Source organism: Coffea arabica, chromosome 5e (assembly GCF_036785885.1).
Source record: "Coffea arabica cultivar ET-39 chromosome 5e, Coffea Arabica ET-39 HiFi, whole genome shotgun sequence".
NCBI lineage: Eukaryota > Viridiplantae > Streptophyta > Magnoliopsida > Gentianales > Rubiaceae > Coffea > Coffea arabica.
In genome coordinates this window covers 5656682-5728141 of record NC_092318.1, presented here as the reverse complement: position 1 = coordinate 5728141, position 71460 = coordinate 5656682, and the positions used below count along the sequence as shown (strand labels likewise).

General features: G+C 34.9%; 6 protein-coding genes across 20 annotated transcripts; 4 read left to right on the top strand and 2 right to left on the bottom strand.

Moving 5' to 3' along the window:
• Window positions 1-11276: 11276 nt before the first annotated feature.
• LOC113722746 (putative protein FAR1-RELATED SEQUENCE 10) lies at window positions 11277-22133 on the top strand. Of its 7 annotated transcripts, XM_072048374.1 has the most exons (8): window positions 11277-11569; window positions 14174-14263; window positions 15446-15538; window positions 16144-16166; window positions 16272-16320; window positions 18826-19952; window positions 20032-20475; window positions 21165-22133. In XM_072048374.1, exons 6-8 carry the CDS (start codon window positions 18927-18929, stop codon window positions 21768-21770), a joined length of 2076 nt encoding a protein of 691 aa, XP_071904475.1. In that variant the 5' UTR covers window positions 11277-11569; window positions 14174-14263; window positions 15446-15538; window positions 16144-16166; window positions 16272-16320; window positions 18826-18926; the 3' UTR covers window positions 21771-22133. The 7 variants fall into 7 exon arrangements, with proteins under 7 accessions (XP_071904475.1, XP_071904477.1, XP_071904476.1 ...); XM_072048376.1 differs by lacking the exon at window positions 15446-15538 and having other exon boundaries at window positions 11277-11524; XM_072048375.1 differs by lacking the exon at window positions 15446-15538.
• Window positions 22134-26808: 4675 nt separating this feature from the next.
• Window positions 26809-29364, top strand: LOC113722673 (large ribosomal subunit protein uL10-like). Its single transcript, XM_072048364.1, has 5 exons — window positions 26809-27288; window positions 27537-27605; window positions 28260-28358; window positions 28598-28990; window positions 29083-29364. Exons 1-5 carry the CDS (start codon window positions 27031-27033, stop codon window positions 29230-29232), a joined length of 969 nt encoding a protein of 322 aa, XP_071904465.1. The 5' UTR covers window positions 26809-27030; the 3' UTR covers window positions 29233-29364.
• On the bottom strand, window positions 28483-34218 carry LOC113722670 (probable phosphopantothenoylcysteine decarboxylase). 9 transcript variants are annotated; one of them, XR_011814085.1, is made up of 5 exons: window positions 33965-33982; window positions 32915-33259; window positions 31871-32176; window positions 29778-31359; window positions 28483-29468 (listed from the first exon to the last, which is right to left on the bottom strand). XR_011814085.1 is itself a non-coding variant. In XM_072048368.1 (5 exons), the coding sequence occupies exons 3-4, from the start codon at window positions 33254-33256 to the stop codon at window positions 31886-31888; spliced, it is 633 nt and encodes a 210-aa protein (XP_071904469.1). In that variant the 5' UTR covers window positions 33257-33259; window positions 33650-33989; window positions 34202-34218; the 3' UTR covers window positions 29477-31359; window positions 31871-31885. The 9 variants fall into 9 exon arrangements, 6 of the variants coding, with proteins under 6 accessions (XP_071904468.1, XP_071904469.1, XP_071904470.1 ...); XR_011814084.1 differs by having other exon boundaries at window positions 29784-31359; XR_011814086.1 differs by having other exon boundaries at window positions 29801-31359.
• A 1853-nt stretch (window positions 34219-36071) lies between these two features.
• LOC140006856 (uncharacterized) lies at window positions 36072-38277 on the bottom strand. The gene is made up of 5 exons (XM_072049523.1): window positions 37815-38277; window positions 37151-37467; window positions 36483-36816; window positions 36265-36398; window positions 36072-36182 (listed from the first exon to the last, which is right to left on the bottom strand). The coding sequence occupies exons 1-5, from the start codon at window positions 38275-38277 to the stop codon at window positions 36072-36074; spliced, it is 1359 nt and encodes a 452-aa protein (XP_071905624.1).
• Window positions 38278-41025: 2748 nt separating this feature from the next.
• On the top strand, window positions 41026-41812 carry LOC140006855 (uncharacterized). Its single transcript, XM_072049522.1, has 2 exons — window positions 41026-41316; window positions 41441-41812. Exons 1-2 carry the CDS (start codon window positions 41026-41028, stop codon window positions 41810-41812), a joined length of 663 nt encoding a protein of 220 aa, XP_071905623.1.
• Window positions 41813-41836: 24 nt separating this feature from the next.
• LOC140006854 (uncharacterized) lies at window positions 41837-42541 on the top strand. The gene has a single exon (XM_072049521.1). It carries the CDS (start codon window positions 41837-41839, stop codon window positions 42539-42541), a length of 705 nt encoding a protein of 234 aa, XP_071905622.1.
• Window positions 42542-71460: the final 28919 nt, after the last annotated feature.

Sequence of the window (71460 nt, the reverse complement as noted above, 5' to 3'; positions counted from 1 at the left end):
AAAAGTAGATGGTATAATTTCATTCTCATAAATTTATAATCTTCCCAAGAGCATGTTGTAAGAGAGTTTGGTATCAATAATATGAAATAACGCACTTACAGACAACTCGCCAATAAATAATTCAAACTTTATGAGACAAATTGCTCTTTACCTCCTTTAGTTAAATCCTTGAATCATGAGGCAGTTTTGGGAGAGATTATCATTTTAAATCTTAAACTTTTATATAGCATGTACGACCATGATGTTGATAGCAGATCCTCCATCAATGACTGTTTGATTTATCTTCTGCTCTCGAATATATCCACTAATAAATAAGGATAGATTGTTGGTTTTGGAACCAACTATCAAATCATCATTATAAAAAATAATAGTTGTTATACAATCTACAGGTGATTTATCATTAATTTTGCACAATCTAGAATCGATATGATATACCTTACTAGCGATGGAGAAGTTGGTGCTCTCAAACCAGGAACGTGTTGGAAAGTCTTTTTGGCAGAATTCATATTTTTGGACCGAAAGAACAGGAAGCGGGCTATGAATGTATATTGTGATGCTGAAATTCAAGCACTGCAAGTCGATATGATATACCTTATCAGTGACAGAGAAGTTGGTGCTCTCGAAGCAGAAACGCATTGGGAAAACATCAAGGAAGGAGTACTGTCGATCGTGGCATTTCCTCTGAGCTACTTGTTCCGGATGCATAGGATGCTACCTCCTCCGAAATTCTTCAGATATGCAATAATTCGGATGGAGTTGATAGGGAATGGTTGACCCCTGGGGCAGCAAGACAAAATTCTTGTGGATCGCATGATCAGAAATGACATTCCCAATGTTAATGTTCTAATAAATGATCTACTGGAATTAGCTGATATTGGTAGGCGCTTTCTCATGATCTACCATTTGATCGGCAAGGAACACTACCGAATTTTGAGTCAGAGCCCGAATGTTCAGAGTTTTCAAAATTTTCAGGACCAGCATTTTCAAGATTTTCTTTCCACTGTGTCCACAGTTTTTGTTATACACACTTGCCGATTTTGAGTTGACGGAGTTGTTTGCGAGCTATTTTTCTGGGTTAACTATTGGTTTTCCAAATGAATATAGTGCTGACAACATAGCTAACAAATTGTACAAAGTCCCATAAAAGTATGAAGTCGTAGACAAGCTGTAAAAAGTCATATACAATATCATCAATTCTATCAATTTTGTTAACTTCCAATAACATAGAAATGTGTTAATCGTTTTCCTTTCAAAAATGTAGGGATATTGCAAGGTTTTGAGGATTTTTAAAAATTCTCCATCCAATTTTATTGACTTTGGTAGGATGGTAGGATATTGCAGGGTTATTTTTTTGTATGAATATTGTAGGGTTATGATGATATCTGTTTTGAACTCATCTTAAATCTGTTGAATTATAGTTGGTTATCTATTTTTTATTTGATTTAAAAAAAAGACTTGTACCAAATATAAGCATGTCGTCCACATATAAACTAATTATCACATACTGTTCATTTATAAGTTTAGTATATACACATTTATCCACTTCTATAGATGAAAATCTATCTCTTATCAAAATTTGATTAAATTTCTTATGCCGCTGTTTAAAAGCATGTTTTAGATCATAAAGAGATTTAACTAATTTACAAATCTTATTTTCTTGTCTAGATGTACGTGATAAAATTTCAAATTTGCAAAAAAATTATAAAACAAGAAAAATATATGACAAATAAGAATTATATGAATCGTAAGAAAAGATGTGACTTACAATCTCAGGGATTTTCTCAAACTTGTAGAGAGATTCCTTCGATTTTTCTTTTCAAATGCTAGGCTAAGGGTTTTGCAACTTATTCTTGGATCAACAGCTAATTTCTTTAAATCTTGTTATGGAAGATTTGAAGAGCTTGACAAAGTTAATAGAAGATACTTAAAGATTCAAGTCTTAATATATAGAAGAGTTGAAGAACTTGAAGAAGCAGGCCTTTATAGCTTGGAGTTTCAAAAGACTTGAATGTATGAGATGTGTGGTGTCTAGTTTTGATAGAGAATCCCCCTATTTATAGTTGTAGTATGAGGTAGAGGTTGAGAACTTATGCACCTCCTTGTTTCCCTTGCAAGACATACAGTCATATAAGAACTGTGTCACTTGAATATTATCTCCTTATTTTGTAAAGAGATAATACTTATATGTATTTCCTTGATTGGCCAATTGGAAATTGGCCAATTGGAAAAGAATTGTGACATGGCGCAATTTCATTGGATGAACCTTTGCAGTATATAAAACATATATAAAGACTAAATAATTCTAAATATTATCTCTTTAATAAGAGATAAATATTGAGATATTTAATATTCTCAGTCACGAGACATGTGATATGGCACGATTTAATTGGTAGAAATGTTTCAACTCTTTTAATTGGTTGGAACACCTCATCTTGAAATATGGCAGAATACTATTGACTATTTAATAGCCAACCTTCAAAATGTACATAACATATGGCAATATCCAATTGAATAACAATAAACTATATAAATAATTTATAGACCAATGAAAATATTTAGAATTAATTAAAATTCCATTATCTACACCAGGCACAACACATCTCTCAGATTAAATCATATAATTTTTTCTTCTAAGTCACCATTTAAAGAAAGTTGTTTTGAAATCCATATAATGAACAAAGAGTTTGTGGATAGAATTGAAAGTAAATAGAATATGAATGAAAGAAATTCTTGTTACCGATGCAAATGTGTCAAAATAGTTAACAATTATATTTGAGAAAATTCTTTTGCTACTAAACGAGTGTTGTTTTTCTATAGAGCCATCAGGATTGTGTTTTCTTTTAAAAATTCATTTGCAATCAATAAGTTTTCCACTAGGAGGTAAATCTACTAAAGTCTATGTTTTGTTTTTTATAATAGAATCAATTTTATTTTTAATTGCTTCTTTCCAAATTTTCCCTTCAGAAGAAGAAATAGCATCAAAATAAATTAAAGGATCATTATCAATAAAAAAAATGTTGAAAATCATTTCCACAAGAAAATTCTTTTCTCTGCCTTTTACTCCTCTTCAATTCTTCATTAGAGGTTATTTCTTTATTTATTTCAACAGGTGCATGAGATATTTTATTTGACAATGAAAAAATATGTTTAAAGAACCCAACATTCTTTGTCTCAATAATTGTGTTACAATCAAACACATCGAGGAAAGTGGACACAAAATATTGGACAGAGGATCCCATCTGTCTCGGAGACGTCTCGGCTAAGTTCTTGGTGATTCATTATTTCGAAATCATCTCATCCCGGTATCGAATCGGGAAGCCCCGTTCTAGTGACGACTCGGCCGAGTCTTTGAACCAAGGACTACCAGTTAGTGGCGGTGGCTGGCCCGAGAGAGTGGAACATAACTGATTTTTGCAGGCGTACAAATGTGTGCCCTTTATTTTCGGTATATTATTTGCATGGCTTGGCTTGGCTATAAAAGTCCAGCAAATTTGTTCATTTCTTCATTCTCTCTTGCTTACGCTCAACAAAAACTTATGGCTTTCAAGCGTGTATTCTGTCTTTCCAAACTCTTCCTTCCTCCCGGAGTGATGTCCTGTCATTCCGGTACTAGGAGACGCTGGTACAAAGCCACCACGGCACCCCGCTCTTTCACGTGGCTGCATTATGGGCTCAAAACTTTGATCAGACGTCAAGATGGGCCAACTTGCGTACCAATTGCCGTCTGTGGTGCATTGGAAATGACATACCTGATCCATCGCAGGCAGAAGATTCTGCTCTCTGAACATGAACTTATCAAGTACAGTGTCGTTGGCTCCTCCTCATTGGTTCTGGCATGGGTTTCAAAGTATGGAGTAAGCCTCCGGAACGACTATCTCCAAGGAAAACAGGAATTTTATAAAATTGAGGGAAAAGTAGTGAATGCTTTGCACACAATGGTAATAGTTGGATGGGCGTTGAATGACAAAAATGAAGTGTAATTCATGGTGCTCAATTCTTGGGGACCTAACTGGGGCAAGAACGGATATGGCTGGATTCATCAATCGTGCATAGAACTTGTTAAGAGTGCCTATACTCTATCCTGATTGCAGAGTCATTGCTTGAGTGGTGTATAATATGACTTTCATGATATGTGCTATAGGTTTAATTCCTTAGAAGGAAGTTGGTTGTATGGCTATCGTTCTTTGCTTATGAGCAGTGATGGAGTCAGGATTTTTTTAAAAAAAAAATTTTAGAACAATCAAAATTTTCTTAATATGCTATATTCAAAATTTTTAAAAAAAAAATCAAACACATCACTTCTTAAAACAAGAAACCTATATGCAACACTATATTTAGTATATCCAATAAATATACAATCAAAAGTTTTAGAAGCTAATTTTCTTTTTTTAGATTTAAACAATAATACTTTAGCAAGACATCCCCACACTTTTACATATTTTAAATTTGGTTTATAATGTTTTCATAACTCATAAGGTGTTTTACCAGTTTTTGTACGTGACATACAAATAATATAGTTTCTCCCCACAAATTATCAAGAGCATGAGAGCTAACTAACATGGAGTTCATCATTTCTTTTAGTATTATGTTTTTCCTTTTAGCTACTCCATTAGATTCTGGTGAATAAGAAAGTGTTATTTCATGTATTATGCCTTCATGCTCACAAAATTGATATAAAACTAAATATTCACCTCCTCTATTAGATCCAATTCTTTTTATCTTCTTATTAAGTTGATTTCTACTTCAAACTTATAAGATAAAAAGGCATTGTGAGTACCATCTTTATTTCTAAGTAAGTAAAGTTTGGTGTATCTAGAATAATTATCTATAAAAATAATATAATATATTTTGTCATTCTAGTCATAGTTTGTTTTACATCACCTAAATCTGTGTGAATTAAATTTAATAATTCAGTTTCTCTTTGGACAGATATACAACTTTCTTTGTTATTTTAGTTTCTGCATATATTTCACATTTAGCCATGTTATTATTAATATAAGAAATTAGGCCACATGATTACATTTTCTTGATATTTCAATATTAACCTGTCCTAATCTAGCATGCCATAAAGAAATTGAATCAACGATAAAAGTAGAAGAAGAAAGATTTTCATTGATCACATAGGAAATGTTAAGTGCAAAGAGTCCTTGATTGTAATAACCTTTGCCCACAAACACATTATTTTTTATCATTACAATTTTGTCAGATTCAAATCACACTTTCACCTTAACTTTTCCTAACAAAGCTATGGAAATCAGATTTGTCCGAATGTTTGGCATATGTAGCACATTATTAAGGGCTAAATTTTTTTCCGAAATGAGTTTTAAGAGCACTTTCTCCTTATCCAGAACTTTAGTAATTCGCGAGTCTCCAAAGTAGACCACCTTTTCATCATCCCCCTATTGGAGTATAGGAGGTAAATGCTTCTTGATTTGCACATATGTACTGAGCAGCCCCAGAGCATATCATCCATTCTTTCACAATGACTGTAGTGTTTACTTGAGAGATGACTGCAACAATTATTTCATCTCCTTCGACTATAGCTTTGTCACCTTTCTTTTTATATTTACACTAAGTAGCACGATGTCCTGACTTTTCAAAAACATAGCAAATGCTTTTTTTTTTTTCTTAAAGTTGGGATTATTAGGCTTGTGATTTTAAGACTTATTTGTGTATCTCTTATTGTTGCTTTGTACTAGGTTAGATTTGAGGGTCATCTCCTTGACTTTGACAGCTCTTAATTCCTTCCTGTTGGAATCTTCAGTGAGGGTGTATTTCACAATTTCCTCAATGGTGTAATTCTTCTACTTGTGCTTCAGGTTATTTTTGTAGTTGATCCATGATTTGGGTAACTTTTCAATTAGCATGCTTATAGCAAATTTCGAGGGCAGACTGATATCTTCATTTTTCAATTCTTCAAGCAATATTTGGTACTCTGTGATTTGAGCCTTCATTTCCTTGTCGTCAGTCATCTGTACTTTCCTATGACAAATTTTTGTTTGGTTGCGTCTTCAATAGTAAACTTTGTTATCAGAGTTTCCCAGTTAGTTTTGGCTTCCTTGCAGTTAAAGCACACATCAAACTATTTATTAGAAAGCATTTGTAAAATAGTATGTCAACATACCTTGTTGGCATATTGCCATAACTCTTATGACTTGGCATCCACAGTTGTAGCAGGTTGAGCATCAGCAGTGCATAGGCAACTCCATAGATGTCGATCAATGAGTGTACACATTCTTGCCACTTTGTAAAGTTTTCATTAGCAAAACCTTCAATTTTGAAGACATCCGAAAAAGGCTTAGTGAATGGGAATGCGACTGCAACTGATGCTAGTGACAGCTGCGATGTGCTAACATTATCCAAGGTTATAGTTTCTTAGATTGTTGGGAAATAATCTGAACAATATTAAAGCAATAATAATAATGAAATGGACTGAAAATTGAGTGGTGCAAAATAGCATTGTCCTAATAAACTATTACTAGTGGTTGAAATATTTCTCCAGAATTAAACAATCCTTTTTCTTATTAATAAGCAGAAACTGGAACAACAGTTGTAACAATCTAGCAAAAGAGTAGAAGAAAGAATTTGGAGAGGGATAACTGCAGTAAAATAGAAGAAAAGAAAAGAATGTAGAGGTAGTGCACTTTCTAAACTAGAAGAGCCTAGTATTTATAAGCTCCAAAAAGTAAGAAACATTGCAGTCTTGATTTTTTGTAGCATTCAGTTGCAGATAAAATTTTATGCATTGGAGGAAAATGTGTAGGAAATTTGTTGCTGATATAGTTTGTGGAAAGAGTTAAAAGTCTATCCATTGAAGTAAAATAAATAGTTGCAAGAAAGAGTCAAAACTCTATCTATTCAGGTAGGATAAATTGTTGCAAAACAAAATAATTTAAAATGAAACTGGACCATCCTTAACCCCATGCGTAGGAGGGGTGCAAATCCACCAGTTTACATTGGATTGACCCAACTCAACTTCCCTCTTGTGTGCGCTAGGCATACTAATTCTCGACACCTCACAAGCCCAGTAAGAAGTTAAGCTTTATAAAATGATTGGAAGTCTCTTTGGTTTTTCAATATGGGATAAAATCTTTTGAAAGACACAACTATTTATAACAAATTTTCATTGTTAATAGAGCTTATTTCTTGAGTAAATTATTTAGCACTTTTGCCATTACAATCACGATTAGTTGGCCATTAGTTGTGATTATCTAAAGGTATTATTTGATAAATAGCCATGGTAATTCAATACTAGTTCTTGGAAGTGTTAAATCTAAAAAGTTAATTCACAAATGTATGGTTATACCTTTGTGGCTTTGGTAACTTGTTTTACGTAATTTTATTGAGTTTAATGAATTTGTAGCTAGTTACCTATCATGTTAATAGGTGTGGGATATTTATAGGTATGGTTGATATATCAACAAAAGCATGTGAAAATTGCACCATAACTAGTCAAGATAATGAACTCATTTAATCGGTTATTTTGTTTGCATGAGTAGATAGGAATTGCATAATCCTAGGCACATTTTCTTGTCAATTTTACTACTTTTATTACATGTTAGTAGGATAAATTTACTTGTTTTATTTGTGGATTTTAAATAATAGAAGAGTCCAAATACCACCGGTAGTTAATAATGTTTCCTATGGAATCGACACCTAATATTCTCTATAACGATCTGCATATTTGCAGAAAACGGGATATTTAGATTTTAAAAATTTGATGTGAAGTAAAAGTCTCGTCACCAAAAATGAAAACCAAAGAGACATCTCTCTAATTAACTTTTAACACCATCAATTCTTTCAAATTCGGCTAACTAAATTAACTATATAAAATATTTAACAAGCTTGTCCCCGCGAATGGACCAATCATTAATCAAAATTTCAAACTTATAACCAAATGGATCCACATAATCAATATATTTTTCTTTTTTCCTTTTCTCCCTTTCTTCCTTTTTTTTCTTATGAATTCCGCTGCACTTGAGCTTTTTCAAATTTTGACAAGAGGAATGTACTTAATGCTTAACTATTCAAACCTTTTGATGCGAACTCCAATATCTCTTAAATAGAGGAGCCAGTTACTCAACTTTTACCGCTCAAGAATCATATACTCATAATTACCATCACTGTTTGACACGAAAGTCAACTTGTATCCAATGAAGACCCCCGATTACTGGACAACAACAACTAGCAGGGTATAGTCAAATTGATAAACTGAGCATATAAGTACAAAAAAAAAAAACACACACACACACACAAGGCTAATTTAGATCCCATTAATACTGAGAACTAAGATTAACAATCAGTCCAAATTGACAAGAAAAATGCTTCCATCTCAAAATCACTTTTGTTTTTCTCAAAGCACAAATGCACAATAATATCATTTGATATGAAAGGCATAGTTAACATCAAGTTCAGATTGAGAAGAAGAAAATAGAAACAACCATTTTGGTGTTTTGGGGAGAGGGGGGAGGGGAGGGAGGGGGGTTGTAGACTGATAATAGAACATGAGGGATTTGAACTTGGAGGAGAGCAAGAAAAGATTAGGATGAGAAAACTGAAAAGCGATAGGCGCAAGAAGAATGGAGATGAGGGTATCACTTGTGGCTGCAGGAAGGAGAGAACCTGGAGGTTGGAGGGCGAGGGAGGGAATGGTCTATTTTTTTTTATCAATAAAACTATTGGGTCCTATTCAAAATATTAAAAATCGATAAAACAGGCATTTGTAAGTATGAGGTCACATATGTTTGTAACGTTAGAGTAATTCAAAAAAAATTTCACTTTTCTTCTTTGACACACTACCCACCACCATCACTCATCACCCTTCACTACCACTGCCACCACCCTCCCTTGTCCACCACCACCATCCTTCTCTCTCCTTATCTCTCTTTCCTCTCTCTTCTTCTCCTTTCTCCCTTCTCCTCGCTCTTTTTCTCTTTCTCATCTCCTTCCATCCTCCTCTCCTCCCCTTACCCACTACCCCCTTCCCTCCCTTCCTTTGCCCCCTAGACCCACCTTCTCTTCCATTGGCCGCGACATTGCTAGTCGCAACCAGAAATGGAGTTTAGGGGGTAGGGGAAGAGAGGGGAAGAAGGATGAATGAGAAGGAAAGAGTAGGAAGATGGAGGCGAAAAGAAGGGCTGGTGGCAGTGGGTGGTGTAAATATTTTCAAAAATACCCTAAAAGAGTTATGAATTCTAAGAATATCCCAAAATGCAATACAAAATTCCCCTAAAAATACACTTTAAAACACTCAAAAGTATTTATAGTAAAGTTATATATGTTTATATATATATATATAGTTATAGTAAAATTTTTGAAAAATACCCCAAAAATAGCTAATCCAAGTAAAGCCTAAGCAACCAACTCCCTCTAGAGGAGTTGGCCACCACATTAATTGTGGGGTGTGAGGTCAAGGGTTCAAACCTTACCTGATGGTGGTTCAGTCCCCGTCAGATTCCCCCGACTCAGTTGGGCCACCCCGTAAAGTAGGTTCCCCCCGGTAGGAGGTGAGAGGAAGAAGATTTTATTTGGGTAGGGCCCATTCAATTTAGAAGGACACATGTAAAGGTAACTTTGGTATTTTATGAAAAAATGTTCTGACGAAAAATACTTGCTCTAACAATACCGTTGGCCAAGGTTGATTGATTAGGGGAGGACATTTAAATGTACCTATGGATCAAAGACAAAACCTTAAGTTCAAGACTCACCCCATCTCAATATTGAGACATTTTTTTTAGATTCCAATTTTTTAGAGATAGAAGTAAGGATTATATCCAGATAATATGCTAGTGGATGAATTTATATATGTATTATTTCAATTCAAAATATACCCTTGTTGAATGTGAGTGAGATTTAGAAAAGTTATTTTTTAAATAGTAAAATTGAAAAATACGTGTTATTACCTTTAAAATGACTTTTATATTAGAAAATCCAAAAATGAAAGCATGCTATTAACACTAAGGTGGATGAGTACAATATCTAAGACGATTAAACATCATGACAATTCTATTATGATTCTTATTTATCTAAACATCATGATGCTATCGTAATTATTATTCATCTAAATCTAAATCTAAGTCCAAACTTTATGATTCAATTGTAATTTTTAAAATAAGAGAAGGTCTAAGTGAAATTATGGAAAACCTCAGGGGGAGGGATGTTTCTAAAATTATCCTTTCTCAAAATTTAGGGTTATTATCACTTTATCCCCTTAACGTTCGATGCCACTATCAATTTCCTCCTTAATGTTATCTTTTAGTCACTTTACCCCTAAGACTAGCGGTCAAACTTAACGGAGTTTATTAATTAAAGTAAAAAGACAAGTTTAGCCTTTAAAGTTACTATCACTTTACCCCCATAAACTATAACCTCATTATTAATTTATCCCATAGAGTTATTTTTTAGGCAATTTATCCCACCATTAAACCAATTTAGCAAGTTGAAAAATTTTAGAAGAAAGTACCCTCCTTTTTATATAATAAAAATAATTAAAAAATTTAGAGTGACTCTTCTCCTCTTTAGTATAAAAAAAATCAAAGTATTAATCTCTTTCTTTTTTGCAATCTTATTAATATTTAAAAAAATAAAAAGATCGGGAGGGGAAGGGAGGGGGGAGAGAGAGATAGAGAGAGAGAGCTCAATTCTTTTTAAAAAAAACAAATAAGAAAGAATTAAATACTTTTATTATTTAAAATTATTTTATTTTATTGTTTACTACTAGATTTCAATTCTAATCCCAATAACCATAAATTAATACGATAATGTTAGACTTTTTATTTTTTTCTTTGCAAAATCTAATTTTCTGTCTCCTACTTTCCTATCTCTTTTTCTTTTCTTAATATTAATAAGTGTAAAAAAAGAAATTTGAGAAAACTCTTTTATTTTTATATATTTGGATCTCTTAAAGTGAAAAAAAAAGAAGAATAATCATTCCAACTTTTTTATTTTTAATTATATATATATAAGGGTAAATATATTTAAATTTTTTTTATCATACTAGTTAGATTAACGATGAAGTAAAATGTTTATAAAATAATATTAGAAATTAAAGTGATTATATCACTATAATTTAAAGAAATAAAGTAGTAATAACAATGTAATAATGCTATAGAATAAAAGGGTTATTTTGTTCAAAATTTCTTAACGTGTTGAGTTGAATTATTTATAGGGGTAAAGTAACTAAAAAATAACGTTAGGGGGTAAACTGATAGTAGCGATATAGTTGAAGGGGGTAAAGTGATAATAACCCCAAAATTTAATTTAATTCAAGAACTTACTTTTAAGCCGCACCGTCTCTCTGCCTCCGTCCTTACTCCTACCAAAACTCCGGCCATCCGCTGCTGCCGACCGTTGCTTCTGCACTTCATTCTACTTAGAAACAATCTTTGCTCTTTCAACATTTTTACGCCCTTGTCGGAACAGTTGAATACATCCCACCTGCAACTAGTTTGATTACAATAAAAGCTAAAATTCAGGCTACTCTCAGGCCAAGTGAATCAAGAAATTGATCTTAATCCTGAAGGCGGTCCGTGATTTTCTCTTTTTTTTCTGCAAAAATCAAATTTGTTAGGTAAAATTTCATACTCTACATTACTTCTAAAATTTTAAATTCAATAAAAATTTTGGTTCTTGGTTTTTTTTTCTGTTCTTTAGCATGTATGTTGATTGGATTAGCTTTTGCCTCTTAATTATGTGCTCTTCAGCTAATGAATAAGTTGTGCTCCTCAAGCCCCCCACCCCTTCTTTTAAGGATTTGGTTGTGGAAGTAGAACTCTTCTTTTTTTTTTTTTTTGGGTTCAGTGATTGGTTGTCTTTGGGTTCTCTTCGAATCTTTTTTTTCCTTGTATTTTAGCATCTGCATAATTTGTGTAGGGTAATTTGGCTTATTTGATTATAGAATTAAAACCCCATTTGTAAAATTTGTGTATTATTATTATTATTTTTTCTCTTTCTCCGGTAATAAGAATCTAATGAAAAGTAGCTGGTTCATGTTACATCAATAACAGGCTTCGAAAAAGTGAGTTTGGTTGGAATAATTGATCATTTCTCTGATTATTCATCGATTATGTCATTTCTTTTGGTGATGCTTTCTTATGCAGTTATTATGATAAATCTCCATCTAATGATTCACGATATGTTATTTGTGTTAACTTTTCATCAGGTTGAGTTTTGGGCCATTGTAACTACTTTGTTCACACATGTCTATGCTTTGTATATTGTGCAGTGTCGATATAGCCATGGATTAGCGTCACTTGAATTGGATTACTGGTTGTTGGATTTTTGCTTGACAAATTAGATTTTTTTTAACACATTTACTGTTTTAAGATTTCAGGCCCGTCCTTGATTTCTTTTCTGTCATAATTTGGATTAAGAGGTAAAGGATATAGCAGTTAGTTTCAGTTCTATGCTTCTGAGAGTTTGTGTGAACAAGTAATGCTCAGAGGGTAGAAAAGAAAGTGAGTGAAAAATTATAATGATGTGGCCTATACTTGGTAAAAAGTCAGCCAGTCTGCCCTGTTTTAATCGGCATGAGATAATCTGAATTTCTGTATGTTCGATAATTTGCTTCTAGGTGTGTTTATTTTACTGTACTTGTTTGTGCTCTTCTGACGATTTTTCTTCACCTTCTAACTTGTCATTTGTTCCCAACAAGCAAACTAAAGAATGCATTTTTCATGTTCAGAATGTAATGCAGTTTCTTGTGATGTCTTTTAAATCCATCATGACTGATATAAGCATGCAAACTGCACTTCCTGGTATCCGCTGTAGAGACAGCATAATGATGAAATTTGAACTACTTTATGTTCTTATATGCATTCTTTACACCTATCTTGATGTTATTTGAGACATTTTTTATTTTAACCATTCCTTGTTTTTTCACCCTCCCTTTTGGATTTAGTCAGATATTGATCAGAATGGTGTTATTTAGTTGAATTACTTGAGGATGTTGGATGAATCAGAACTTAAACAGCAATGTTCTGCCTATAAAACCGCCACTCTGATATGCGTTCGTGTAAACAACATATTTGACTAGATGAAAAAAAAAATACTGAATGTATTCTTTTAAACCTAGAAAACAGGCATAGTTGTATACACACAGCAATCACTTGTCAAGAATATTGAGACAATTGTAAGTATTTAAGATGGATGGGAATGACTAAGTGTGGCATTCTGCTGTTAGTGTACTGGTCAAATAATGGAGCTTAGTTAGCCATTGGGTTGTTCGGTGTCCACTTGTCGAGAATATTGAGAGAATTGTAAGTATTTAAGATGGATAGGAATGACTAAGAATGGCATTCTGCTGTTAGTGTACTGGTCAAATAATGGAGCTTAGTTAGCCATTGGGTTGTTCGGTGTCCCTATCAGGGCATAAGAGACATTGCCATTTTGATATTCTTAATGTCCAGCAAAAAATCTATATTCTGTGAAGGGTTTGCTGGAATTGCATATCTAAAAGGTGGGGGAAAAAATTGGAGAGACTTTCCATGTTTAGGAAAAAGCTGAAAAGAACACAGATTATTTGATTAGTTTGGAAGAATGAATTGTTCTTACAATCAGTGATAATTTGTTCTTTGTGGATTCTGTATTTTTGTCACATTTTTCTAGTTGAAAAAGGATATAGCACTTTCCTTTTAAACTGGATTTCTTCTGGCATGAGGTTACAGTAAATATGGTTGCAACAAGAACATGGATAGCTTCAGGTCTTATATACGTAGCTGAATCCTGGAATTTTACAGCACAAGTATCACAACTATTTTTCCTTCTTTTTTTTTCCCACTTTGATAAGGTTGGAGTAACATATGAAACTTGTATTCATTTTTGGAAATGTCATCAAGTAGCAAATGTTTTTCTTGCCGCTTGCCTAGGGAGTTTGTGTTGGAAATGTTTTTTCTTGCTGCCTCCCTTGGGAGTTTGTTTATGTTTTCTTATTTACTTAATTCCCGTACTCTCCATTGTTTCTTTTTGTCTCCTTGGTCACCTATGTAGATACCTAATGGGTATTGAAACATGAAAAGTAACTTTTGTTTTCAAACCTTCTTATTCTGGATGGTGTTTGGTAATCATTTACTTTTTTCTCTCACAAGTCCGTCTATCTTGTTTACTGAGTGGTAACCAATCTCCAATCTTTCAAATTTGTTTGTTAGCTAATGTCAGATACTATTTGTCTTGGCAGTTGGCACAGAGTTAAGGAACTCTCAAAGTTATAAAGCTGGGGCTAACTCGCCCTATGGGAGATCCATTTGAAATGGAAAAATCATATAAGGTGTGCTACTCTAGGCTTCCTTTCTTACATCAGCCAACTGCCTTCACTTCTTACATCAAGAACTAACCATAAAAAGTTCAATTTGCAATGGTAGACTTTTGTTAAGAGTTCGAACATGAGAAAAGTGTTTTTTTTTTACCAGATATTCTTGGCAAAAAAGGTGATTTATCATTAATAGAAACAAAAGCCAACTAACAAATGATTCGAAAACAAATGTTGGAGCAAAAACAGGAAAAAACATGTTGAGTAATTGTTAGTGTTATTCATGCTTGTATGCTTTTTGAAAGTAAAAGCACCATGTTATGTATCTGCAATGTGCTTTTATTTTTTTCCTTGTTTTTTCTATGATAAGCAGATAACTTTAGGTAGGGTAATAGGTAAAAATGGTTTTTTATATTATAAAGCCGGAACATAATAATCTGGTTAATGGAGTCTTAAATTAATAGCAGAAATTCATATATAGTGGCACAATGGATGGCTTCAAGAAAGACTTCATATTGTTGTTTGATCATCATACGTGTTTTGAGGTGTAGAATATAAAGTGGGGAAAAGATGAGTGGGGAATTATAGTTCACGTGTATTTCTCGTGCAAGATTTCTTCAATCAGTCCTGTTATCCTTTTGCTGTGGAATGGATATTCGTCATAGAGATTTCTTTTATGATTGCATCTGTGGCAATGCATTAGAGCTTTCAATATAAGATATTCCTGCTCTAGTTGGATTCATAGATTTAGTTTCACAACTTCCCAATTTCGCAATTTCTCATTCAAATATTTGCTGTGCCCTAAGCTCCTAGCCCTATACTGACCTGACTTCAGAGTTCAAGTGTAATTTTTTTTTCTTTTTAGGTTTTCCTTCAGTTTGTTGATTTTTTTTTTGGTGATTATAGTTATTTAGCTTTGTGTATTCTTGGATTTGCATGTGCTTATTAGTTTGAAATGTGGTTTTGTAATTCAGGGATAATGCTACAGTTTTGATAAGGGCAACCTCTCATTTATTTGCTCAATTCCCCAAGAAACAAAAGGTTGAAATTGAAAAACAGTTATGCTGCCTATGCACACAAATTTTGATGCTTCTGTGTTAATTAAGGCAGGTCTTTTTTGGCTATAATGTTGTCTGATTGTTATGCATGAAGAAGAGAAAGATGAGTGGGGACTGGGGAATTATAGTTAAATTGATGCAGGTGTACAAGTCCCTTTCTTCAATCAGTTATCTCTTCCCCTTGCTGTGGAATGGCTATGCCTCAATTGTTCTTTCATACAGATTTCTTGTACGAGTAAGTTTGTTGCCATGCCTTAGAATTTTTCATATAAAAGATTTCTGATTTAGTTTATTCTCACAGATTTAGTTCCTAGTTCTGTAGGTGTTTTCGATTCAACTGTTTCTTCCGTTTCATCTGCTTAATTAGGGCCCTTATTTTAGGAGTTTTTTTCCGCTTTTCAACTAGGTACTAATTATGTTTTGCTTTAACTTCATACATGGTCTTAGTGAGTTTGAACAATTATTGTTACTATTATGCCCTCACCGATGCTTATTTAACAGTTCTTAATTTTCTGTTTGCTAGTTATTTCTCCTTTTTCTTCTTTTCTTTTTTATTTGATTGTCGAGTTCAATGAAGCAGTAGTTCTGTCAGCACTTTAATGCCTTTCCAACCCTTAAGATGCCACCATGTATTTTTTTTTCTCTTATCGTATTTTTCTGGTCATTTCGTCCATTTTGCATCTCTTATTGATTCTTTTGATTTTGCAATATTTATGTTTTTTCTTTTTTTATTTCATGCATTCAGTTGTATTATAATTTTGAGCATTAAATTTCATTTCTATCAATTTTGTTTAGAGATTAAATTTTAGTAACTTTATTCTTTTTGTGATTGTTGTGCAGATCATTGGGCCTCCTATCACAAGGTATGGTTGAAGTGTTTGTGGCTTTTGCCTTGAGATTAAGTCTCTTTACGTGTATGCGCGTATGCGCAAGTTTTATATGTATCCCTTTTTTGCTATGTACACTAGGTTGCTATTTGGTTGTACAAGTTCCTTGAGATGACATCATGCAATTGAGGTATTTAGTTTTTTCTTTATTTTCGTTTACGTAGAAGTTGACATTGTACAATTGTTGAATCAAATTCCCTGCAATTCTATGCCAGCTTGAAAGTTTCTTGCCTTTTCTTTAGAACAATGCGTAATTGTATCTTCTTTGTTGTGTTTGTTTCCCATTTATGCCTTTACACTTACCATTAATTTGTGATCCTTATTAGTGTGCTTCTTTATTGTTTCTTGACAACGTTCTACTTCTAATTGTGAGATTTAGGATGTCTGATAAATGTTATGAAATGGCTGCTCAAAACAATTTAGGCAACGAAAGTCGAGGGAGAGCTATACTATGTTACTAGCAGAAGAGAGAGAATTTCATCCCGCAAAACATAGAGAAGCTTATCTGATGAGAAAAGCTCTCTATTCCGCCACCTCCTTTCCCCATAGTGAGGGGAAATGCTGGAGGAACAAGGGAGGGCAGGAGGGGAATGGGGAGGTTAGGGGGAAGCAGGTGGCGGGGGAGGGTGGAAGTGGGTCGGTGAGGGGGAAGGGAGGGGTAAAGGATGTACCCGTATGTGTACAATTTACCATCCTAACCGATGCACCAATTTGTTGCCTCCCCCACCCTACCCCCCCCCCCCCCCCCTTTTTAATTAATTATAATGTGACTTTTGTTGAGTTTATCATCTTAAATGCATATCAGGTACCCTTTAGATAAATAGTCCATTCTAGTTATATTCCCTTTTATCTTTATTTTCATGTGTGTGAAAAGGGAAGGATAACTGTAGAGAAAATTAATGCTTTTTGGAATTGGCCAAAAATTTTTGGTAGAAAAATTTTATTGATATTGCAAGAAATAATTGCTTAAAAGCAAATTTTCAAGGTCAATTGGACAAGATAAGTTGGTTGGTCAAGGACAATAGTAAGGTTTATCCATTCAATTATGATATTTCCCTCTCCTATTGAAGAAATATTATGGGTGTGTTTGGATATGTGGTTCTTTGGAAAAGATTGTTTGTATTATTTGGCACATATGTTTTTAATGTTTATTTCAGTTAAATTTTTATCTCACATAGATCATACCATGAAAGCGCTATAGTATCATTATGCAGAACAAATTTCAAAAATCTTAATTTAAAGGAACCCTATACCAAATTTATCAAAGCTATATCAGTAACTGTAAATTGTATGCAATAGTCCCATTTTGATCCTTATTTGTTTCAGTTTTTGTCAATGTAGTCCTTAGCTTATCTATACTTGACGAATTAAGTCATTTCAATGATTTCATGTGGGCTCAAGAGTACATAATAGTAAGGTTTGAATAGGTAATGAGCTTAATTGGCCTATTTGAAACATTACAGGATTTAAAGAAGACACTGTATTAGGTAAGAGACTAAAATAAACTATATTTTTCAACTATATTTTCTTATTTTTTATACAATAACAAATGGCAACACCTATCCTACTCTAACTGGGGAGTGAGGGTGGACCCAATTGGTTATAAAAGGGGCTAGAGGGAAGGCATCGATCTAGATCAAGGGTAGTGCTATTTCACACCATTTAGATTGTTTTCTTTTTCCTTTTTTTTTAAATTGCAGTATGCAATGCTTTGAGCATTTAACCTACAGCCCAGGAATTCTAAATTTAACTTGTTGACCAATTTTACGTGAAAGCTCAATTTTGCTTACGAGCTTACGAGCTTGCAAGCCAAATACAAAGGTGTTCTAGTAGCTTTACTTAAACCATATTGGAAGTCAAGCGACCACTTGGCATGGTCAAGCATGAATTTCTCAGTGAGCAGCTCTTTCTTTTGCAGCCGTCCTTAGCTTATTTATCCATTGTCTGCTGCTGATTGGGTTAAATTGTCTAAAGGCCCAAAATGGGCTTACAAGTTCTATTGCCGAAACTTGGAGAACCCAAAGCCGAAAGGTGAAACATAAAGCAATTAGAAGATTTGAAAACTAGATCAACTAACCAAAGGAGGGTTGCTCAGAGGATTTACGCTAATGATTGTCATCATTATCTTCAGATAATTTCCATCTTCTACGCATCCCTGTTATGCTTAATCCACCTTAATATATTTCAGTGCACAGTTCTTTTTCTCTTCAGTATTTCTGAATATTTATTATTTTTGGGTTCAGTTAATTATCTGTTAATCTTGGGAATATCTTTTTTTGGTAATTAGAGCTATATAAAATAGGTTCGATGGGTCTATTGACACGACATTACGGTTGTCATTTTAGAAGGAATGATATAAAGAAAACTGGAGTGGTAATTAAGTGCTTTTTCTTTGAATTATTGCCGTTGTACCGTAATTGAAATGTTTATGTTTGCAATTCTTTTTTGTTTTTTTTTTATAAATATTTTATAGTTGTTTGAAACAACTTTGGCTTTGTTACATGCTGAACTCTTTGCAATTTTGTGTAGTCGATTGAAATAATTTTGGCTTTCTTACATGTTGAGCTCTCTGCAAATGAGCAACTGGCGGTTTAACTTCCATGCTAAAGTTATTTTACTTGTGGTATTGTGCTAGGAATCAAGAAATTTGACTTCTCAAGATTCGGGGGTTTAAGGGCTCAAGTGGCAGACTTGGGACTTCAGATATTATATTTATATAGAGATTTCTCTCTAACTATGGCCGTGAAGACATTGAATAATATATGGATTCGACGGCAGCAATGCCCTTGTGGAGATTGGAAGTGCTATATTAAGTACGAAGGAGATGACCAACCGACAGTTGGATTGCATTCTATGAAGAATGAAACGACAATTTCTTCATCAAATGAAGTTGTTTTCACTCCTTATGTTGGCCAGATATTTCGAAGTGATGATGAAGCTTTTGAATATTATAGCAACTTTGCTCGAAAGAATGGATTCTCAATTAGGAAAGCCCGTTCAACAGAAAGCCAAAATTTAGGGATTTATAGAAGGGATTTTGTTTGTTACCGTTCAGGATTTAATCAACCTAGGAAGAAAGCCAATGTGGAGCATCCAAGGGATCGAAAATCAGTACGATGTGGTTGTGATGCAAAAATGTACCTAACAAAGGAGGTTGTAAATGGCCAAGCTCAATGGTATGTCTCTCAGTTCAGTAATGTTCATAACCACGAGCTGTTGGAAGATGATCAGGTGCGCCTACTTCCTGCCTATAGAAAAATTCAAGAGGCAGATCAAGAGCGCATCCTTCTTCTCTCTAAAGCTGGATTTCCCGTGAATCGAATATTAAAGGTGCTGGAGTTAGAAAAGGGTGTTCAAGCAGGTCAATTGCCTTTTATCGAAAAAGATGTAAGGAATTTTGTCAGGACATGTAAAAAAACAGTTCAAGAAAATGATGCTATGCTGTCTGAGAAGAGGGAGAATGATCTCCAGGAGCTTCTTGAGGCTTGTAAAGCTATGGCACAGAAGAATGATGGATTTGTCTACAATTATAGTACTGAGGAAAATGGAAAAGTAGAAAACATTGCATGGGCTTATGGAGACTCTGTCCGTGCATTTTCAGTTTTTGGTGATGTTGTTACATTTGACACCACTTATCGTTCAATCACTTACAATCTGCTACTTGGGATTTGGTTTGGCATTAGCAATCATGGGAGAGCAATTTTTCTCGGCTGTGCTCTATTACAAGATGAAACATCGCAGTCATTCTCTTGGGCCTTACAGGTTTGTATTGAAACCTTGATCTTTCATATTCTGCTTCATACCCCGCACTTACTGTTACTGTTGTCTCTTAATTGCACAGGTATTTATTCAATTTATGAGAGGAGGGCAGCCTCAGACTATCCTTACTGATATAGATTCAGGACTCAGAGATTCTATAGCCATGGAGATGCCAAATACCAAGCACATTATATGTGTATGGCAGGTTCTCTCAAAATTATCTAGTTGGTTCTCTTTGTCACTTGGTTCACAATATGCAGAATTCAGACCTCAGTTTGATATGTTGTGTCATCTGGAAAATGTAGAGGACTTTGAGCATCAGTGGAATCACCTGGTTGGTCAGTTTGGACTTGGTTCAGACAAGCATATTGCGTTGCTCTTTTCTTACCGTACATCATGGCCATTTTGCTACACCCGAAATTTCTTTCTGGCTCGTAGCTTAACTTCTGAGTATTTGAAATCTGTGGAGTCATTCTTGAAGAATATATTGAGCATGCAAACATGCCTGCAGTCCTTCTTTGAGCAGGTTCATTTCCTAATGACTTTTCATTTTCAGCTTTCCCACTGTGTTTTTGTTTGTCCTGCAATATTTGCGATTCCCCCAGAGTTGGAGGATAATTTAGTTAGTATTTGAAAAGGTAGAAAGCTGCAATTAAGCAGTAAATGAGGCTGAAAATAGATAGATCTGCCATAACTCGAAATACAAAGCATTAAAACAAGAAAGAACATTTGTAACTCTAGTAAATACTCCTAGAAACCACTGGGCCTAAAACCAAATGCAAGGCTGTATCATACAACCCCTCAAGAAGGCTCCCAAGTGTCTATGGGAAAGCTCTCTCTCTCTCTCTCTCTCTCTCTCTCTCAAACTGATGCATACTTTGGCTAGAATTTGTATCTTACCTAAGAGTACAGTTCCTTGCCTCACTCTAATACTAATTCAAATCAGAAGAAGGATTTTTCAATTTATTCCAGCAGAAAGCAATACATTAAAAATAACTACTGTTAGAATCCTGGAAAAGACTAAATTATCAAAATACCCTTTTCTGATACAAATTTAGCAAATTGTAAATCAGTTCCTACTACTCAGTATTGAGTTCTAGGTACCAAAGAGGCTTCTCATTACTGAAGGTTGTGCAAAATTATTGAGCGAACGCTCTTGGAAACTTTATAATTCTAAATTTCTTTAAGCTTTTCATCAACTACTGAATTTTGCAGGTTGGTATCGCTGCCAGCTTTGGATATCAGAACCAGGATGAGATACTGTATCTGCCCATGAAAACTGGCCTGCCACTTGAAGAACATGCAAGGAGTATTCTAACTCCTTATGCCTTTAATGTGGCACAGAATGAAATTATGCTATCTATGCAGTATTCTCTTACTGAAATGGCTAATGGTTCATATCTTGTGAGGCACTATAAGAAAATGGAAAGAGAATGCCTTGTTTTCTGGATGCCTGAAGACGAGCAAGTTCACTGCTCATGCAAGGAATTTGAACATTCTGGGATTTTGTGCAGACATTCCCTGCGTGTGCTCATCGTAAAGAACTACTTTCAGATTCCAGAAAAATATTTTCCAATACGATGGCAACTGCAGAGCTCCTTAGTTCCTTTGGATGATCAAATCATTGAAAGCCGCGGCAATGAGCTGTCTGAGGCCTTTCATTCCCTTACTTCAAGCCTGTTCTGTGAAGCATCAATCTCTAAGGAGCGTTACAATCATGTTCATAGAGTGCTAACAGAACTCCTTGAACATGTACAGAGTATGCCGGTTATGAGTGAAGTTGCATTGAATTTAGCACCTAATAATACCAGTGAACCTTAGGCTGACATAATCCTGTGGTTAGTGAAAAGTCAATTGGAACCTTGACTTTCTTTGGGGGGCCTGGCTACTGATTTAGATGTTGAACGCATCAATGTGGTTAGGAGCCTTTTTGTAGGAATGAAGAAAGTTCCTGATTTTTACTTTTGATCTCTGCAAATTAGCCCATGCTCTAGATGCTAAAACTAGAGCTGGGGGGATAAAGTTGGGCTCTGTATCTGTAGCAGTTAAAAGTCCATTCTTCTGCACAAAATTTTCATGTACTTCTTTACATTGTTCATTTAAGTGCATATAAACATGCCAATTCTTTTAATGCCATGTAATACTCCATTCTGAGATTAGAAATTTAAAAATCTCTTATCAACAGGTTCAAATGTTTTATTTTTCATATTATGATTTTTTATTCCTGCCAGCTTTAGTGTTTCCTTGGTTTGCTTTTAACTTTTGCTTATCATAGGTTTGAAGTTGACAATGTCAATCATCAGTAGGCGATTTATATGTATATGTATATGTATATGTATGTATGTATATATGTATGTATACACACAAGATGATGTTTCATCAACCACTATCAATTGTAAATAGGATTAAGAATATCTTTTTAATTGTCAATTTGATCAAATAGGCAACAAGAAGACTGGTTCCAGATTAACAAAAATAACTATCCATTGCAGTGGAAGAGTTGGGATTTTTTGTTGGGGAGGGGTGGGGGCAGGTTTTTTATTTTTTATTTTTATATATATAGAATATTATAAGTGCAATGTGTAATTTTAAAATTATGGTTTCTATGCTTTTTTGTTTTGAACATTTAAGTATCCAATCTTGATATCTGATTGCAACTTAAAGTAAAAAAATTTAAAATCACATTTCTATATGAACAAGCTCCTTTGTATCACTATATTATTTTAACAAAACTATAAAAGAAAAAAAAACCTAATTGTATGAAACACAACAAGGAAGCTACATATTGTTTACTAAATTAAAATATGCACTAGCCATGTATTAACATAACTACTCAATTCTCTATCTTCTCATTCGTACACTTTTTAAGAGGAAAAATTATAGTTAGACTATTCTCTAATATCAAATTTTAAAAAGCAATTATGTCTCACCATGCCACTCAAAAATATACTAATAATATTGCTACTTAGATGTATATGTTGGTTTTTATGTATTTAAAAAGGTAATTTTGAAAATATACAAATTTACTAGTTTCAACTTCACATATAACAAATCATATATATGTAGAACTAGGTACTTAAATATCAAATTTGGCATATAGAAAATGAAAACTAAAATAAACTAAACCAATTAAAAAATGTGCGTAGTTTAGCTTTAAACAAATTTTTCTTGACATAATAGACAAAGTTTTAATAAGTCAACATGTAATGCTAATGCGGCTAATAACAAGTTGAACTTCAAAGATTAAGTAACCAATTTAGCAAGGTGAAATATGCTTAAAAGATGAGTATAGCAAAAGTTAGGTGAATGGGGGGCAATAACATTTTATTAACATCTAGAGGCAAGAGAAAGAATTTTAATGAAAATTTTCAAAATTCTCTAAGGGCTAAAAGAAATTTTTCAAAACTTGGGGAGCAGCTGCCTCCTGCCCCCCGCCTACTGTATTCTCTTTCGATCCATTGTTAATTAGAAACTAAAAAGTTAATAGTCGTTTGGGCTGTTGATCACCATCAAGACTTTAAACCTTATTTTTCACCAAAACACTTGTCACTATATGTGGCTTGTTATTTTCAGTGACTTGTCGGTTAGCCTTCCCCTTCTCCTCCCCCTATAATAAGATAGATTAGGCTATAAAAATGTTATCATTGCCATAAAAAAAAATTAGAAACTAAAAAGAGCCTCTTCTTGTGCAATGCCGCAAGCCAGCAAAGGTTCTTGCATAAATTATGTATAGAACAAGATCAAAGAAGATATTGAATATTGTGCAATTCTTCCAAAAAGAATATGTTATATTTATACCTCATACAAGCAAAAACTAACATTGGTGTTGTTAGTACAAAATATTTTTTTAAGGATATTTCTTGTGAAAGAAAATGCTTTATTTCTTTAGTAAATCGATTTTGGATGAGTTGAAAGTGGAAGACTATAAAAAAACTTCTTCGAAGTCGAATCAAAATTTTTTAACAAAAAGTAAAGATATATCCAATGCAACTAAAAGAGAAAATTTAAATCAATGTGGGAAAAAAAAAAAAAAACTCTTGTCGTGAAGGGATGGCAGTGGTGGAAGTAACAGAGGACCAAGGGGGCAACTAGCCCTCCTCCCTCCAAATCTCAACATATTCCTTTTAGCCCCTAAGAAATTTTGAAGATTTTCATTGAAAGTCCTTCTTTCAGCTCCTAAGATTGTAACAAAATTATTCTCTAGAATAATATTTTTGACCTTGGTATTTAGTTAATTGATTCATAAAATTCAACTTGTATTAAATTTTATAGCATTACATATTGACTAGTTTAAAATAATATATTATGTGAAGAAAAATTTCTTTGATGTTAAATTGCTCATCCCTTTCAATTAGTTATTGCATTCTAATTCATTTTTGATTTGCCAAATTTCATAATTAAGTTCTTGTATCTTTATATATATATATATATATATATATATATATATGATCCCTGAAATGTAAAATCTAAGCTTTACAATTGTATATATTAAAAGTTTTCGTTGTAAACATACAAAACCAGGATTTACATCCAAATAGCAAATGTTATTTGTGCACTTCAAATTTTCACTTAAAAATACGCTTATTTTCAAAGTTTGATATTATGGAATAGTCAAATTATACCTTTTGTCCTTAGGATTGCGAGGATGAGGAAATAGAGAAATGAGTAGTGATAGTAAGAAATATATTAATGCATGTTTTGATTCATAATGAATATATACCATATTATTTCTCATACACCTAAGCTTGTCATTGTTTTGTTAAAATAATCTAATGAAAAATAATAGAAACTAAGTAAAAAACTTTTTACTTTGAGTTGCAACTAAACATCATGGTGTCAAAAAAAAAAAAAAAAAAAAAAACCATGATTCTAAATTTATGCTCGGAGGTTGACAATTTTCTACGCATATAAGTCCATCCGCCCAACTTAAAATCCTGCCTCCGCCATTAGGCATGTTTTCCTCCTATTCTATTGTCGGGTTGGTTGATTTAAAATACTTTCGGAGCTCTGCATACTATTCAACCAGAATTGGTTCGTGATGCTTTCAAAGCAAAAATTTCCTGCCAGAGCAACTTCCACAAAAATACCAACAGTACCCCTTCACAAGTCAACTCCTTTTGTCAATACAAATTAGGCCAACTACACAACTTTCAACAGTCTATCTGTCCCTCTTCCCCTATCAAATTTGGATCAGATACATGCAAATTAAGTAGACACAGTTTAGGGATGGTGTATATTTTTCCCTTAAATTATATTATTTTTTTATTTTTGGTAGAATTGGTGTTGTTTTCATTATTACTTTTCATCAAAAATAAAAATTTTCATATCTAAAGGCTAGTGGTACTTCGTTTTTTAGTTAGTGATTTCACAATTTAGCTTTGATGAATGATACCATTCTTGATTTTTTAAATCCACGACCAATGAATATTATTTACTTTTTATTTTCTATATAATTTGCCCTTTTAGTTAGAATTACTAAGTTGGAGGGTAAAATGTTATTGTTTACTTTTTTTACTTTTAGTAGGTTTGGTGATGTTACCTTTTTATTTACCCTCACATTAATAGATTTCAAACCAAATTTCTATAAGTGGAGTCATTTCTTACTTTTTGAATTCAAAAGGCACGAAAGAATATATAACAACTTAAAAATAATCAAAATTCTACAAAAAAAAAAAAAGAATGAAGAGTTGGAAGCATTTTGACTTAACTATATTAAAAACCTCTTCTCAAATTTATATAAATATAGACATGTTAAGAGGCCACTGCATAAAACTCAGCGACTTGCTGCTTGTGACTGGCTTCATTTCTCTCTCTACTCGTCCCCCTCACAAGTCATAACTCTTTTGTTTTTGTTTTTCAAGTAACGCACCACAATCATTGTCAATTTCTATAATCTGTCAAACAACACGTCTTCATGTATATTGTCTCATGTTCATCTAATACGTAGATTAGGTCAGAGTCTAGTAACTAAAGTTGACATATCAGGGCATAAAGATCTTTATCAAATTCCCCTTCCCTCTTCCCACTTCTTAAATCGCACCACTCTTCTATTGGAAAAAATTTGAAAAAAAAAATTAATATTTGTTACTTGTACATTTGACATCGAAGCGCTTGTATCCTCTATATTTGATGGGGAAATGCAGAAATGAAGATATGGTACATCGGTAATTCAACATACATAACATGTTCAGTGCCAGCAAAGCTTATGCTCTTCGCACCGAATCATTTTGTGGAAAAGTACTTTTTCAAAACTCCGTTTCAAGTTTTCACTTTTAATACCATCGGATTCCAAGGTATTCTTTTATGAGTCCACTTACAAAAATTATGATATTATTAAGCTGAAATCAAAGCAAATATGCCATCTTTTAACTGATTTCTGTCGCTAGTTATATGTCATTTAATATAGAATTTTTTTTCATTTATATAATCTGAAAAAGTCATATAAAAGGATGGTTTTTACTAAACCCACGTTTTTTTTTTAACCTTCCATCCCTCAATTGCGATGTATAATATTCGAATCCTAATCTTGGAAAAAATTTTAAAGGTTCTCCTCGATCACTAGGTCAATTCCAATAATTCCGTGATGATCTTGAACGCTAATCCTGGGAAAAATTTCAAAGATCTTCCTGAACACCCAGCCAACTCCAAGAGTTCCGTGACAATTACTTAACTTGGAGGCATTAACATTTTGAACCCAAATATAAATATCGACTCTTTTTCTTCCTTTTTAACATAAAAATTTGAGTTCTGTCGGCTCCAATACAGTAACTGCTAACTAGTACAAATTCGAAACGTGTCCCAACTACACTATACACTTTCGGTACTTAGTATTCTGAGTTTTCGTTGCGTCTTCAAGTTCACTTCTTCACTTCACTTGTACAGTTGTACTCCATTTTTCCACGTCTCGAAACCGCCAAGCTCTCGGCTTATCGACACTTGGGCTTTTCTTTATCTCTCTAAAATCATTTCTTCAATCGTCTTCTTGTCATTTTTCCTCGTATCCACTTTAGATCAAACCCCAGAACAAGAAAAATAAATCTGATTGTGCTTTTTTTTTCTTCCTGGTTTTTCCTATCAAAAGATGGTGGTGAAACATAGTAAGGCCGAGAAGAAGATCGCTTACGATAAAAAACTGTGCAATTTGTTGGATGAATACAGTCAGATACTCATCGTCGGAGCAGACAATGTTGGATCAAATCAGCTGCAGAATATCCGCAGAGGTTTACGTGCAGAGTCGGTTATTCTCATGGGGAAGAATACCATGATGAAGAGGTCCATAAGGGTTCATGCAGAAAATACTGGCAACAAAAGTTTCCTTAATCTCATACCCCTTCTTGTTGTAAGTATACTCCTTAGGAATCTGCATCTGAATTTTCTAAGCCTGCTTTTTTAAATTTTATTTTAAAGTTATATAAGTATGGTGTAGTCAAATGCTTTATTTGTAGGACATCTTGAATGGGTTTTTTTTTTTTGGTGATTTATTGAAAGAATTGTTTTCATGCATAATTTTCAAATGAGAATTTTTTTTCCCGTGTTTATTTTTTGTTTAATCTGATAGGAATTGAATTTGGTTTTTTTTTCGTTCAGGGAAACGTGGGATTGATCTTCACGAAGGGTGATTTGAAGGAAATAAGCGAGGAGGTTTCAAAATACAAGGTAATTGTAGCTTTTGAACTGTGTGGACAAAATTCTTCCTTTTTTTTTTTTGGCATTGATTGTTTTCATTATTATTGATGATTGAATGCATGTGCATGGAAACATGAAATGTTTGCTCAGCTTGTATCGACACTTACTGTTTTAAGAATACAAGATAAATAAATATATATATATATATATATATATATATGCATGTGTGTGCGTGTGTGTGAGTTTCTTTTTTTCTTTTTTTTTTTTTTTTCTGTAACAACTTTCTTGACGGGCTATAAAGCAACTATAATGCTAAAGAAAACATACGACTTTACTCTATGCTATTTGCTTCCTTATTGAAACAGGAGATTTTGCACCTACAGCGATAAATCAAGAACCTACAGAGAATATCACATAAACCTTTATGTAGGATCTTTTATCTTTGGTTTAAGTAATTAAGATGATCAAGTAATACAATCTAATGATAATAACTATGATTTACACTTGCAGAGATCAAAAAATTGAGCAAGGTCGAAATAACTATGAATTTTCCTTTTTTTTTTTTTTGAAGTCGAAATAATTATGTTCAAGCTTTTGATATGAGCCACAGGGAATTTATGTTTTCTGTGGTTTTCTTTGGTAATTTTTCCATATTTGCTAATTTTACTAGTTTGTGTGAATCAGGTTGGTGCCCCTGCTCGTGTAGGTTTAATTGCTCCAGACGATGTTGTCGTTCCTCCAGGGAATACCGGACTTGACCCATCGCAGACATCCTTCTTCCAGGTGCTTAATCATTTTCTAAGTATCAGGAGGCATTCATAATCTCTGACATTGGTCAGAATTCTAGTGATCTTTCTTGGGAGTATAAGAGGCATATTTGATGCATAGGGTTTAGGGGTTCTTCTGATTACTAAACTCGTCAATATAGCTCAAATTGAAATTTGCAACCCAGTTCTGATCATCCACAGGGAATTTTGAATGCATACAAGTAAATGTTTACTCTCACATGTGGATGTGTCCAGGTTCTCAATATCCCCACTAAGATTAATAAGGGAACTGTTGAAATTATTACTGCTGTGGAGCTGATTAAGAAGGGGGATAAAGTTGGTTCCTCTGAGTCAGCTCTGCTTTCAAAGCTTGGGGTTAGGCCATTCTCTTATGGCCTTATTGTCCAGGCCGTTTATGAGAATGGATCAGTCTTTAGCCCTGAAGTGCTAGATTTGACAGAAGATGATCTAGCTGTGAAGTTCTTGGTGGGACTTTCTATGGCAACTTCTCTTTCTCTGGAAATTTCATACCCAGCCTTGTCAGCTGCACCTCACATGTTGATAAATGGGTACAAAAATGCCCTGGCCATTGCAGTCGAGACTGAATACTCTTTCCCTCAGGCTGATGAGGTCACGGAGTACCTCAAGGTATGTAACTTAATTTCTCGTACTAGTCAACTTAATCTAATCAAAAGCATAACTGAAATCGAATTCATCTTTGGACATCGTACAAATTGTAGGATCCCAGCAAGTTTGCTGCTGCAGTAAGTGCTGCTCCAGCTCCTGCCCCGGGAGATGGTGGTGCTGCTGCTGCCAATGAAGAAAAGAAACCAGAGCCTGTTGAAGAGGAGGAAGAAGATGAAGATTTGGGTCTTAGTCTTTTTGACTAGATTTAATTTAGATTGATTGCCTGCTACATATCTTCTAGTTCTTTCTTGCTTTTTTTGTTTTGCACCAGTGGAATAATCCTGAGTTTTAGTACCCTACCAATAATTCTTGATAATATATCTGCATTTGCATGACTTCTTTTTGTTTGACTTGTTCTGTTGTTCGTGATAATGTTGAGGTTTATCAGCTGATCAACGAGTTATCCAGTTTATGCATCATTAATGCAAAATAACTGATTCTGCAAAAAAAAAAAAAAAAAAAAAGATGACAGGTGACTTCGTTATACCCAAAATCACAGATTACAGCTTGTTTTTGTGCTAAACATGACATGATTTACTGCATAACCCCACATTTTTTTTTTGTTATGCACAAAAAGTGTTGCTCAACGATCTTTCTTTTCTTATGTTCACCGCTTCATATTGATAAATTTGCTACGAGTCTAAACAGACCAAAAAGCATCAGACAAGGAAAGAAAGCCTTGAGCCCTGATGACTCCAGAAAAATTTTTTTAAACATGAATATACTGCTCAGCTCTCACTGAAAGTACCTTCACCTTGTAGAAAATCTTACTCGTTCCAGGGGATTCAAAGATCTTCAAGCATAGATGCAAAGCATTTCCCATCAGGCCATGCAAAACTGTGCAAGACATTGTCCTGAAAAAGCAGGGACGGCGATAGTATCTGTACAATCGGAATCATCTTTCATGCACAACCCCCCACAAACAACAACAACATAGTACAACTCCCAATTTCTGAAGGCTTTAAACTTCGTTTCAGAGACAGAACTCTTTGTAAACTCTCAAATTTTAATCTTATCTTTCTCCAACTCAATTTTAATTCACACAGAACCAGAATGCTTGTAAAAGCAATTGAAAAATCCTTTCTGTGTGAAATACATAAAAAACTAACCTCTTTAACAAATGTTTAGAGCAACACAAAATCAAAAGGTCCTTGAAAAGTGCAAGTCAATTAACAGCTGTGATCTTTCTGGTCTCAACAATTAATGGACAACAGAAAATAAATGAGAGGCTCAAATGTCTAGAATAAGAAACTTTTTCCGCGCTAAGTTTAGCATCCCAAAGTTCTTATCAAAATGAGGAATTTTCAACGAATGAAAAGAGGCATCGTTATGCTAAAATTGCCTTCCTCTTGTGTGTTTTGATTTCCAAAAATGGTTACATCCCCAGTAACCTCTTTACTCTTCTGGAAAACCAGAAGTTATGCAGCAACTCCTACTTCTAATAGTAGCTACAAGTACGATAAATACTAAGATTTACACTTTCACTGAATCAAAGATTCAATGCATCTGATGAGGCATATTATTGAGCACAGGAGGTTGAAAGAAATTGCTTATTACTAAAGACCAATTTAAGTCCTAAGTGCATAATTTCCCACTACCAGCATCCCAGTTCAAACTTCAAGAATTCAACAACCTGTTTATATTGCAGCAGTTCTAAAAAAATTATGATGCGTCACAGAAGGCAAAATCTAGTGAAAGAAAAAAAATTGTGCTCTATGTATATCACTCAGAAAAACAGACAAAGACATCCATGAATATACAGGCAAAGGCTGCCTGTAAATTTTATCCTTTTCTTATGTCTCCTTCCTTACACTAGGTTCAAACTACTCGACTTAAATTATGCAGGTGATTCACATTGATAAATTGACAGAGAAAAGACTTGACAATTCAATAGAAGGAAAACACAGAGGAATTTATCATTCCAGGGTCCAGATCCCAGCAAAAATAGAAGAAAGTGTTGAGGAACAATTTTCAAGAATAACAATACCGAAGTTACAGGATTACAAACTATGCAAAAAATGGTCCACATAGATCATACACCATCAAAAATAAGTGAAATGCAAATCAAACTAAGAGCAAATTTTACCTAGAGTGGACACTAATGCATTAACAAAAGAATACATAGAAAAGGGTACTTTAAAGAAATGCATACTTAGCAAAGCTAAACGGAAAAACTGGATCCATTTCACAAGCATGTGGGTAAAATATTATTCATAGATTTGACAAAATGTCAAACACAAATAGATTTGAAGCAGACAGGAAAAGAAAGCAGCTTCCCTTCCTGATGAAACAGATTGACATTGTGGAACAGGGATGATAGACTACTGGAGCTGTAGAACAAAAGTGAAGTTCAAACATAAGACGAGGAATTCAATTGCATGCCACAAGTATCTTTTACATAATGCAGTTCCAAGAGCAGTATACGCAACACATTTAGCTTTCAAATTCTTATTTGACTGAAACTCTCTTTAAGTATCTCCCCTTTTTTTGGCAGGTTTCACATTTATCTGCCTCCATATGGAATGAATATTAGTCACACAATTTTCAATGGACCTCCAAGGAACTGTCGGACACTTGGTACTAATTATTTTTGTTTTGCATCAACCGAGCAGCTCATACAGAGCGAATCAGGAAATTCATGCTTTGTCCAACAAAAATTTCAATCAACTCTAAAAAGAAACCCATTTTTAAGTAGGTTTTCTATGGTGTATGACAGAAGATGTATTTAAGCATAATAAAAAATCTGGACAACAAGATTGGTGATCAGTACAAAAATCACATCTAATGCATGTTGGATGGGTAACATGTGTGCACTGCATATCAAATTGTTTTGGTCACAACCTTGTGATATGGTGTTCATTGGCTGCCATTGCTTGATTGACCCCTGGATTCTAAGAAGAGCCTTACAGTTGAGAAGATGAGCGAAGGTTCAGCCATTGCACCATTCCCATAGTCTCCACAAGCTAGCCTCTTGGTTACAGGTGGAATAAGATTGATCCCCAGGTCATCAATTAACATAAGATGCCGTTCTGTAAAAGGGTTGTTCCACATTAATGTGTTCATGGCTGGAGCTACAAAAAGTGGCTTACTATAATCCCATGCTCGCACAATGCAGGTAAGCAAATTATCACACAATCCTCCTGCAATCTACAAATAAGCTAAGATATCAGGACTGTGTCTGACCTTAATGGAAATGGGTGAGTCTACTTCAAAGAATGTGAGAGATAGTATGAAACCACATATCATTAAATTCTGTAAAACTGTTCCTCAGTCTAACTTCACACAATTTGTTGCAAGATGTCTGAGTATGGGTATCAAATCAAGTGAGCTTATGTTTCAATAGTAGTCCCTCAGTTCTGTTCAAAGGTTATGAAAATGCCCATACACATGAAAAAAATTCCTCAAAGAGAACTTCTGTCTTGATCACAGATTTATGAAGCATAAAGGGTGAAAAACTTTGATGGAAAGTGATCTTATTAACACTTCTCAATCAATAAAATAAAACTTAAGAGCCATAGATTTGAAAACATATGGCCAAAAGTAATATGGCTTTGCAAATGATGTACCATTAATATTGCTTCCTCAGTTCTGATCATTCCTTTTCGTTTTTCTTTAATTTTAATCAATAAAAGGATTTTTAGAATTTGCGTACATCTAAAACAATCAAATTACAAGCAGGTCCTCAAGGTGTTAATAAGCAAACTTCTCTCTTTTGCAATTATTTCATAATTCTAGTATCCATACCCTTGTTTAAGCACAAACTTTGATGATATCTCACAAGTTTAAGCATACAGGTACACAAATAACATTAAAGCAAATATGAAAAAAATTCACCCAGCAGTTAAATCAATGGCAATCTGATAAACATAAATAACAGATATTTACCTTCCCAAGTGTGTTGGCAGACAAAGGTGCAATGACCATAATATCAGCCCACCTACGGAGCTCAATGTGTAGCACATCATCTCCTAGCTTATTCCATGATGACCATTCCTCCTCATCTGTGTAAAGAGTCACATCCTTAGGAAGTGCAGCTTTATCTATGAAATGCATAGAAGCTTTTGTAGCAACTGCTTTAACTTCTGCCCATTCAATAAAGCAATGACAAAGGTTTGCAAACTTTATTGCAGCCACACTTCCACTTGCAGCGAGTAGGATTCGAGGTTTCCTCAAAGAAGTATTACTCTCAACTTCCATATCCAATTTCAGTGATTCAGCAATTTCCATAACCTGCCAGACAAATAAAAGGAAATTAACACATATTCAAACAATAAAAGGAAGACAAAAAACAGAACTAAACATTCATGCTTGACTTCAATTAAACCCCATTTCAATTGATTAACAAAATCTGGTAGTAACATACTCTGAGTGAAAATCAATCAAAACCCCAATTCAGCTCTGAAATTATCAGTTATCCAACTAAGAAACGCAATCAATTAAACCAAGAAAAGATATACAGACTTAATTAACGAAAAAAAAGACTCAAAGCGAAATACATATTAAAACAGCATCCAGAGGAGGATGAGATGAATCCAACAAAAAGTTAAATGGAATGTAAAAATCTCTGTTTGATTGATATATGTAGACATATATAGGTAGCAGGCTAGCTGATTGACATACTGGTGCAGGACGCTGCAGATTCAGTTACTGGGTGAAGGAATGACGATGTGTTCCGGCAAAAGAGGGGTGGCCCAGGAAGACAACTTACTTTTTATTTTTCTGTATTTTGGTAAGCGCCATGCATAGCTTTGAACTAAACGTATACAGAGCTAAGAATTTACAGTCATCCTGGAAAGTGCTAATCCCCTTAAATTATCTAACAGTCAAAGAGGGGCACGAATTAAAAACAATAAGCCCACAATCACTACTGCTGCTTTTCCTAGCTAAGCTGTCCGCAAGGCGATTGGCTTCTCTGGAATTATGCACCAAATATACCTGGTGGAATTCAACTAGCAGCTCCCTGCAATCAGATGAAATAGGAACAAGATCATGAAAACCAATAATGTATGTTTTTTTTGAGAAAGGGAGAGGATAATAGAGGAGTCAACTTCAACTTCAAGTAGAAAGAAATGCAGACAGGGGTCCAAACAAGAATATCATGTTCACGGACTTGGTGCAGTTAAAAGGGCTAAGCAAATAGAATTTGTGGGAAGCAGCAAGGCAAAACTTAACAAGGTCTCTGTTGTGACCATGGTGCGAAGCCGCGGTCGCGGCCCAGAACGTTCCACATCGGTCTCGACATATCGGTCGCGGTGTCGGTGAGACGCAAATTTTAAAACATTTAATAGTCTAAAAACTATTAATAATATAAAAAAAGTATGCTAAACAAAAATAATAAAAAAATAGCAAAAGAAAATTTGTAAAATGTACTATTTTTATACATATTAAACACGATAAGTACTTTTAATTATTTAAAACAATGGCATCATAAATAAAATCAAAATAACATAGACCACAATTTTAAAACTAATAATTGCAAAAGTAATATTAACCATTAACAATACAAACTAAAGATTTATTTATAGCATAAAGTTGGAATATTTTGATCAATCTCCTGCCAAAAATAAAAAGAAATCATATTAGATAAAAGGTAAATATGTAAAAAGATATACTAGTACTTTATATTTTCGTACCTGTTAATACCAAGTAGAATGACGATGTGGTTCAAAATCATCCTCATTTATCGATGAATGGTAAAACAGATGTGGAAGTGGCATAGGACCTTGAGTAGGTAGTGTATACGAGTTATCTGGTGTATTTACTGGATGTGAGGATTGACTAGATGTTCCATAATCATTGGATGGAAGAACTTCTGGATTGGAGATGATTTGCTGATGGTAATATCCAAACCCTCGATAGTTAACACTATCGCTGGTACCATATGATGCAATAGAATCATGACCATAAAATCCAATGTTATTGGAATCAAAAGAAGAACCATCATGAGACTTATCTATTTCTTTTTCATAGTATCCATTACCATGAATGCTAGTAGACCTTTCGACCTGTCCAAGTCTGTCAAATGGCCGATATCCACTGTAATAGTCAGGAGTGATTCCATATGATTGGTCATAACCATATCCCAATTAACTAGTACTACGGTTTTGACTAGATTCATGCTCATAAGTTGGGTGTATACCCAAATTTTGCATCTGATCATTGACTCATCTATATCTTTGTGACCCTGAATGGTGGAGAAAGTATCCTCACTTGAAAATTGAGTTAAATCGTTGAGGAATTGACGTTGTGCTTCTATACCAGGACGATAGCCATGATCAGTATCTTGGGTGGCATAATAATTATCTTGTCCTTGAGCCCATAACATACCTCCTGTTTGTTGGCTATCTTGATTGTAACCACTATGCCTGAAAGAATTGTTCCCTCCATCTCCATTGTCACCATTGTCATCATCATCATTACTGCTGTCACTTTTATTTGAAGATGACAGAACAGTCTGCTTACTGGTTTGTTTAGTCTTACTTTTTTGTTTCCTACTTGAGGATTCAGCAAGACCTTTCTTATTTCTTTTGGTAATATATTGGGACAATGTATCACCAAAACCATTGTTGTCATGTTCTTGATATTCACTACTTTCTGATTCAGTTTGATGAATGCCCATTATCCAACCAATCCAGATTATCTTCAGGCAATGTGGGTTGTTCTTATCCAATCATCCAATATATCATCTTGGTAAAAAATGTGATTCAAGTCAATTGGGTTGTAGAAATCATCAGTATCTCTTTGATGTATCAAATTTTTCACCTTCAATCGCATATTGTAATGCACAAAAACTAATTTATGCAATTTTTTAACTGCCAAACGGTTGCGTAGTTTTGTATGAATTAATGATCATGTACTCCAATTTCGCTCGCAACCAGAGGATGTGCAGGTTTGACTCAGTATTTTCACTGCAATATTCCTTAAATTTGGTGCATCTTCACCGTAGTTAAGCCACCATTCAGCTAAACAAACAAAGTAATAATAACATTCATTTATTATTATTATTTTAATATTATAAAAATATTAACTTCATTTATATGATTTAGATGTTTATGTAAGTATGAATTAAGTTGAAACTTGGTAAAGATTTTGGTAATGCTCTTGCTGCAATAGCACTTCCAAAGCCTCTCTTTTTGTCTGCAAAAATTTTGATCTACAAAAATAATGTATACACAGGTGTTAAAATTTTAAAATTTGTTGATTAATATAAATAAATAAAATAATGAAAAGAATACCTCATTTATTGAATCAACTTGTGCATCTAAATTTGGCTCCAACTTTGCAATGACTTTCTTTAACCCTTTTCGAACTTCATCCAGATTAAACTCACAAGTTCCAGAATATTGAAGGATTGGGTTCAAAAAATATGCTAAATACAATAAAATAACAAAAATTAGAAAATAAATAAATAAATATATTACATATTTAAATTGGATGTAATATTTTAAATTACCTGCCTCATGTAAATCCCGATGAAGTTGATTGTACCATCTATTATCCATCACTTCCCAAATTGTTTTCCAAGATTTCACCGACTTTTGAATAGCCATTTTTGCTCTATCCATTGCCTCATAAATAATTCGCAATGTTGGCTTATTATCTTGATCAATAGTTTTTAAAACTTTGACCAGAGGCTCTATTATTGCACACACATTTCTAACTTTTTTCCAAAACTTCTCTGACAATATCAACTCAGCTACTTTAATAGCTTCTGCTTTTCTCTTGGTAGTGTTATTAAACTCTGCCCATTCATCTGAGGTGCACATTTTTTTTAGTTCTGTAGAATGCTGAAGAAGACTTTCCATAGAAATGAATTCAGTTGCAAATCTAGTGATACCTGGACGTAGCAGTTCCCTTTTTTTTTGTATATGTCTTCATCAGATTCACTACTTTGTCACTGTTATATATGAAACTTGTTATCTTCTTCCCCTGAGCAATAGTTTCTTTTACATTATCTATTTTGCCAATATCCTCCAACATCAAATCTATACAATGCGCAGCGCAAGGTGACCAGAAAAGATTTTTTCTTTTTTTCATCAACAGTTGTCTAGCTGTTTTCATACTAGATTCACTATCTGTCACAACTTGCATAACATTTTTTTCTCCCACAACCTCTACTACCTCATCCATTAACTTGAAAATATATTCAGCAGTTTTCTTGGCATTGGTACAATCAACTGAACTATGGTATATCATGTGCCTATCACAGTATACTATAAAATTTATTATTGGATGTTTTGTACGAGTGCTCCACCTATCACACATAAGTGTACAACCAAAAGTTGAAAATTTATCATAAATATCTCCAAGATATTTCTCAAGCTCTTCAAATTCTTCATCTAAATATTCATTTCCAATTTGATAAGCTGAAGGGCCTTTAATACCAGAACCAGCTTTGGCAATTTCATCAATCATTGATTGATAATAAGGATTGTCAGCTGCATGAAATGATATAGCATTGAAATGAAAAAACTTTGAAACTGTCTTACCAACTCTCTTTATATTTTTCGTCACAAACATTGATTTGACTGATTTTTGTTTCGAAGGAAACATATGTGAGTCAATTCCTCTGCTTGTCATTTCATCTGCTTGTCTGACACTGAAATTACGTGACAATCCTCTTTTATTTTGAGAAGTAGTTGGTTTTGAAGTGCCAACACCCATATTCCCTAAAATTCACGATGTTTAACAAATAAAAAATGAATGACTAAATTGCAACTTTATTTAATTATATTTAATAAAATGATATCAAATTTGTTATAATATTTTAGTTTACAAATCATACCTGACATAAACATAGAAGGTCGACTCCCAGATACCGAATGCCTTCGTTGTTCGTCTAAAAATTGCAAGTATTGGCTCTCTCTAATTGCTTGCTTCATCTGTTTTTTTTCCAACGCCATCTGACTTTCTTCATTAATTTCAAAAAAGACTTCGTCCTCCTCGTCGCCAACCATGTTGAAATTACCATACATATTTTCTTGTTGGAGAGAATTCAATATTTCTTCTTTTTTCTGTTTTATTGCAACTCTTTGAATCTTATCAACCTTTAGATGCATTTTCATTAAATCTCTAACTTCACTTGAGGCCCTTGGACAAGGTTCAACTTGTCCTGTGACATGACTGACATGTTCTTTCAATCTTGTAATGCCACCATGCATTATTTTTCCACAATGATTGCATCTCACAATTTTTCTATTCCCACCCACGGGTTTACCATGTTCCCAACCAATATCCTTGCTCGTCATTGTAACTATTACACATATCAATATAAATGGTTAATACATCACAAAATAATTAAAGATATATGGAAAAAAAATACAACAAGCAGTTTCTGACATTTTATAATTGCAATAATTTATTTCTATTATATTAGTAAGTTAAACATCTAATCTATAATGTAAACCTGCAACAATGATCATTTTTTTCATTTATTATAAGAACTTTGGCATTTTGTTTGTTGATGGGTGATTAACTTAAACATATAATTTAGCTCTCCATCTTCCTATAGTTTTTAGTTCACGATCATGATCACCAAGATAATTATGTATTATAATAAGTTGGAAGATAATACAAAATGTCCCTCTCTATTAGCACAAAAATATACACGTGCGGTGGAAGCAATTCTCATATCTCTCTAATTTCTTTGTTAACCATCGTCATATTTATATATATGTATATATATATAGACTAGTAACAATACATACCAAATTCAAATGACCAAATTCAAAAAAAAAAAAAACCCTTTGAGTGATAGTGCATGCCTATAAGCCTATGTGGACTAAATGACCAAATTCACTGTGAAACTAATTCCTATGCCACAAATAACACTAAACCCCTATTTAATTAAAACACTTAATTAACCACATCAAATGCTAATTAGTTTGGTTTAATATTGTCGACACTCTCTTATATGACAAATAGCACATGACTTGAAACTAATGTACACGATTGTGTTATGTATATATGCCGCCCCACGCTTACTGGTATGGCAATAAATAGCGTTATCATTATATTTTTTTAGCCACACAACTCTATCCATTGTCCCTATCAATAATAGCTAATATGATACCAATTTGTACTTTGCCAAATGGTTGTTGATGCCATATTCTGATAATGACCTGATTAAGAGTTATATGTGGAACTTCTGCGATTTTATTGATTCTTTTTTCTTGTTTGCAAATCTGGACTTGTTGGCATTAAAATTTTAGAAACTTGACCAAAAAAGATGTTAAAGTTAACAAATTGCAGCAGATCTGATGAACAAAAGATATAGGAAAATGAACAAAATCAACAATAAAGACAAATGTCATATACATTCGTGAACATGTACCTTTCGGAGTGGAATCAACACAAAAAGACCAATGAAATTAATTGCACAGAGATAACTGGTCATCCAACCAATCCCAGGTTCCTTGTAGCTGCTCGGAGGATTTCCCGCAGTGCTTACTTCTGCCTACTCATATGTCTTCTTAATTAGAGCTAACAAATAAGAACCAAGTCCGCTTGAAAGTTCAAAAACAAAGCAAAAGAGCTTAGAGAATCAGACAATACTAAGAAAAGAAAAGTAAAGTGAAGGTAGTATGTTTAACATGGCAAATTCAAGGTAGTACCTTCAAAGTAAAGTGAAGGTAGTACCTTCAAGATGGAAAAGAAAACGCATCTTTTCACGTGATAGTACTGTGGCAAATTTGTTTCTATTTCCCAATAAATGATTTCAACCTTTGACTTCTCCTTCTCATGTGTTAGGATCTACCTGTAGTTTTTACTCCAAGGGTCAATGTAATTAAGCTGCGGCCCCAGTACTTCTCCCAATTATGTCCGGTGTTTCGGATGAGCTTGTCCCAATTATTTCTGGAAATAGAATAGGGAACCACTATGATTAATCTAAAGAAGGCCCCACGAAGTCTTTTATAACTTGTCCATCACTCGCATTTCTTTCCTCGTATGAAGGATCATCAGTACTAGCCATGGTTCGATATAGGTGGTAGAGAGGTCCCCGAATTTTCCTTTTTTAATCTCTTTTTTTTCCTTTTTTCTAAAGGTTTTTTGTTGAATTCAACTTGACTCAGGGTGACTCGGTGTGATTCGACCGTAACAACCCGTCGCGGTGACGTCTCGACCGATTTCTCGGCGAGACGAGTATCTCGGTCTTGATTCGTCGCGGTCTCGTCTCGGCCTAGGCCAAGACGGTGACGACTCGGCCGAGTCTTCGAACCATGGTTGTGATTGAATTTCATGTTGGAAATGTTAGCTCAGGTCAGTTGCAGTTAGTTAAGCCACGTCAGAATTAGTGCCAGCTAGGAATTGTTCCATGCTAATTGGTTGGGCCGTGCATGCAAGATTGAGTGGGCCATGCACGTTAGTTACGCCAGCTGGATTCTGTTATATTGTTACCAGAATGGAAAGTCGGTTAATAAACTTAGTTACGAATATGGAAGGTCGGCGCATGATCTGTATAAAAGCAGGAGAGTTAGGAGGAAAAGTTGTGGAATCATTTTCTATTGTATTTTGCATCTTGTATCCCTTTACCTATTTCTTAATAACATCATTTCTCTCTCTCTCGGGTTGGCTTCCCATTCTCCAACCCCTGATTGAGAATCCTTCGCAATTTAGATTTTTACTACCTTTTGCATCAGTGGTATCAAAGCTGGGTGAAACCAGCTCAAGCAACAATGGCGGAAGGTACTAGATCTCAGGATAACAGGCGGCTAGAGGAGAGCGTCAAAGCCATGATGAAGGAGCAAAAGGAACAATTTGAACAGGAGATAGCAGCTCTCAGGAATCTGGTACTGGAGTTGCACTCTCAGAGGGGGCAATCCGCAAGGAGCTCTCCCTCTGACAATGAAGTTTCCCAGGGAAGGAGTTATCAAGCTCTCACGCGCTTCTCTCGCTTGGAGTTTCCCAGGTTCCATGGAGAAGATTTCCAGGGATGGTTGTTTAAGATTGAATAATTTTTTGAGGTAGATGAGACGCCTAATCATGTGAAAGTGAAAATGGTTGCTATGAACTTGGAGGGAAAAGCTCTCCAATGGCACCAGATCTTTATGAGATCTCGCATCACCAGGGAATTGCCTGCTTGGGAGGAATACATCAAGGAGTTGGCATCCAGGTTTGGAGGTTGTTGGTATGATGATTCGATGGGAGAACTGAAGGCTTTGAAACAAGAAGGATCAGTGCTGGAGTACCAGGAGCAGTTTGAGAAGCTACTGAACAGGGTGGAGCTGCCTGAAGATTATGCCACCAACTGTTTTCTCAGTGGTCTGAAGACAGAAATACAGTTGGCTGTGAGGATGTTCATGCCTAAAACACTATAGCATGCCAGAACGCTAGCCAAACTGGAGGAGGCTAAGATTCTAACTCAGCAGAAGAAGAGGGTGATCAGAACAGGCTTTCATCCTATCATGGCAGATAGGTGGAGAGGAGACAAGAGCTTTGAAACTCCCTGGAAGAAAGAAAACAGTTTTGAATGAAATTGGAGGAGAGATGGTAAGGCACTACTGCCCACCCCTAACCAGGCTAAAGGTGGAAAAACTACAGAAGAACACACCAGGAAACCATTCAGGAGGCTGTCATCTGCGGAGATGGATGAAAAAGGGCAAAGGCCTCTGTTTCTGGTGTGATGAGAAATTTGAAGTTGGCCATAGATGTAGGAACAAGCAATTATTTCGATTGGAAGTGTGTACAGAGGAGGAGGATGAGGAAGTGGAGGTTGAATCTGAGGAGGAGGGAGGAGTCTCACAAGGTAATTTGGCTCATATTTCCTTAAATGCCATGACCTGAACTGCTATTCCTAAATTCAGAACAATGAGGGTGACTGGTCATGTGGGAAAGACCCCAGTCAACACTTTAATAGATTGTGGGAGCTCTCACAACTTTGTTCACCCAGAATTAGTCAATAAATTGGGGTTGAGAGTGCAAGGAGTACCATCTCTGGTGGTAGAAGTGGCAGATGGCAACAAGATCACCACCAACACATTATGTGCTGGTTTTACTTGGAAGTTGCAGAACCAAACTTTCAAAACTGATGCCATGGTATTGCCTGTGGAAGGCTGTGATCTAGTGCTGGGGGTGCAATGGTTATCAACTCTAGGTGATATTAAATGGAACTTTGGGGAATTGAAGATGGAATTTCTCAGTGGAAAAAGAAGAGTGGTGTTAAGGGGCAAGGAGCAACATGCTATTCAGTTGGTGAAAAGAAGGACCATGCAGAGGATTCTACACAAGCCAGAGCAGATTGCTTCCGCTCAGCTATGTTTCCTTGTACCTGTGCAGTCAACGACAGATGGACCAGCAGCTAGTCTTTGTCAGGTGACCAGTTCCACCCCTGACTCTGAAGCAAATGAGTTAAATGAAGTATTAATGGAGTTTGAGGATGTTTTTAAGGAACCTTCTGAACTACCCCCACATAGAGATCATGACCACCAAATTCTGCTCAAAGAAGAGACAACACCTGTGAATGTAAGGCCTTATAGATATCCTGTTTTCAAAAAAATGAGATTGAAAAACTGATTCAAGAAATGTTGCAATCTGGAGTTATTAGACACAGTACCAGTCCCTTCTCTTCCCTAGTAGTATTGGTCAAGAAGAAAGATGGAACATGGAGAATGTGCATTGACTATAGGGAGCTGAACCTAGCAACTGTGAAAGACAAGTTTCCTATACCAGTAGTAGAAGAATTGATTGATGAGCTATTTGGATCACATTTTTTCACTAAATTGGACCTCAGATCAGGCTACCATCAAATAAGGATGTGTCCTGATGACATTGCCAAGACTGCATTCAGAACTCATGAAGACCATTATGAGTTTGTAGTCATGCCATTTGGCTTGACCAACGCACCTTCCACCTTTCAAAGCCTGATGAATACTGTGTTCAGACCTTACTTGAGGAAGTTCATACTAGTTTTCTTTGATGACATTCTTGTCTTTAGTCCTACATGGTCTGACCACATCAAACACTTGCGCATCACCTTGGAGATTCTGAGGCAGCATAGTTTGAAAGTAAAGCAGAGCAAGTGCTTTTTTGCTCAAACACAGGTGGCTTACTTGGGACATGTGGTCTCAGGACAGGGAGTGCAGACAGACCCTCAAAAGGTGCAAGCTATTCAACAATGGCTTGTACCTTCAACCCTCAAGGGATTAAGGGGATTTCTGGGGCTAGCAGGATACTACAGGAGATTTATAAAGGACTTTAGAAAATTGACTAAACCTTTGACAGAATTACTCAAAAAGAACAATTTCACTCGGACAGATCAAGCCACAGAAGCCTTTTCCAAGTTGAAGTTGGTCATGAGCTGCCCACCTGTGTTGGCCTTGCCTGACTTTTCACAGACATTTGAAGTGGAGACAGATGCCTCCAGTGATGGCATTGGGGCAGTCCTGTGTTAGAAGGGGAGACCTCTAGCTTATTTCAGCCAAGGTCTGGCTACCAAGCATAAAGGCTTTTCTGTGTATGAGAAGGAGATGCTAGCCATTGTGAGTGCAGTGCAGAAATGGAGACCTTATCTATTAGGCAGACACTTTATCATTAAAACTGATCATCAGAGTCTTAAATATCCGATTGAACAAAGAGTGTCTACACCTATGCAGCAGAAATGGGTGGCTAAACTCATGGGGTATGATTATGAGCTTTAGTACAGGAAGGGGGTAGACAATGTGGTGGCTGATGTATTGTCTCGGCAGCCTATCTCCAATGCAGCAACACTAGCTCTAATTTCAGTCATCAAGTCAGCATTGCTTACTGAGATCCATAACAGCTGTGTTCAAGAGCCTCAGTTGCAGTTGCTAATACAGCAACTGCAAGATCCTACAAACAGTCATCAGTATACATACTACACTTATCAGCATCAGCAATTGAGGAGGAAAGGGAAATTAGTTGTGGGGCATGATATTGGCTTAAGGCAGAAAATTATCAGATTGTGGCATGATTCCCCTATTGGGGGACACTCAAGAGTACAAGTGACCTACAAGAAACTCAAGAAAGTGGTGTACTGGAGGAATATACAGAAGGGGGTGGAACAGTTTGTAGCCTCATGTGATGTTTGCCAGAGGTACAATGCTGAAAATGTAGCATGTCTTGGATTACTCCAACCATTGAAGATCCCAGAGAAAGTATGGTCTGACATATCCATGGACTTTGTGAAAGGTTGCCTAAATCTAATGGTAAGGATACTATCTTTGTGGTGGTGGACAGACTCATCAAGTATGCTCATTTCATTCCTCTCAAACACCTCTACACGGCACTGTCAGTTGCTCAAGCATTTCTGGACAACATCTATAGGCTCCATGGCCTTCCTAGCACCATAGTCAGTGACAGGGACACCATCTTCATCAGTCATTTTTGGAAGGAGCTGTTTCAGTTGCTGAAGGTGCAGTTGTGTTTGTCTACTACTTATCACCCTCAGTCAGATGGCCAAACTGAGGTGGTTAACAGGTGTTTGGAGAACTACCTAAGGTGCATGTGTAGTGATCAGCCAAGGCAATGGTGTTTCTGGTTGCCATTGGCAGAATTCTGGTATGACACTAACTTTCACTCGGCTATCAGGAGTACTCCCTATGAGATTGTTTATGGACAACCCCCTTGCATGTTCCTTACATTCCAAGCAGCTCCCCTGTTGATAGTGTGGACAGAAGTTTGGCTGCAAGGGAAGCTGCTCTTCACTTATTGAAACACAACCTGCACGAGCCCAGCATCGAATGAAACAACAGGCTAATCAGCACAGGTTTGAACGAACTTTTGAGCAAGGGGACTGGGTGTATGTTAAGCTCCAACCATACTGACAACATTCATTAAGAGGTCATTCTTGCCAAAAATTATCTCCACGGTATTTCGGCCCATTTCAGATTATGGACAGGGTGGGTTCTGTGGCCTATAGGCTACATCTCCCTCCAGATATTAAACTCCATCACACCTTCCATGTCTCTCTGTTGAAGAAGCATGTGGGTGATCAACCTGTGCAGCCACACATTCCTACTCGTATCACTAATCAGGGTCATTTGCTCATGGAACTAGTGGCTATCTTGGATAGGAGACTGGTGCGTAGGGGTCGAACTGCTACTACTTAAGGGCTGGTGCAATGGAGCAACAGTTTCCCTGAGGATGCTACCTGGGAGTATTGGTTTGATCTCCAACAGCAATATCCTCATTTCAGTTCTTGAGGACAAGAACTGTTTGATAGAGGGGGTATTGTTGTGACTGAATTTCACGTTGGAAATGTTAGCTCAGGTCAGTTGCAGTTAGTTAAGCCACGTCAGAATTAGTGCCAGCTAGGAATTGTTCCATGCTAATTGGTTGGGCCATGCATGCAAGATTGAGTGGGCCATACACGTTAGTTATGCCAGCTGGATTCTGTTATATTGTTACCAGAATGGAAAGTCGGTTAATAAACTTAGTTACGAATATGGAAGGTCGGCGCATGATCTGTATAAAAGCAGGAGAGTTAGGAGGAAAAGTTGTGGAATCATTTTCTATTGTATTTTGCATCTTGTATCCCTTTACCTATTTCTTAATAACATCATTTCTCTCTCTCTCGGGTTGGCTTCCCATTCTCCAACCCCTGATTGAGAATCCTTCGCAATTGAGATTTTTACTACCTTTCGCATCAGTCTCCAGGAAAATCTATGGCCTGAAGATGAGATTGTTTCTTTGATTCCAAAGACGCCAGCAAGCAAAGCTGAAGAGAGTTACCCAGAGGATGTTGTTGTAAACATGGTTCGAAGACTCGGCCGAAATCGAGACGACTCGGTCGAGTCGTCACCGTCTCGACCCTCACCGATACGATATCGTGATGAAACAATATCGAGATACTCAACTCGACGAAACGTCACCGTGAAGGGTTGAAACGGATGAGTCACACCGAATCACTCCGAATCAACTCAAATTTTTGTTACTTTTACTAATTTTTTGATTATTTTTATTTATCATATTTTTTATAAATTTTAAAATATTAAATATTTCAAAAATTCGCATCTCGCAGAGACCGCGACCGATATACCGAGACCGATGTGAAACGGTTCAGGCCGCGATTGCAACCGCGATCGCGAATTTAAACCATGGTTGTAAAGGATAGATATGCACTTTTACCCCCTTTCTTGAGCCATTCCTGAAGTGGGGTGTAAGCCAGCAAAAAATCTGGGGAAGCCCAATAGCATTCCAAAATTCTGGGCTTCTTTACAGGCTCTAAGGACATGATTAATGCCTTCTTTTAAGTACATACATCTAGTACAGAGATCATCTTGAAGAATCCCGCATTTAAGCAGGTAGGATCTAGTGGCCTCCCTAAGCAGGCTAACCGCATTTGTTTGGAGAAATGATACTCCAAATCCAAGAAGAAGATATATACTGGTTACTGGGTGGATTTTCTTGGGTAAGACACTAGAAATTGTAGAGATGTTGCCCCATCTCATAAGCAGACTTGAATGCAAAGAGACCATCATTTGAATTTTTCCAAGTTAGCAGATCATGTCTGGGGAGAGAGAGTTGATCTGGGAATTGCGAGGTCTAATCACAGATTGTCCTTCAAAAAATATAGCACTGTTGGTTGTCATTTTTACTTCTAAACCGCTTGAGCTTAATCTCTAGGAGACCAAGATCTAATACCAATTGTAAGGATCGAAGACAATCTAAGAGGGGGTGAATTGGGTTGATTATAAAGCTAATCAAGTTATGGGCACTTTTGCTCAATATGAAATTTACCCTCTTTTTCAAGTGATCACACAATGAGTCAATCAACAAATGAACAAAATCACTTGAGAGAAGAAGAAGAGATAAGCAATTTAAGGATCACAACATAACAATAAGTAAATGAGAAGAAAGGAATTGCAAACCAATTGACTACCAAACTCCTCTAGAACTTGTAGATCAATTCAAACAAACTTCTTTAAATTGATGAAATACAACCAATCTTGTGTACAAAGGAAGGCTCATTTCTTCCTTGCTCCAAGTCTCACTCGATCAAGTTAGAAAGTTTTATTATCCCTCAAGACAACCCTCTCAGAGCTACACTATTGAAGTATTCACTCATAAATGAAGTTTACAATGAATTTCACACCACCAAAACTACAAATCTTCTTTGGAGAGTGTTTTCTCACTAAAACTACTCTAGATCTTTTGTATCTTCAATGTGCAAAAGTTGTTTGAAATTTCTGACTATGCACTATTTATAGGAGACCAAGAAAGTGCTTCATTAATACTTTCAACTGATAGAAAGTAGCTGAAGAGTCAACTAGAAAGAGATATTAGTGTCATCCAATTGTTTTGTAAATATCAAAAGTTAGGGACCAAAATCAACACACCTTCTAAAAAGGAAAAAGGAACAGAAGGAGTAGAGATATCTAATACACCAAGAGGGATTCTATCAAGAGGAGGCCATAGTGGACGAGATCAATCGAGAGGAACACCTCCTAGTGGACAGGCTGTAGCTCCTCAAGTTGTTTGTGATTATTGTAGTAAGTCCAACTATACAGAGAATGAGTGCTGGAAGAAATCGGAAAAGTATTTGTATTGTGGTAGCTCTGAGCATCAGATCTCGAAATGTCCGAGTGTACCGAAAGAAGGAGGTAGTACTCAATGGCCAGACAAGTTGGCATCTAAACAATCTAGTGCAAGAGGTAGTCGACCGAAAGTGTCCCGCTAGGGTTTATGCATTAGACTATTAGCAGGTTACGATTCCTGTTTACCATCACTTAGTTAAGGTTTTAATTGATTCTGGTGCAACACATTCTTTTGTAAACCCTAGATTTTTGAGTGGGGTAGACGTGAGGTCGATTAAGTTACCCTATGACTTGGAAGTTAAAATGTCTACTGGAGATCAAAATTTGATTGCTAATTTGGTAAATAGAAATTGTGAGATATGGGTTGGAGAGCGGAAGTTGTGGGCCGATCTGATAGACCTAGCTTAAGGGGTATGATGTTATCCTAAGTATGGATTGGTTAGCTCGCTACCATATTCAGTTGTATTCTAAGACGAAAATGGCAGAGTTGTGATTCCAGGGGTAGCACCTATCTCTAAGACACTGTATAGAATGGCTCCAGTCGAATTAAAATAACTGAAAAATAAGCAAATTCCTTCGGTAAAAGTCTTATGGAGGAATCACGGAATAGAAGAAGTAACTTGGAAAGTAGAAGAGAAAATTCGAAATAAGTATCCAGAGTTGTTTCTGAATCAAGGTATGAATTTCGAGTACGAAATTCTTTTAAGGGAGGAAGGATGTGAGGACCCAAAATTTTTATTTTTCTTACTTTTCTTATTTTATTGGCTTATTTAATTATTTATTTACCCGTTTACTCCAAATAATTTATTTTTTCATTTTAAATCCATTTGCATAGAACAATATCTCATTTATATTTTTAAAATATTTCGTTAGCGAATTTAATTTTTATGCTGCTCGTTTAGCGAGAAATAGTGAATGCACGTTTTTTGAGGCAAATTCGATCCGAGAGTATATTAATTTTGGAGAATTAAGGATGATTAATAGTAGACTAAGAAAAGTTAATTGAGAAATTATAGGTGAGTGAGTTAAATTAAGTTCAATTAGTAGCACTAATTGCCCACTAATCGGTCGTTGACTTTTGGGGCCAAGAACACCTTTATGTCATTCATCTTATCCTACCATCACATCACCAACTACCAACACAAATTCCTTCTTCTTCCTTTTCTCCTTGGCCGAACCTTCCTCTCCCATTTCTCCCCAAAAATTTCAGCTAGCTTCTTCCATTCTTGCTCCACAAAGACACTTCAAATTTGCTTCTTGTCTTGGTTCTTCATACAAGCTTGGAAGGTGACGTGAACAAGGAAGAAACTTCGGTGATTTAAGAGCTCAAACCCTAGTGTTTAGTCTTCATCTTGGCAGCAAGGTAATCATCCAAAAATCCTCAACTTTTTCTCTCAAATCTTAGTAGTAAGTTAGACTAGTTAGTTTAGTTGTTAGGTTGTTGATGGGGTTCACAAGAATCTTGACATTAGGTAGTGGACTTAAGGTGGCTTTGTAGGTAGAGGCCTTAAGGATTTTGTGTGTTTATTTCCTTGTTTGATACTTATTTTGAAAAGATATGGCTTAATTTTAGTTGTAAAGTTGAAAAAGAAAGCTAGAAGATGAGAGTTGTATGCTGACCGAAATTTGCTGCCTTGTTACTTTGCTTTGATTTTGAATTTTGTTGCTTATATGGCTGCTAAAATGCTTGTTATATGTTGTATTGTGTGTGCAGAGATTGTCTTTCAAAAATCATTTCAATTGGTTGGGTAAAACTTGAGTTTTGAAGAAAGAAAGAAAACTGGAAAAGCTACCCAGGTCAGCCGACCAGGGGTTCTTTGTCTGTGTATAAATCTTTGTACAAAAGTCAAAATCAAGTGCCGTTTGTGGCATTTGAAACTAGACACCAAGAGCTTTCCAAAGGTATTAAATTTCCCTACTAATTCATTTTGAGTGAGCCATAGCGAACTGGCAAAATGGACTGATATACTTCACCTGTTTACCCGAAAAAATTATACAACTACATCTTGTGACTCAATTTCGTCCCTTTTGTAAAAAGAGTTTGATTATGGTTTCTTCTGATGGTTTATAGAATTTTGAATCAGTTTTCAACTCCATAAACCATTTTTAATTTGGACTTGTGTAGCGTTAGTTATGGCCTGATTTTGAAACTGTGCCGAAGCTATATGACTGGAAATCCGTGGAACAGGTTGCAAAAATCAGTTTTCTTAAAACTGTTATATCTTGGTGTTGGGAAATCCAAATTGAGTTTCTCTTGTTGTGTTTGAAACTTGACTTGAAGTTCTTTCTGTGTTGTAAATTTCAGAGGCTAATTCAATTCCTGTGAATTTTACCGCATTTTCAAACTCTACTTAAAATCAAGACTGTTTCTGCCCTGTTTTAATAAAACAGAAAGTTTGAACTGAGATTTGAATGATTTATGATTAGAATCTAGGAAAAGTGTCTTTTGGAAAGTTTTAGTACTTTGAATCTAGTTTCCGATGGTATAAAGTTTCTAATTTTTGGACTTACCGAACTCAAGATATGAATTTTCAAATGTTGTCGCGTAAAGCTGGAAATTTCTGCTTTCCAACAAAATAAACTTTTATGAATTTCCAACTTCCTTTTGAGATTGATAGTTCATTTCAAACTTGATTTCATGAATGATACATGTTCTTTTGTGACTTTAAACCTTCATTTGTGAATCTCGATTTTCAATGGAATAAACCTCTTTTGATGTGTTGTCCTAGTTCTAAGCAACCGAACTTTCCTCTTTGTATGCTCAATAACCTAGGGTATTCATGAGTGATGGTTGGTTAATATTTCTTCAGGTCTTCAGGTGATCAAGAAGGTTTCAAAAGGAATCCCGGCTTGAAACTTTAAAGGAATTTCTTGCTCACTTACTTTTGAAATTGGTGAGTGTCAAGTGCATGACTTGTTGCATAATACTTGAACTACTTCTTGTTGAATATGTGAATTGGACTTGTCGAGACGAGTGTGTATTTTATCGCACTCGTTCTCTCTTGTTTGACTTGATAATTGACTTGCTTGTACTCGATAATCATATTCGTGCTTGTGCGTGACTTGATGTCGATTTGAGAGAAATCTCATCGACTTATACTTGTACTTGTCAGGACGCCCAAATCCCATTGGCTAACCTTGTAACTCGAGCCGGCATGGGTTTAGTCGAGAAACTTGGTGAACCATGAAAAATTATAAAGCTTGATCTTTTGAGATCTTGCTTGGCATACTCGAGTAGTATTTTCCTTTCATGCATGTTTGATTCCGGATCCGAGGGGTGAAATGGTGGATGGAGGAAGTAAGTAGGGTTCTACAAACTTGTGTATTTACTCGGTTGACGGAGTGTCACCACTTGGAAGTATTGAATCAAGCCGTGGCAAAGCAATGAAAATTTAGCTCCTGAGAGCTCCCGTATCCTTATTGATTGTGTTTTGTTTTCCTTTGTGAATTACATGAACATTATGGCTGCCCTCCTTGTATAAGCTTTAATGCTAATTATACTTATTTGTTTGCCTGCTTTTCTTGCCCTCACTGATCGTTAGCTCACCCCCTTAAGTTTGTTTTCCTTAGCTGAAACTTGAAGTGGAAAGATTTTTGGAGAAGCTGTCTTGATTGTCTTTTGGTCCAATTATGGATGTAAATGATTTAGTCAACTTTTGATGGTTGTATTTTTTGAAAAAATTTGATATACCTTTTGAAACCATTGTGATGTAAGAATTGAATGATTATGGAATGAAGCGACTTTTCTTTATATTAGTTTTCTTATGGGTTGTTTAGTTCTAAATTATAATCTTGATTTGTATCGAATTCTGACGAGAGTTAGGCAGGCGGCCCGCCGAAACTCTAGGGTTCGTCCTAAGGAGAAGTGGGGTCGTCACAGTCTAAGTGACATTTTTTTGAACTTTTGGTTCAGGGAAATATTTTGTTTTTCAACAGACACAAGTTTGGAGAGGATGTTGCGCAGAGTGGTTGCAAGGGAGATTGGAATGTCAATGAAGATTTGAGAAGAAGATGGTTCGAAAGTTGGTTGTTTCCCAGCAACAATGACATCATCCTTTGGCTTTTCCAATTCATAATTCTCTTTCAAAAATCATTTTTCTTTGTAAATCTTGAGACCTTTTCTTTCCTAGTTTTCTTGACTAGCAAAAGGAGGAAATGTTTTTGCACCAGTAATAGGCATAGTAATGTGTCTAAAAATTTTTGTCAGGAACTTTGCAAATGGAATGCTCCTTCTAGTGTCAGTTTCCATAGCCAATCAAAAATTACAAAAGAGATACCCAAAATCAAGTTTAATGCCTTTGAAAATAGAGTAAAACACATACAATCGCATCCTGTTTGAAGTAGTTCCGTGACCATGAGTCGAATAAAGCAAATTTGTGACAAGAGTGTAAAAAATCTGAGTTCAGGTGTTAAATAAGTAGTTCTAGCATCATTAGCCTTTGAAAAATCACTCTTAAACAGAGCTCAAATTCATCAATTTTAAAGCCATGAGATTCATTTAGCCAAGAATCAAAAGCAAAGAAGTATGAAAACTCCGCTAGTTTTTCAACAACACATTCAAAGATTTTGTTAACTAAGAAAGAATCAAACTTTATATCAGTAGAATTCACTCGAGGCAAAACAAAATCATTATCTTGATGAACATTTGTAGTAAATTGAACACACATTTCATGATAAGCAGGTGCATCATGGTAAACCAAGTGGCTCCAATTTTATTTTTGAAAATATTCTTCAACAAAATTCAAATTAAGTTTAGCCAATTCACCTTTTTTGCAAGGCCTTTAAGGGATCACAAGTTTTGGCTAAGAAAATCGAATACCTATACTCTACCTCTTTATTGAAGAACTTGGGAGAATTTCAGTAGATCGAGTAGCCCTTCCAATGTTCTTCGTTGTTCTTTTTGATTTCTCAACCACAAATGATTCCATTGGTGCTTTTCCCTTATCAACAATTTTTGTCGGAAGATCATTGTTGTGATCAAAGGATCCGCTGGTCATTTAACCTCTTGTTCTCATCATTGTTGTTTCAGAGAGTTTGAGAGATATTGAAAATTCTAAACTAGGAGTTGTGGAAAAAATTTTGAATTTGATGTGCATTTTTGAAGAAAAGATAAGAATTCTAAGAAACAATTTCTTGAGAGGAACAAAGGAAAGTGAGGGTCGGCTGGTGATTTAAAGTTGTAACTGCCAACTACAACCTGATAAATAAGAAATAGGAAGCTCCTAATCGTTTTCCTAAAGAGAAACCCTAAAAACCCTTAAGAGGTGAGTTTCGGACAGTCAAAGACACTTACATAAGAAAAGTTGTGCGTCTAAAAACATAATCCAGCATTTTGAAAAGAAACTAAGAGAAAAGATATTTAGAACTATGCAGATTGCTTCCTAAAGAAAGATTTACTCAGAATAATAAAGATAATAATCCTAACTTGTTTCTGAGATATTCAAAACGATCTAAAGGAAGTGATTTAGTGAAGATATCAGCTATATGATCATGAGTGTTCATATATTCAACACAAATGTCATCTTTTTGAACAAGATCATGAATAAAACGATGTTGGATGTCAATGTGCTTTATTCTAGAATGCATAACAGGATTCTTTGTGATTTATAGCACTTGTATTGTTACATTTGATAGGAATAGCATGATAACTCAACAGATATATATCCCACAAGTGCTATAACTTAACTGAGATTTATGTCCCACAACCAATAGATATATACTCAACTTTAACAGTAGATAACAAAATTGAACTTTGTTTCTTACGAAACCAAGACACAAGACAATTTTCAAGAAAATAACAAGTACCTGATGTGCTCTTTCTATCAACTTTGCATCCAGCAAAATTAGCATCAGAATATCCAACAAGATCAAGATTACGAGATTTAGAATACCAAAGTTTGAAGTTTTCCGTACTTTTCAAATATCTGAATATTCTTTTGACAGCAGTAGCACGAAATGTTTTGAGATTTGATTGAAATCATGCACATAGACAAACAGCAAACATTATGTCCAGTCTACTGGCTGTGGGATATAACAGGCTTCCTATCATACCTCTGTAAAGTTTTTCATCAATAGTTGTCCCTTATTTATCTATGTCCAGTTTTGATGTATTTTGTCTAATGAATGAATGTTCTTGATTTATGTTGATGTATTTGCATTCCAAGAAGGAATTTTAGCTCTCTCATCATGCTCATTTCAAATTTCATCTGCATTTCTTTAGCAAATTTCTTGCATAGAGAGTTGTTAGTAGTATCAAAGATTATATCATCAACATATATTTTCTGTGACGGCCCCACCTCTCCCTAAGGTGAACCAAAGGGTATCAGCGGGATGCCTGTCCAGCTCTCGCCAGGATTCGGTACAATTCCCGTTCAAGCTTAATATAATAATAACCAATAAGACAAGACGAAATAATAAAGAGAAGTCGTTTCCATACAATTAGGGTTTAATCTTACATCACAAGATTCAAAATACATTCACTTTCTGAAAATGTGCAACTCCCAATTGTCTAGTCAAATACATCCATTCCCTAAATCAAAAGTCCATCCAAATGGCTTCTCGAATGTCACTTCATATCGGTTCCTGTTAAGAAAAATAAATCTACGGGGTGAGCGATTGCTCGTGAGGCCAAGAAACATACATGCAAACACGTAGTCCAAGTAGCAATCACATCTAGTAAATAAAACAGTAGTTTTCAAATAATTAATAATTCGAGTGAGAAAAGTAAACAGAAACAATTCAAGGATATGGAAGCTCTCAGGAGCTAAGTTCCACTTGTTTCGCCAAATCTCGATCGAATACCTTCCCGTGATGACACTCCGTCAACCGGGTTGGCATTTAAGTCTATAGAATTTCGCTTACTTCACAGTTCCGTCCACTATACACCGCACCGGGTCCGAACTGCTATAAAAGGCACTACTACTCGAGTAGGCCAAGCGAGATCTCTCCAATAGATCAAACTTATGTTTTTCTCATGACTCACCAAAGTTCCCGACCAATCTCATGCCGGCTCGAGTCCAAGGTCGGCCGATGAATTTGGACGTCCCCCAGTTCAATTGTAAGTCAAGGAGATTCACTCCGACGACATGTATACAGTTCAGTTATGGGTCGAGGAGATTTACTCCAACGACATATGCAGCCATAGCATATAATTTAGTTCAATTCAGTTCAGGTAATTCAATTCAATTCAGGCAATTTAGTTTCAATTCATTTAAATGAGAACGAGTGCGATAAAGTACACACTCGACTCAGCAGTTATCAATTTTTCAGTTCATAAGGAGCAATTCACATAATTTTAACAAAACATGCACTTGAGACTCACCAATCAAAATAAGGGAGTAATGCTCAATCAAGTGTTTAGGCGTCCCCTGTGAGATTCTCTTGAAGGTCCCCTTGAGTGCCTGAGCAAATAATAATTATCTATCACACACTATTGCTTATAAACCCCTAGTTGACAAGGGAGATTATACACTTGTACAATCTAAGAAAATATCATGAAGGAGAGCCTTAATTACTCGTAAATCGAGCCTCAAAAGTGGGGTTTAATAATGCAAGGAAAAACTGTTTTCCTTCAAGAAATCAAGTCTAAAGCAGTCATTCAATATCGAATGGTAGTGAAGAGTTTCTAAAAACTCAATTCCCATCAAATTCGAAAATTTCAGTTAATCTTTGAAAAATCGGATCTTGCACTCAATAGGTCCAAAATTGGAAAACTCGGTACCTTTGGAAACTAGTTCCAAAGTATTAAAAATTTCTAGAAGACACTTTTCCAAGATTATAAACGGAAGACATTCAAATTTCAGCTTAAAGGGGCTGACTTGGACTCCCAAGGCAGTTTCAGTCTTAGTTTTTGGTAAATTTTGGAAATTCGGCAAAATTCATAGAAAGTGAACTAATCTCTGAAATTCACCGAACTATTAAAGTTCCAATTAAAGTTTTAAACACAACAGACAGAACTAGAATCGGGGTTTTGAACGCCAAGATATAGCAGCTCAAACTTGGTTAAAAACAAGGAGTGCTCGGTCCATTTTCCAGATTTGAAAGGTAACTTTAGGATCTTTTTTGTACATCAAAACAGTCTTAGAATGATACCAAAATTGGTACAATTCAACTTGCATATGGGGACTACTCCTCTATCAAATTTCATTTAAAAACTCGCACGGGAAGGTAGTGTACAAAACTACCCAATTTCAAGAAAATCCCAAGACCAAGCTGTCTTTTGCTTTCTTCTTCTTTTTTAAATATTTTGCCCAATGAAAATGACTCAAATTTGGCTCATTTATGAAACAAAAGTCTGAGAAACATGCAATATACATTTGGTAGGTGATTAACACCAAAATTTTCAAAATAACAAGTCCCAATTCAAGCTTGGCCATTTGGCTAGCAAAAATTAGGATTTTCTATCACTGGTGCAGTTCGATAATTTGACCACATCTCACTCAATTCAACTTGAAATTGGGCATAGTTCATGGCGTTGAAAACTACATTCAAAAGACTACAATTCATTAGAATAAATCGTTCTGAAAATCAGTTCATAGCTAGCTCGAATTCAAGCGACAACCGCAGCTTATCACTGTCACTCGCATAGCATAGCAGAACAGAACAGAACAGGCAACTTTGGCAAACTACTACGGCTCACATAGTTTGAATCAGAGGGTACATTTTATACCGTTAGAAAACTACGGATGTCTAGTTTCAAATGCCACAAACGGCACTTTATTTCGATATCTGAGCAGAGAGTTATGATCGTTCAAAATTTACTGCTAGAGGGCCCCTATTATACGATTTTCCAGTTTTGTTCTTGCCCAAAACTCAACTTTTTCTCAACCAAATCAAGTGATTTTTGGTGGAAACTTTCCACATATCCTATACAACATATCTACATCAGATTCAAGGTCATTTGATCACCAAAAATTTGAATCAAAGGTTTGGCAAAAATAGGGCAGAATTGGTTAGCAACCAACCGAAATTTTCCTCAATTTTCCTTTCAATTTTTCCAACTAATTTTACCTTGTTTACCACTTAATTAACACAAACCACACTTATAATCACCATATTAGTCCAATATATCCATTGTGGGATTTCATAGAGTCCACTCCAATCATTTGCATCCAAATAACAACACCCATATGAAGCTACAAGCTTCCTAGCAAAATTTAACCAACTAGAACTAAGATTAAGGGACCAGATGATTACCTTCTACTTCTTGGTGAAAAATCAGAAATTTTGCACCTCCAAGACCCAAGAAAAACCGTGAGAAAGATGCTTCCTTCCTAGTCCAAGTGAATCTCCAAGTGAAATGGAAGTTGTGTGGTGAATTTGGAGTGAAATGGCGCAAGAATGGTGTGAAATGGAAAGAGCTCTTGCTCTTCTTCTTCCCTAAGGAATTTCGGCCAGCCTTGAGTGAGGAGAGAGAGTGTGCAGTTGATAACTAAAGCTTCTCTTGGAAGCTTGGATACTTGGAGCCAAAGTTTGGAAAAAAAGTCAACTACCAATAGTGTCGCGCGCGCGTTTCGTGCCCGTTTTCTCTCGGGTTTGTTTCACGTGTGCATTAAACCTCTAATGTACTTCCTTTAACATTATAATTATTCACTCTTAGTAGTCTAGAATAAGTTTCTTAAATCTCCACTTAGCCGTTCCGACTCGATTTACGCGACCTTTCGATTCGTGCGCACTAAGGCGAAACCTAGATGAAATTCTCGTAACGATAGTATAAGTAACTAATATTAGGGTAATTAATCATAAAAATAGTTATTTTAGAAATAAAAACATGAGTACTCACATATATTGATTCCTCAAGTCTCCAATTTGTCGGGCGGTGAGACGTTCGAAAAACTTTCAGCACGAACACGGTATAAGCTTAATTAGAACCCATTCACCTCTAATTCCTCAATTAACTTTTCTTAGTCTACTATTGATCATTCTTAATTCTCCAAGATAATTGTACTCTCGAATCGAATTTTTGCCTTAAAAAGCATGTACTCGCTATTCCTCACTAAACGAGTTTTAGAAAAATAAATTTTTTTAACGAACGTTTTAAAAACATAAGGGAGACGTTGTTCCATACAAATAAACTTAAAATGGTTGAAATAAATTATTCGCGTAAAACGAGTGAATAAACATTGAAATAAACTAGTAAAATAAGATAAAAAAAAAGAAAAATTTTCGAGTCCTCACATTTGCACTATAATCAAATCATTTTCAAAATATTTTGTAAGCAAGGTTGTATCAACAAAGCCTCTTTTAAAACCATTCTAATTTAGAAAATGTGTTAATCTCTCATATTAGGCTCTAGGTACTTGTTTTAATCCATATAACACTTCTGAAAGTTTAAAAATATGATTTGAAAAATCTTTATGTTCAAAACTAAGTGGTTGTCCAACATATACCTCTTTATCTATATAACCATTTAGAAAAGTACTTTTCACATCTTTTGAAATAAAATGAAATCCTTAAAGCAAACAAAAGTTAAGAACATTCTGATTCATTCTAGCCTAGCAACAGGAGCAAAGGTTTCATCATAATCAATACCTTCTTCTTGAGCATAACTCTTTGCAACAAGTCTAGCTTTGTTTCTCACTACCTCACCTTTGTTATTGAGTTTGTTTCTGAACACCCATTTTGTGCCAATTATAGGATGATCATTAGGTCTTTCTGTTAGCTTCCATACCTAATTCCTATTAAATTGAGCTAATTCTTTTGACGACCCTACCTCCTCCTAGGGCGTACCTTAAGATTTAGTAGACTGCCTGTCCAACTCACGCTAAGACTCATTCATTAACATTTTCAAATCAATAACACTAAAATCTTTCAATACAACATTTACATGCTACAAATTATCCAAATATACAAATCAAAGTACAAGTCCAAAAGAAAAGAACCTAATAGTGCCGGCCAAAAATAAGGTCAAGATCTTCTATTACTATTCTTGTCTCTTTCATCCCCGCACCCTATTAAGGAAAACAAGTAATGGGATGAACTAAAAGTCCAGTGAGATTCCAAGAAAAGTATGCAGTCAAAATAGCAAGATAACAATCACATATCAAAATCTTAGAGCGAAAAAAGTAAACAACTACAAAAGAGTCATTAATAGTTCACATATTCAAATTAAGAATTTATTACAATAAGAAAAGGATACAGGTACTAATACGGTGGCTCCTGCCAGGTTCTAGGCAGAGCATTCAGAATTCAAACATTGATAGAACTAATACGGTGTTTCTTGCCAGATTCCAGGCAGAGCACCAGGATTCAAACATTTATACAATTGATACGTTGGCTCCTACCAGATTCCATGCGTAGCACTTAGTTTCGTTCAATATTTCACTTGTAGCCTGTCTAGCAGCAATGTTTTTTGAGTCCATCGATACTCCGTCAACGTTTGAAATGCAGCAATAAACAATGTCTGTAAATCACTGCTTTACGCTAATCTCTGTCCACCGATCAACCCCCTATCGAGCCCAAAATCCAAAGATAATAGTAAAGGTAATACTCAAGTATACCGGTACTAGAGAACGCATCCAATGGAATAAACAATAAGTACTACTCACGGTTCGTCAATCTCCTCAACTAAGCCCTTGCTGGCTCGATTGACTAACTAACCGATAGGGTTTGGAATCCCAAGAACAAGTATAGTCGATGAGATAGCATCTACAACCAACTTTCAAGTCATGCACATGTGTATCAATTCACTTATAAACAGTTCATTTGTAAACAAGATAACAAAAGCTCAGTCAAGTTAGGTCGAGTGCAATAAAGTACACACTTGCTTAGTCAATATCAAGTCAAGCAAGTTTAGCAAGTTGAGTGCGATAAAATACATACTCGCCTTTACAATAACAAGTCAAGATATCTAACAAATTCAGACAACAAGTCACATGAAGCATCAATCAAGTAAATCACATGGTCCCAACATGCAGTTGGAACACTGACTAATTGATCACAATTTTTTCACTTCATACCCTGATTCTTTCTCTTGGACACTCTCAAGTCCTATAGTCATATAATACTTCAAGAGTTGAACAACTCAAAGTCAATATCCATAAGAAAATTAGAGGTTCAAAGTTTCATTTAGAAAATACATCAATTAGTAGGTTTTACCCCAATATAGCTTCCAAAATTGCATAGGTTTCTTGTTCAAATCAAGAGGAAAATCCACATGCATGCTAGGTCAATGTTGCAAGCAACATGTAGAGCAAACGGATGTTGATCATAGGCAAAAATTTCAAAGAAAATGAGACAAGATTCTCGGTGTTCAAAACTGGAATTTGCGAGTAATCAAATCATTTTCTTCCTCGTAAACCTCTTTAGTTTAGCTCAAATCCAACAGATAGGCAAAGATCAAAATCTTGTCAAGTGTTTTGAGTCACAATATGTCAAAACTCTCATAAGCAAGTAACAAGTACAATTAGGCAAGAATCCCACTAAAAATACACCTATAAACTTTCACATACCCAAAACTCTAAAGAACAAGATTTTTGCTTCACCAAAACTCTTTGTTAAAAGCTCAAAATTAGCATACATATGAAGAGCAAGGTTTTAACAAGTGTCTTGGATAAAAGTAACAAGCATATGTGGAAGAGTAAGTCAAACTCGCTCTCTCTCTCTCAATTGACCAATCAAGCAAAATATTGAACAACTTGTCCTCAAGTTCCAGGTAAACCTCCAACTTCCACCCTATTCCCATGGAAAACACACTAGCAATCAAACTAACATATCATGAAGTGTATGGTACATGTACTAGGCAAGGAAATCCACCAAACTTTCACATAAATAAATCTCAAAACTAACTAACTAGATTATCCGCATGGCAAAAACACAATAAATCATAGTTAGCATAGCATGTGTCATATGGTGTATATTCTTGGCAAGAAAAACTATCAAAATCACACATATATAACTTGCAACTAGGCTCTGCACTTCATGTACCAAAGCTGAAAATTATAACTTGAAAACAACATGAAACCTTCCATAGAAATCCTTCCTTCTCATTCTAGACCAACATCTATCAAGCAAACTCAAAACCTAGTAAGAAAACCTAGTAGATCATCATACATCAAGAAAACCTAGTAGTTTCTCAAGTACATCTAGTAGATCATCATGTAAACATCAAGCAAGATATGTTTCCTAACAAAATTTACCTATTTACCACCAAACCCAAGGATGGCAAGCAAATCAAGAAAGATGCACTGCTTTCTTCCTCCAAAACTTCACCAAGAGCTTCCCTCCAAGCTTGATTCAAAGATTTACAGAGTAGATTAGGGTTTTTCTTTTGTTTTCTCACTAAGTAGACAAGAAATCAAGGCTTGACATTGAGTTTTTCTCTCCCTTTTCTCTCCTCATGTTTTTGGCCAAGACAAGCTAAGAAAGAAGATGATTTGGATGATATAAAACGTAGTTGGATAAGAATGAAATGTAGTCTTGGTCAAGGTTGGTCTTGGTTGGCTAGTTGACATATGGCAAGATTACAAGGTAAGCCTATCTCTTGGTCTCTAATTTATCTTAATATCTATCTCTCATCCAATGATATCTTACCATCTCTATTCATAAAACCTTTTTGCATAAAACTCCCTCTAATTCACTAAATTTATTGCACGCACCTCACTAGTTGGTCACACTTGCATAATGTCCTATGAACTCAACATGCAACGAATTGAATAGGGCAATAGGAATAAAAATCATGACTCAACCATTAAATTAACCAAAAATTCAAGGCAAGTAGATTAAAATAAAAAATGTAAAAATAATTTTCGGATCCTCGCAATTCTTCTTTCATTGCTTCTATCTAGTTCTCATCCTTTAGTGCTTCATCCACATTCTTTGGCTCTATCTGTGATAATAAAGCAAAATTATTAATGGAGGATTTAAATAAAGATCCAGTCTTTACATTATCAGATGGATCCCCTATGATTAGGTCTTTTGGATGATTTTGAGCAAATCTCTATTGTTTTGGTAGATCAATTGCTTGTTCATTCCTTCCATCTTTGTCATTTATCTTCTCAACATCTACTTGATCAGATTTTTCATCATCTACCTAGTCAGTTTCTTCTTCATGCACTTTGAGTTTTGAAAGTTCCTTTTTTTGAATTTTTGTATCATCTTCTTCACCTATTCTTTTGATATAATGTCCTTTGCTTCATCAAAAGTGATATGAATTGCCTCTTCCACAACTAAGATTCTCCTATTATATACTTTGTATGCCTTTTTGTTCTCAGAGTATCCCAAAAAGATTCCTTCATCTGATTTTTTATCAAATTTGTCCATATTTTCTTTCAGATTCAATATAAAATACTTGCATCTAAATGCCTTGAAATAGTTAACTACTGGTTTCTTTTCAAACGTGAGTTCAAATGAGATCTTGTGTAATATAGGTCTTAGCAGCACTCTGTTCATCACATAGCAGGTTGTATTTACAGTTTCAGTTCAAAAATATTATGGTTGATCACATTCACTTATCATGGCCCTAGCTGTCTCCTGCAGAATTCTGCTCTTTCTTTCTCCAACTGCATTCTGTTGTGGAACTCTTGCAGCAAAACATTCATGAGTAATGCCGTTATAATCACAGAATTCAAGAAAGCCACAGTATTTAAATTTAGTTCCATTATCACTCCTATGTTTTATAATTCTTAGGTTTAGCAAGTTCTAAATTCTAGCAAATAATGTAACAAAGTTCTTAAAGGTATCATCCTTATGTGACAAGTACCCATGTATATCTTGAAAAGTTATCTACAATAACAAAAGCATACCTTTTTCCTTAAAGACTTGTTGTTTAAAAAGGTCCAAACAAGTCCATATGCAAAAACTCAAGTAGTCTAGTAGTGGAAATACAGTTCTTTGGTTTAAAGGAAACTTTGTTCTGTTTTTCCAAATTGACATGCATCACATATATGGTCTTTAAAAAATTTTAATTTAGATAGACCTCTGACTAACTCCTTTTTAGATACTTTATTTAGAACATCCACATTGAAGTGACAGAATCTCCTATGCCAAATCCAGGGGTCATTACATGTAACAGACAAACATTTGAATTTGCTGTGATCAGAACATTCAAGATAGGCAACATAAATGTAATTGTACCTCTTGCATTTGAAAACCACATTATATTCAGAATTCAAAATCAAACATATATTCTTTTTGAAAAAAATAAACAAGTTTCTATCACAGAGCTGACTCACACTAAGTAAATTATAACTTAGACCATCAACAAGTAATACATTATGAATAAGTGTCTCACCATCCTTACCAACATCTCCTATGTCTATTGGTTTTGTCTTCATAACATCTCCAAATATAATTTTGCCACTATTTTTGGCTTTTAATTTCACAAATAGTGTAGCATCTCCTATCATATGTCTCGAGCATCCACTATTTATAAACTATTTTGATCCTTTAGCGTTGTTCTTCATCTGCACAAAAATTACATGATAACGTATGGTACCCAAGATCTTTTGGGTCCTTGGTGGTTAGACAAGTTTCTCACAATCCAAACTACTTTTATTCCATTTTTGACATTTTTGTTCACATAGTAGTCGTTATTCCAGCCAATTCAAGGCTTCATTCTTACCACAACACAGCCTCAAATCAAGCATATACATACCAAGCCAATAGTTCATTAAATCAACCATATAACCATCACCTACTCAAGCTAGCAAATGAAACCCTAAGCTGAATTTATGCACCCAAGCTGGAAATTTCTTTAGGCAAAACAAACTAACACATAAACACTAGATATTTCACTTGTCAAAGCTAGCAAATCATGGCCAATCCTTAAGCTTCATATGAGGGCAGAAATTTACCAATAAAACTGAAATTTTCACAACATCACTTCAAACCATGAAACTTTCTTATAACACGACCAATTTTGCAACCCTAATCCACTAATTTGCATATAGTTGAAGTAGAGGAAAGTGTATTGCCAAAGTTACCTTGTTCCTCCAAGAAAGATGCAAACTTGGTGCTTTCTTCTCCAAAATCACTCCACCAAAACCTCTAAACCTTCTTAGTGAGCAACCTTTATGGAGTATTTTGCACAAACTATGGTTGGAACTCAGGATTCAAGCAATTTGGGAGTTGAAAATTGAAGTTTCTCCCTTGCTTTTTCCTCTCAAAACAGCCGGCCAAGCTAGAAGAAAAATGGAGGAATTTTTGGTCAAATTTTGTTTTAGTAAAGGTAAGAAAGACTTGGTCAAGTCCAACATCCAATGGCGTCGCGACAAATGGCATCTTAGGGTTTTGTTCTCATCTTCTTGTCTTCCAATAGTTAATTATCTAGTTAACTTCTAATTATCCCTTAGCACCTTATAAACTAACATTTCTTTATACAAAACTTCAACTAATCGTCAAAATTTTATCGCACTTACCACACTAGTGAGTCCCACGTTTATAATGCACTTCAAACTTAACATAAACTAACTTATACCAAAAAAATGATTTAAAAACTATACTCACTTATAAAAATCTCTGGAGAATTAATATAATAAAGTAAAGTAAAGAAAATGAATGCGAAGAAATTAAATAAATATAACCTAATTTTCCGGGTTCTCACATCTAGCGTTGGATTAGCCCATGTCTATAAGTTCTTACTAGCGTTGGACTGGTGAGAAATCGGAACAAAGGGCCACAACTAGCATTGGACTAGTGTGGTGATATCATGCATTAATTATAACTAAATAAATCATATAAAACATAAAAAAAATAAGTAAACACATAAATCACATAAAGTACATAGCACATAAGCATGATATCCAAATGCAAAGACCCTAAGAAAGCGAGTAAACAAATAAACACGCAAGCATACAAGCAAATAAAAGCAAATAGAGATCTAATTATTACATTCGGGCCCTAACTACAATCTAAGGGGGGAAAGAATAAAATAATAATAACCTAACTATTACATTTATCTAACTAAATACATTTTTGGCAAAATTAAAACCTATCTATTACATAATCTATCTAAATACATCTCTTGAACCCCCTAACTATTACAATTTGACATTTAAATGCCTCACAAATAATCATCAAAATTAAATTAAATATATGGAACTTAAAACAAATAAAACAAATAACTAAAAGAAAAATCATTCAAAAACATGCAATTTCAAACATAAAACCACATAAGGGCATATAATATGATTTAAAATAACACAAGAATATACCTCCCTTGAAGTAGTAGTTATGGGGGATTGGATTTGCCCTATTTATACTCAAAAAATCAACAAAATAGTCAATGTACCAATTTAATTAACAAATAAAAGCAATAACATGTAAAGAAAATGGATATAATCAATTAAAGCATTTAAATGAAAGTAAACAACCTATATTCAAAAATTTTAAAACAATCAGGGCCCTAATGAAAAAAATTTGAAAATTTTGGGGATCAAATTATAATTATCACAAATACTAGGGGTTGAAATCAAAGCAAAATAAAGCTCTAAAATTAATTAAAAGGGTAGGTTCTACAAGAGTATCATGTCAGAACTCTTATTTCTAAGGCTTATGAATGCAATAGAACAAAGAAAGGTTAGTTCAATTGATATATGACACATAACACGGAAGGCAATTAAAGAAAGAAGGGTGTAATCCCTCCCCTCGTGCCTAGTGTTCCTATTCGGATAAGGTTGACTCTATCTTAGATAATTTCTAATATGGGTGCATGAGATTGAGCTTACTAATGCATCTAAACTCGATAAAACTTCAAATTCCCAAACCTTCAGACCAAAGGCGAAGGGTCATCAATCCCAAGGCCTAAGAGTCCGTGGTTCGAGTAATACTTCGGACATTGCTACGCGCACGTCGTGCCACGGTCACATGTCCAATTGAATCGATCCTAATCCTAATAAGGAAAGGTGGTGTGACAACCACTAAAAGTAAAAAGAAATGAAATGTTATAAAGTAAAACGTAGGCACGTATGAAGTGCTCCTTTTGAAGGGAGGAATTAAATACCATCAAATACGGGTGAAGGTTCTAGAGTGGCTATCCCTCCCCCCCCAAGATGCAAGCGCGATATATAAATATAAGTGAATGAAAGAAAATAAACACATTTATTCACCATATACACGGATATCGAGACGATTGTGTGTGTAAAATGCAAGAAATCCTAAAAAGAAAAAATGCAAACTAAAACATCCTAATGTGATATGTAAAAAAGTTAGAAAAAAGAAAAGGATCAACTAAATCAAAGGCTTGGACTCTCTAAAAAAGTCCCCAATGGAGTCGCTAAGCTGTCGCGCCCCATTTTTTAGAAAAAATAAAATTACGGGTTTATAAAATGAATTTTTGAATGAAAAATAAGTTTTTGATTTGAAGAGAATAAATATAGAAAAATGGCCTAAAATTGAGACTTAAAGTGCGATTATTTTGGCCCAAAATAATAGTTTAAAAAGGATTTTTAATGAAAAATAGAAACCGCCACTTGGTATTGATTTAAGGTGTACCAAGTCACCTAAACTGAATTTTAAATAAAAAGCAAAGAAAATCTTTTTTAAACAACTCCAAGTTTCCGAAAATCAAGAGAAAAGGGTTCGGGAGTCACGGTTGAAAAAAGGGAAGGCAAGGATAAAATTCAAGGCACTCTTTCAACCTAACCAAGGCTAGTTGCATGATTTAGTCAGAAAATTTTCTTAATTTAAGCTAAAAACTTATCGCATTTAGATGTTACTATATAAATGCAAACCTAGACCTAATGGCTATCAGGAGGGTCGAAATATCTCTTCAAAGTTTAATTAGTGCGAATCACATTAATTGTGACGTCCAAAATGATTATTAGAAGAGATCAGGAATATGCAAAGAGTGAGACTCGAAGAAAAGACAAATTATAATATATAAGTATACGTGACCTAAAAAGAGGAATGCAACATAACGGGTATGGGCGTACTAAAATTTGTGACTCAATTTTCTCTTTTATAGAGGAGATACGAGCGTGCTAAGGTTAAGGAGCCATACTCGTCCATATCCCATATTTAAAGGGTACTCTCTAACCTAATCAGGCAAGTGCATTAACCTATTTCTAACTTTTCTTAAGTAAAATGCAAAATTTTGTTTTTTCAGCCTTGCTTTTTCTGCCGAAAATTTTGTTTTGTTTTTCTTCTCTCTCTCTCTTTCTCTTTGCCGTTGTTTCTCTTCTCCTTGTTCTCAGCCACCTCCCTTTCTAGCTCTCTCCGATTCTCCCCCTTCCTCCTCTCTTTTCTTCTCTTTTTTCTTCTCTTGCCTGAAGCCTTTCCTTCTTTCTTCCTTACTTTTTCTTTCTCCCACACCCCCTCCCGAAGCTCCCTTTCTTGGTTTTTCCTTCTCTTTTCCAGATTTTTCCAATCCAACACTTGTCCTTGCCACCTAATCTAGCAAGTGTTGTGGTGTGCAAAAGGACAAAAATACATGGCTAATGTTCCCTTCAACCACTTAGCTATCTTACATGCATTCCACCTATTTTTATTTTTATTTTTTATTTTTCGACGCAAAAAATTTAGGGTAAATAAAAATATTAAATTCCTATTTGAGATTTCCTTGCAAAATTTTCATTTTTTTTAAAGAAATTGAATTCAAAAAGATTAAAACAAATTTTTGTGAGAATTTTCTTTTTCCGAAAATTTAATGCAAAAAATGTTTGTTTTGGTGATTATTTTTTAAAAGAAGATGAACCTAATTCAAAAAAATAGCTAACTATCATTTTGCGAACTTTGATTAACTATAAATTAAATTAAATTAAATTAAATTAAATTAAATTAAATTAAATAGAATTGAAATTTTGGTGTCTACAACTTGCCCCTCTTTGTCTGAGTTTCGAAGAAACTTGAGACAAAAACATATACACTAAATACTTACCTTTAGTTATTCTGCTGCGAGCCGAAACAAGCAAATATATAAAGGTCAGTGGGATTAAACCCGAGCCTGCCAAAAATTGGTCAATGGGATAAAATTCGAGTTTGCCGTAAAATTGGTCAGTGGGATAAAACCCGACCCTGCCATAAAATTGGTCTTCAAGTTTGCAAGATTCCGACTCGCGTTTTTTCATCGATTTCAATCATAAACACCTGCATAGAAGGGGGTTTAACATGCAATTGAATTTTTCACAAAATATTTTGCTTTATTCTGAAAAGTAGTGATGTTAAATTCTGAACAATAGATTTGAAGATATGTTACTTGACTCTTGGGCGAAATCTCACACATTTGTTACAAAAAATTGGCCCCAATTTGAACCTATTGGGCGAAATCTCACAAATGTATCATAAAAGTTGTTACCCAAATTTGGACTTATTGAGCGAAATCTCACAAATTAAAAACTTTGCCCCAGTTTGGGCCCATTTAAATTATAAATTTTCATTCGAATGACTCTCCATTTATTTGGACAAAACAAGAAAAATGTGTTTCCTAGAATTTAGAAAATGATCACATACTGACATGCAATGTGAATAGAAATTGCATTTTTCAAATGAAGAAATTTGAATGTTGTGTTTAAACTCATATAGAAGACTTCATGGTGAATCTTTCAAAATAAGATCAAATTGTAAAAAATTTCTTCCTCACTTTAGCATCGGTGCTTAAGGGGGAATGATCACTTTTCTCATTAACTCATCGTTCAGGATCAAACAAGTGGGTATTATTCATGATTCTGAGCTAGCTTAGAAAAATGGTATGTCAAGATCTGCCTTGTTTTTGTGTCCAAATTGTATCTAATCCACTCAATATCACATCTTAGCGAAAACAAATAATTTGTTATACTTATTTCTTGAGAACACTCAGTCAACATATAAGCTCTATAAGCTTGTAATATATAGGTAGAAGCGATAGCTAAACATATGAAAACATGTTATGGCCTTATGACCACGAGTGATTGGTAGACTCCTTAGGAATATGATCCTTACTTCGAGTTGTCATGAAAGCTAAATCAATGATGGGTTTTATGAGCTTGTAATGCGGCATGAAGACGACAGTTAAAGAAATAAAATTTTTAAGGACATTGCACTTAAAATCGCTTTCCTTTCCAAAAAATTGCCCCAGTTTTGGATTCAAAGATCTTGGACTTTATTTGACTTTTTTCATCACTCCCTAGGGGATTTAGTATGGAATATCTTTGCATTTTTTCATTTTCTCTACTCTTCTTCTTTTCTTTTCACATTTTCCTTTTTCTTTTCTTCTCTTTTTCTTTTTCAATATCGAAATACCAAAAATGATGGAATTGAGGATCCCCTAACGTTTGAGATTATAGATGCCCCCCTCTTTTTTTTTTTAAATTTTAGCATTTTTTGCTTTTTTGCTTTTTTGCTTTTTAAAAAATTCTCCAATGTCGGGTGCGATCATAAGTGCATTTGAAAAGAACCACCCATTTTAGCTCAAATGAGGATGCAAGTGACAAATAGTGTTTAGATTGTAGAAACGATGGCCAAAGCATCATTCTTATGCCTCATAACAACCAAAATAAAGAATAGCTCGTTGAGAATCCATTCTCTTTTGATTTTTGAAAATTTTTCCAATGTAGGGTAATGATTATTAAGGTTTTTATTTGAAATGAAATTATTCTTTTAAAGGCTCAAATGGGAGAGCAAATGATAAAATCTGTATAGATAAAGAAACGAATGCTTGAAGTATCATTCCAAAATTCTCAAAACAAACAAAAGTAATGTACATTTTTGTTTTCACTTAGATGTGGATTGAACTTGGTTAGACACAGTGGGCATTTTCAAGCAAAGATTGCCCTAATTTGTAGTTTATCAATCAATGTGACTGATTTTTGAAAAGTTAATAGAAGTGGGCAAAATATGATGAATGAAAGGGAAAAAGGTATCTAGTTGGTCTTTTGAGATAGACCCTCATATTTGAGTGACCTCTTTTGATTTCGAGTGCTCTTATTGAATAATCTAGATCGCAAATCTAGTGTATGTAAAGATTTTAGAAAATTAAACATACACTCGTGAATTTTCAGGCAAGAGGTTGAAAAATCTCAACTTAGACTTATTTTTAAAAATCCATCATGAAATCTCCCAATGAGAAATTAAAGAATGAAATGTACATGAATATATACAAAACAATAATTGTCTAGATAAAAATTTTTATTGTTATAAATGTTTGAAATGAATTTTTTTTTAACAACTAAATCATGAAATCTCTTAAATGTTTTAAACTAGCATTTTCAGGTGGATTCTTCAAATTTACATTGTAGGATCTGCCCAAAAATTAAATAATGCTTGTAATTTTCAAGATTTAATAGACAAAAATAGTTATCAGATATAGGGGTAGGCACCATACAATACCTGATGGATCTGATCAACTTATTGAGATTCGAGTGAAAAGCAATTTGAAAAAATTTGGCTAATTGGAGTGACAAGAGACATTTGTTCTAACAAAATGTGTACAAAGTCCGACTGGATTGATTGTTTTGATTGACACAAATAGTGATGTTAAAATCAATTTAGTGTGAAAGAGCCTACTTTTGAAAGAATTGCAATGTCTCGACTAGTTTTTTCAGTGAACCATAGATTAAAACCTTAAAAGAAAATAAATGGGTCAAATGGGCCGGATGGAGTTGATGATTTATTCAAAAATTGATTAGATTGTCCTAAAAATGAATGAATAGATCAAATAGATCGGATGGAGTTAATGATTTATTAAAAAATGACTAAATTGTCCTAAAAGTGATTGAATTGATCAAATAGATGAAATGGAGTTAATGATTTATTCAAAAATTGATTGGATTATCCTAAAAATGAATAAATTGATAAAATGGATTGGATAAAATTGATGATTTATTTCAAAATTGACTAGATTGTCCTAAAAATGAATGAATTGATAAAATGGATTGGATGAAATTGATGAATAAATTGGTCAAATGGATTGAATTAGATTGTCCTAAAAAAATGAATAATCGATTCAAATGGATTGAGCAGAATTGATGGTTTATTCAAAAATCGATTGAATTGTCTGCCCATTGGTAGTTTCAAAAAATTCATTGTGATGCATTACTCTATGAGTCTTCTCAAATTAAGTTTTGGCCTCAATATATTTACCATCTCAACAATGAGGAATTATTTATAAATTTTTTCAAATTAATGTCCTTTACGTAAGGGATTTTACCAGTTTTGACAGAATGGCCAAAAATGATTATTAGAGACTCATATTCTAATGTGCAAAACTATTCTATCATTCTCAATGTCGTCATTACGGAAGGGATCGAATCCTACCTTACCTTGTGCACTATCCCTTTGGATGGTACAAGAAATATAAACGTGCAAGTCTCATTGGATTACATATCCGAGACACAAGGTGATTTATTCCTATCGTGGGATCTCCTACATGGCATGCCCTCTATGGTTGATGCATGACGACAGTCTATTAAAGCGTATAAATATACGGTGCAAAAATTGGAATATGAACTAAAAGTGTCCTATTTAAATGCCAGGGTGGATCTAAAATGATGTGCAATTATTAACCTACGAATGCAATACATCGAAATTTAAATGTGCAATAACCTATCTAAGAGGGTAGGTTCTACAAGAGTATCATGCAAGAACTCTTATTTCTAAGGTTTATGAATGCAATATAACAAAGAAAGGTTAGTTTGAATGATATATGACACATAACACAGAAGGCAATTAAAGAAAGAAGGGTGTAATCCCTCCCCTCGTGCCTAGTGTTCCTATTCGGGTAAGGTTGACTCTATCTTAGATAATTTCTAATATGGATGCATGAGATTGAGCTTACTAATGCATCTAGACTCGATAAAACTTCAAATCCCCAAACCTTCAGACCAAAGGCGAAGGGTCATCAATCCCAAGGCCTAAGAGTCCATGGTTCGAGTAATACTTCAGACATTGCTACGCGCACGTCGTGCCACGGTCACATGTCCAATTAGATCAATCCTAATCCTAATAAGGAAGAGTGGTGTGACAACCACTAAAAGTAAAAAGAAATGAGATGTTATAAAATAAAACGTATGCACGTATGAAGTGCTC

Bases quoted from the DNA above. Each gene is read 5' to 3' on its own strand.
- LOC113722673 (XM_072048364.1), top strand. From the start codon at position 27,031: ATGGTGGTGAAACATAGTAAGGCCGAGAAGAAGATCGCTTACGATAAA. The intron at 27,289-27,536 runs GTAAGTATACTC...TTTTTCGTTCAG, and splicing joins ATCTCATACCCCTTCTTGTT to GGAAACGTGGGATTGATCTT. The intron at 28,359-28,597 runs GTGCTTAATCAT...GGATGTGTCCAG, and splicing joins CGCAGACATCCTTCTTCCAG to GTTCTCAATATCCCCACTAA.
- LOC113722746 (XM_072048371.1), top strand. From the start codon at position 15,495: ATGGCTATGCCTCAATTGTTCTTTCATACAGATTTCTTGTACGA. The intron at 16,167-18,825 runs GTATGGTTGAAG...GTATTGTGCTAG, and splicing joins ATTGGGCCTCCTATCACAAG to GAATCAAGAAATTTGACTTC. The intron at 20,476-21,164 runs GTTCATTTCCTA...TGAATTTTGCAG, and splicing joins TGCAGTCCTTCTTTGAGCAG to GTTGGTATCGCTGCCAGCTT.
- LOC140006854 (XM_072049521.1), top strand. From the start codon at position 41,837: ATGAGGGTGACTGGTCATGTGGGAAAGACCCCAGTCAACACTTTAATA.
- LOC140006856 (XM_072049523.1), bottom strand. From the start codon at position 38,277: ATGACGAGCAAGGATATTGGTTGGGAACATGGTAAACCCGTGGGTGGG. The intron at 36,817-37,150 runs GTAGTAGAGGTT...AGTCTTCTTCAG, and splicing joins TTTTCAAGTTAATGGATGAG to CATTCTACAGAACTAAAAAA. The intron at 36,183-36,264 runs GTATTCTTTTCA...TTATTTTTGTAG, and splicing joins AAGTTGATTCAATAAATGAG to ATCAAAATTTTTGCAGACAA.
- LOC140006855 (XM_072049522.1), top strand. From the start codon at position 41,026: ATGGTTGCTATGAACTTGGAGGGAAAAGCTCTCCAATGGCACCAGATC. The intron at 41,317-41,440 runs GTGAGGATGTTC...CTATCATGGCAG, and splicing joins AGACAGAAATACAGTTGGCT to ATAGGTGGAGAGGAGACAAG.
- LOC113722670 (XM_072048368.1), bottom strand. From the start codon at position 33,256: ATGGAAATTGCTGAATCACTGAAATTGGATATGGAAGTTGAGAGTAAT. The intron at 32,177-32,914 runs GTAAATATCTGT...GCTTATTTGTAG, and splicing joins CTGCCAACACACTTGGGAAG to ATTGCAGGAGGATTGTGTGA.